The sequence below is a fragment of the Lissotriton helveticus genome, chromosome 5_1 (genome assembly GCF_964261635.1).
Source record: "Lissotriton helveticus chromosome 5_1, aLisHel1.1, whole genome shotgun sequence".
NCBI lineage: Eukaryota > Metazoa > Chordata > Amphibia > Caudata > Salamandridae > Lissotriton > Lissotriton helveticus.
In genome coordinates, this window is record NC_136065.1 from 278,744,035 (window position 1) to 278,816,123 (window position 72,089).

At 48.3% G+C, this 72,089-nt stretch overlaps 1 protein-coding gene across 1 annotated transcript; it reads right to left on the minus strand.

The window, feature by feature from the left end:
* Positions 1-1,751: 1,751 nt before the first annotated feature.
* Positions 1,752-38,335, minus strand: LOC144753112 (uncharacterized). Its single transcript, XM_078640902.1, has 4 exons — positions 38,283-38,335; positions 28,332-28,487; positions 26,908-27,048; positions 1,752-2,168 (listed from the first exon to the last, which is right to left on the minus strand). The coding sequence occupies exons 1-4, from the start codon at positions 38,286-38,288 to the stop codon at positions 1,974-1,976; spliced, it is 498 nt and encodes a 165-aa protein (XP_078497028.1). The 5' UTR covers positions 38,289-38,335; the 3' UTR covers positions 1,752-1,973.
* Between the last annotated feature and the right edge of the window lie 33,754 nt (positions 38,336-72,089).

Sequence of the window (72,089 nt, forward strand, 5' to 3'; positions counted from 1 at the left end):
TTAAGCGAATAGTGTCTTTTTCGTCAAGTGTTGCATAGAATGTACACTGTTCTTAGTAGATACTTTCTAATGCTGTGTAGTGTATTTCTCATGAGAGTTTCCCTGTCTGCAGTCAGTGTGGTACAGAGTAAACTCTCTCCATAGAGTAAATACTGTTTACAGTACCCAATTTTCTACTCATATCAATTTCATTTCTCAATGTAGGTTCAGTGACTGTGAGGGGTTTGATACAGATCAAAGCTGTCATTAGTAGGGCATTCATTTTGGAACAGACGTTGAGTATCTTGAGGAACTTGACTTTCTCTGAACAGTTGTATACATATTGAATACCATGTTCAATGAGAGTTTCCCATATTTACCTGGTTGATTGTTAATGTGAACTTGGGCTACCCGTGAAGTGTATGGTATAGGGTCAATGTGGCACATTACTCAGACTTGCCACATCTAAGGAAGGTGTATCAGTGATGGCATTAACAATGCTTTATATTATTCTGAGCTATTTTGTACTTACTTTCAGGCCTCTAAAGCCATGTAATTTATAGCGTAATATGTACAAGAGAAGTTTGGATGAAGTTACCAGTAATGTCATCAATGATGTCATTTGAGATGTCATCAGTGATGTTATAAATAATGTCATGGAACATGTCTTGTGTGATGTCATATGTGATGTCCGAAGCAGTGCATGGCAGGGGCGCAATTTATAGTTCGCTCTGTTAACTATAACTGGTGTATCTCTGTGTTTTTTTTTGTCCAAAATTTTAATATTGTCACTGACATATTCTCCTAACTATAACATTACTTTAATCTTTGTTTTTTTTCTCATTGAATATACATAAATATATTTTTTAATTTATTATGCCATTTGGAGTGTTATATGTATGAACGTATGTATGTCTGTGTATATATATATATATATATATATATATATATATGGTATTTGTATAGCATGAATCTAGTCAAAAAGACAACAAAGTGCTGTAGAGGGTCAAAGATAAGCAAAAAATCAACAAATGATAGGAGAAGAATGTGCTCATTGGATCGTTACTGCATTGTGATGTGTTCTTTAAAAAAGTGGGTTTTCAACTCTTTCTTAAATTAGAGCTGCGTTAGGTTAGATTAAGTCACTGCCTCCTGAATTTTCTAAGGGAGTATGATGCAGTACCCGAGAGTGACCATGTTTGGTGCTATACTCACCTCAAAGTTGGGCTGGAGTACATTTAATACTATTTTGAGACCTTTAGGGTTGCAGTAACTTTAGATTCAGTTTGTGAATAACAGTGGTCTCACTCTTTTGTGAGTGGTACATTAGCATGCCTCTCCCTAACATCCTTCCTGCCCCTCCCTAAACCCCACTTAAATTGTCCTAAACTCCTCCCATTAATGTGTAAATATTCCCCATTTTATAGCTACTCTCCATGATCCCATTCACATTGTCTACAAAAATATTACCGTAGGAGTATCGAGAACGCCTCCACTTTGGAGGAGATCTCCTCACAGACACAATAGAAGAGTTGGAGATTTTCACTCAGATGGGGGAAGGGTGGTTGGGAGTGGGGCGCTGTTCATGTGTTTTACACTGTAAAGTTTTTAAGTAATCACACAGCTAATAAACACTTAGCACTCAGATACATTGCAGAAAACCTTCTGAGACACAAATATGCTTACTCAGTTGAGGGAATTTCAGTTTCCGAAGTGGAATATATTCTTTATTTTTTTTAAATACAGCCACTGCTGAGCAGGGCATGATTACAGACAGGAAAGTTTTACATTTTGTGTTTTTGGAGTTGCTTAAACAAGAAGCCCATCGGCTCATCCAAGTTTGCATTAAAAATTTCTTTATGAAACAGAGGGTATTTGTAGTATAAATCCCCAAATATGCTGAAGGAATACTATCAATGTTACATTGCATTTGTTGACAATTAAAAATGAGATATAAAAATTAGAGGTGATCATTTTTTTCTTCATTGAAAGCACTATGGACTTGGTTCCTTTTCCCTTACAGGCTTTCCTTCCAGTTCCTGTCCCTCCTCTAAGAGATGTTCTACATTGCGGTTCCTTCTTGTTCTTCTTCTTCCAAATCTACGAAAAAAGGCAGCTATGCTGAGGCAAAATACAGTTTCCTGCTCTTCATCTACTGTTTCTTTTGCCATGTCTAGGGTCGGAGTGTCCTAAATTACAAGCCAAAACAAGAAATACAACGAACATTGTTATTTACATCAAATAGTACTCACTTAAATTGACCTATAGCCCACTCCTCCTCCTTAAAGACACACATGTTCTCTTGACCAACAAAATTAAATAAAGACTAATGGGAACAATATTTAAACAACTTCATAAAATATTCCTTCTGAATACAACTCACCAGTTCCTTTGTTAGACCACATTTTTTAAAGGACTGTGCAATCCTCTACTAACTCTATCATGCATTTGGTCACTGAATCCACAGAAATTCTGTTTAAAAACTGAAATGTTGATGTCTAGTCTATCACAACCTGAGCTGTTATAAAATAGATATGTAAGTTGTGTTGAACTGCCATTGTTGAACCCTCGCACAATTACGTTTTTGCTTTGGGCCTGATCTGAGAGATGTCACAAAGAAGATAACCTCCATCATGGGATCATATCTCTGCAGAAATATGAGGCCTCATTAATGATTCCGCTGCGCCATCGGAACGTCACTTTTTGTGACGTTCCATAGCGCAGAAGCCTGCGTGATATTTATCAAGCAGCACAAAGCCACTTTTTTTGGCTTAATGCTGCCTGATAAATATCAGTCCATTTAACGCAGTGTTCTGCATTAAAGGGGCGTGCAATGGGTGTTGCTCGGGGCATTCCCAGCAACATCCATGGCCTTTTGACACTGCCACAGAATTACTAGAAATCGTAAATCGGAGGCAGTGCCAAAAGCTTACTGCCTCCCCAGGGGAGGTGTAAGGGAGGCGCAATGGAGAGAAATATCTTTATTTCTCCTCGTTTTTCCTTTTTCAACGTGTGCTGCATTCTGCAGCACACGTAGAAAGAGAAAAAGCCTCTTGGGATTTTTTTTGTACAGGAAGGTTTCCCTTCCTGTACAAAAATAATCATCCCCACAGCGCAGGCTCCCTTGCACCATTGTGTAAAGGTGCCTGCGTTTGTGCAGGCAGCCCATTGTGCGCCGGTGGAGGGGAAAAGGTACAGCAAAACACACAAATGTTTCTTTTGCGTATCTTATAGATACAGCACATTCCTGCCCTTTTCTTTTGCCGCAGTAACTCATAAATCAGGCCCATGGAGTTTTAAAGGTAAATATTACTCTGTCTTCCTTAAGTGTCTCAAAAAGAGCACTGCCACTTTAAGAACTTTGGAACACCTTTCCTCAAGCCTCCTTCCACATGCATAAGCTCCATAAATGCATAATCCACTGCTTCACCTAATTCCTTTTATTTATGCTAAATAGGCGAGATTGAGGGATTGGCTACTCCCTTGCTCCCTATTCTGGAAATTGCTGGACTTCTCCCCCGCTGCATCCCCTTACTAGAAGGGGCGCATAACGCTACTTTTTTGGGAGCTTATTTGGATATGGAAGATATTGATTCCCAATGCCACTCTGTCTGTTTACAGCATTCTTCAGGCGGTTGCATGGCATGCAACAAACAGTTCTCAGCAGCTGACCCTTACAAACTCCAAAGTCTTGTGACGGGAAAACCTTAATCTTGTGAGCTGTGTTTTTTTTCTGAATTAAATGTATCCATGTGAAAGCATTTATTCTTGATGACCCTGAAGAGCTGGGTATCAAAGGTGATCAAGGGCTTTTAAGGTGGATGGAAAATGTCACACTTATTTAATTAAAGGGTATTTGGGCCTAGGGATTGTATCAGAATTGGCAGCACTTACCGTTACCATTAATAGGTTAGCTACCTCTGTTCCAGAGGCTTCTGCCACCCACTCAGGAGGGGAAAGCTCCTGGTACCCACATTTCTGAGTATATGTCGGAACCAAGATGCAAAGTGTTGGTACTTGAGGCAGTGAATGACCTGTTCTTTCCTGAATCGATGTGTACTCTACCACATAAGGATGCTCCTGCTGTGGAACCCCAAGGAGCATGTGCCTGCTGAATAGACTACTAGAGGAAAATCCTCAAGGAGATAAATAGGGCTTTAGTCTCTTTGGAGGTTGAGCCTGTCTCCCTTTCCCAGGTCCCAGTTCATCAGTACTAGGGTACCTGGACCCAGGGCCTGGTACCAAAGATCCTGAAAGCCCCCCTTCCTACCCTTCAGCTGTTAAACCACACTCCATAAATGGGTAGAAAGGAAGGTTTTGAGATCAAATTTGACCCCTCCTTTGTGTCTAGAGCCTGCTGGGGAGTTCTTCTGATTTTGTACATTTAAAGAATTAAGCGAAGTAGAAGGAGAGGGAAGAGGATGGCGAAAGTGAGAAAACATTCAATAAAGAGATTGAGGCCAATTGCAAATAAGACAGTTTGGACATCTGAAAACTCAATGCAGGTAATATTTTAAAAAGACTTCAGTGCCAAAAAGTGGTGAGGCAACACATATCTCCTACGATGAGTAGTATGGGGAGCCCAGATTTCTTACTGTCAGATCACCTCTACTGTAGCTCTCTCCTGATGACAGGGGCTCCCTTCATTTATATTCCACTTTTCTCAAGCAAATCCTGTCAACCACAATTGCCAAATTAAAATCAGGATCCATCTGAAGGTTTTTAACCAAGATACAGTAGCGTAGATGATACAGTACATCAAAACACTATTGATACCCCCTTTTCTTTCCTCTTGGTTGCCACTGCTTCTACTGCAAGGGAGTTTGCAGCTTCCCCGTTGTAAATGTCTGAGATTTTTATGGAGCTGCCAAATCGGCTAAAATAGCCAAATACTTTACAGATGCAGGTATGCAAGCATTTTGGAGACCCAAACATTTTGCTTAATGATAATGAACCATCCCGCCCTCTTCTCCAAGGTAAAAAAAAATGATACTGAATCTAACACTACAAATGCTGATACAGAGCAGAAGCCGTTACAAACAACAAAGTATGTTCATGTATTTATATCTTCAAATTGTTTACCTCTTTTCTAAATGTTTTCTGCAGGACTTTTAGGGGTTTGCCTTATTGGCGCCGCACCCAGCAATTTGAATACAATGCAATACATCAGCATTTGTAAAGCGCAACAGCTACCTCAACCAGAGGTGTCCCGGCGCTAGCGTGATCCAGCAAAAAAAGGTATTGGGTCTACAAGCTGAAAAGAATTCAGCTGGCCCCAGGTAAAAAGTGAACTGAAAACTATTGTTGATAAAAATAACATTTATTTTTTTCTCTCTTTGCTAGAAGCAGTTCAAGTAGTGTTGCCTTAATGATATTGAAGCCCTGGGCAAGGCACATTTTGGCATCCCCTATTTGTGACAACTTCTAATGCTATTGCCTATATTCTGGTCATTGAAGCCTTCATGATTCCAAACAAGCTTTCAGAAATGGGATTTACTCAAACACAGGGGCTCCAAAAATTCTTAAAATTCTTAAGATGACACTGTGCAGGGGGGGTAGAGGGGGAGAGAGAGAGAGAGAGAGAGAGAGAGAATTTACTTTACCAGGGGGGCCCTTCGAAGGTGGGGCCATGGGCAATTGCCCACTTTGCTCATGCCTTAAATCACTGCTGTATTGAATCTGTTGCTATGTGGGTTGAAGAGTGTATCCTTCCACTCACATAGCAAGGAGGCCTGCATGTCTTTCCCTGCCAATGGAGATCCATGGGTGGAGTGAACAAATCCCTCTGGCAGTGCCTTCACTGCTCCCTACCACCCCAAAAACATCTGATGTCTGCTGATACCCCTCACCAACCTCCTCTTTAAGTTCACGTCCCCACAAGCCCCCCAACCCAGTCACTCATTTTGGTCACTCCCCTCTTTTACTTAATTGCACAACTCTCCTCTGCACTCCAGCTGAGCACTCAGGCCTGCTCTCACCTCCCACTCCTGCACTTCTGCTTTACTCCCCTCGGCTCTTTCCCATGCTTCAAGTCAAGTCAAGTCAATATAAGCTTTATTCGATTAATTAAAATCATAAAAGCGATTCCATCACAAATATACAAATAGCAATTCATATATAAAAACGAGTCATATAAACAATTTGATTTAAAAAGCATTTGAGAGAACAATTTTCATATATTTACATGGGATAGTGCAATTCGTCGGTACAACTGATGGTCAAAAATTAAGATCACATATCCAGAAACATTTAACTTCATTTGTTTACACTTAATGCGCATCGCAGCAACCAAGAAACTTGCGACCCCAAATATTACTCTAATGTTACTTAAGAGCTGTAGGTAACGGAGAGCGGGACGGACTTGTATAAACCTTGCTTCTCTCAAAATAGGTAATAAAAACTGTTTCCTACATTCCTCATAATGGCCACAAAACATAATAAAGTGCATCAGGGTCTGTTCAGAGAAATTATCACAGCTACAGGGAATAGATGGATCTGACTTTCCCCATACTGGATAATTCCCCAGGGAATATTGAATGATGTTAAGTCTAAATCTCACAAGGAGATTACGATGGAAGGGCCGAGTCACTATAATCAGGTATGGTTCCAATTTCGGGGTAGTCTGTAGTATGTAATTAGCTCTTACTCCCGGTTTTTGGAGCTCTACTTCCTCCCGTTCCAAGTCCCTACGTCCCAAGAAATTATTCTTAATCCATAATACATCACCTCTCTTGATGGTGCTCGGGGCGAAGTATAGTTCTGGCCTGCCCAGTTTGCAAAACATATTTTTAATGTAAGCCAACCATGGGATTTTGTTGACTTTATCCAATGCCAAACAGTCTGTAAGAATAGAGTGGTTTAAGCTAATTTCTGGATAGAGCCAGGTCTTGGCCCAACAGATCAGAGGTGCTAGCTGTAATTGATCACTGATGAAGCCAAGGCCCAGCTCTGTGTGAACTGAGAGTACTGGGGTTGATTGGGGGACCACTAACAAGGATCTAAGGAACTTATTTTCCACTACCTGGAGTTTGTCTTGTGGTAGATAACCCCATAGGGAGGCACCGTACCTAGCTATTGAAAGGCTTTTTGACTTGTAAACTGTCAGTAGTGCTTCTACTGGGCGCGATCCTAACCGTTTCGCAAAACTCAGTAGAGCAGAGGTTGATCTAGTGACAGCTAATCCTTTAGCATTTAATTGTGGCTTCCACGTACCCCTTTCATCGAACAAAACACCCAAATAGGTAAAGACCGGGACCTTGGTGATTTCTTCGCCGTTGCATACAAACTTTTTTGCCTTTGCATTTTTTAAACGTTTCCCTGCGACCATTACATGCGATTTTTTATTGTTAACCTGTAGATCCAGGGAGGACATAAATACCCCAAAGTCGACCAAGAGTTTCTGTAGCCCCACCTCAGTACGGGCCAGCAATACTGCGTCATCCGCGTAGAGGAGTACCGGAACTCTATACTCCCCCACGCGGGGGACGTTGGATGAGGACCCCTTCAAGGTCGATTCGAGGGAATTTATATATAAGGTAAATAGGAGGGGTGCCAAAATGCACCCCTGCCTTACTCCTCGTTTTGATCTAAAGAAGCTGGTAATACCACCCTCTCTATTGGTTCTAATAGAGGCACGCAGATCTTGGTGCAGTGCCGCTAAATAATTCACCAAGGGCGGGTCAATCCCTATATTAATTAAAATCGCCCAAAGTTTGGACCGATTGACCAAGTCGAAAGCCGACGATAAATCCATGAAGGCCATATGTAGTTGACCCTCCTTAGCCAAGGTGTATTTACTGATTAGCATGTGGAGGTTTAGGCATTGATCTAGAGTGCCCCTTTTGGCCCTAAACCCGTATTGTAATTCAGAAAGGACCTTCCTCTCTTCCAGATGTTCACCGAGTCTCTGCAGAATGACTCTGCCCAGGATTTTAACAGCAGAGTCAATCAGAGAGATCGGCCTGTAGCAGGCAGGGTCATTTCTTGAACCTTTTTTGAAGACGGGTATTATAAATGATGTGGCCCAGGACAGAGGGAACCCCGAGGTAATTGTGGAGTTAAAAACATTTGTAAGGGTCTTAGTCCAAAATTCCAAGGGTGTCCTATAAAGGTCTGCGGGCACACCATCTGGGCCCGGAGCCTTATTTTTTGTCATCTCAACAATGGCCCTTTATACCTCCAATTCCTTGAAACATAAAGGAGGGGCTACTACATTTTCTGTGGGGTTCACTGTTAAAATATAATCTTCTGCGCTATTATATATTTTGCTGAAGTGTGCGGCCCATATCTCGTCAGGGATCACAGAGTCCATCACCATGTTATTTGTATCAGAGAAGTAAGGGTGGTTAATTACGGCCCAGAATTTAGAGCTATCTCTAAGTACATCAATAGACATGAGGTTTTCCCAAGCCTCTTCTTTTATGCATTTTTTACGGTTAGCCGTGGCTAATTTGTAGTTTTTCCTAAGTGCAGCCACCAGCTCCCGATTTCTTGGATTTTGTTTTAATGCATGAATAAGTTCTTTATGGGCTTTTGAGCACGTCTCATCAAACCACCTCGGTTGGTCTGGACCATCCCCCTTCTTACTACTCTTCAGTTGAAGTTTAACTTGAGCACAGATACTGGTAAAAGAGTTTAAAATCACTTTCCCATCCCCCTGATTGTCTAGGCATATTGCCATATCTTCTTTTACTTTGTTCTCTAGTTCCTGCATAAAAGTGTCTGGGACCCCATGCTTCATTTGTTGTTGGTCTGCAGTGCTAAAAGCCTCTGGCCATGCTAGGCATTCATACCCACTTCGCCCTAAATTCCTCACCCTCCCAAGCTGCCCAAGTTACTTCCCCTCCTCCCTCTAACCCGGGAAGCGCAAGTGAGCGAGAGGAGAAAAAAAGTCAGGCAGTTGGAGCAGGTAAGTCAAAAATGGTTTCGCACTATGTTTGCTATTTGAGTGTGTGTGTGTATGGGCTTATGTCTGTGTGTCTGAGAGTGTCTGTGTGTGCAGGTATGTCTATGTGTGTGCAGGTGCATGTGTGCATGCCTGTGTTTGTAACTGTGTATGTGCCTTAGCGCATGTTTGTGAGGGCATCTTGCGTGTGTCTGAGGAGCAAGTGTTTGCTTCCACTCGTTAGATGCTGGACTTGACACAATAGTGCTAATTCCAGGCATTCTGCAGGCCCTGGCACACTGAGGTATTCCCTGGCAACATACAGGCACTGGCACAGTGGTGGTGATGCCTGGTAAAATGCATGCCCTGACACAATGGTGGTTACACATGGCATCATGCTGGGCCATCATACTGATAAACAATGCCATTTTGTGGGCAGCTAAGGCACAAATAGGAATCATTCCGAATACATTAGCATCAGGCTGGCTTAGAGAAGAACGAGTACACGTGATCATAAGTTAAGAGGTATACTAGTTTACATGCTTAACTAACATCTCCAAAACCCAAGACAAATGGCTTTGCCTGGGTTTTGAGGAGAGAGTTGTACAAGGCGAAACCTACTGCATTCATGAATACTAGTTTCGACATTGACATCTCATGCCACTAACCAGCCTCTTCAGAGCATGGAGACATCTGTGTTGTCCAGCTCAAATTCTGATGCCTCGTCTTCAAAATCCTTGGATGCAAAGTCCAGAACACCAAAAGTAAAAACAAGAACTATTTGTGGTTAAGTGAGTCTTCCTCCTTAGTCTGCAACTGTCACTGCTGCTCTTCAGAAGGGAATGGGGCTACGCTCATCATTTGAGTTCCCTTGAAACAAACAGGATCAAGATGCATTTCAGTAGCTCCTTTTTAGTTGCAGAAGACAAAGAGACAGCCCTTGTAGCTCCTGCAGGACATCAGTTTGTATGCATGGCCATGCTTGGGCTTATATATCTTCTCCATACCCAAATGTACGGATCTACCATTTGATGGAGGATTTGCGTGCTTCTCATCAATGGATGAGATGCTGGAGAAATGGATGTATGATGTTACAACGCATACTTTTACAATGCCTACCTTTACAACGCATTTTTTACAACGCAACATCCATTACAACGCATTCCATTACAACGCATGCATTTACAACGAATTTTTAAAAACTACCTTTACAACGCATTCCATTACATCGCATACTACCTTTACAACGCATACCATTACAACGCATAACATTACTTTGCATTTAAGGTAAGTATTGGATAGTGTAGGGGTAAAAATTACTATTCTAACTCCAGGGGGTGCAACAGTAGGGTAAGTGTTGGATAGTGTAGGGTAAAAATTACTATTCTAACTCCAGGGGGTGCAACAGTAGGGTAATTCTAGGATAGTGTAAGGGTACTATGTGTTGTAATGCTATGCGTTGTAATGGTATGCTTTGTAATGACTGAGTTGTAATGACATGCGTTGTAGTGGTGTGCGTTGTAGTGTCATGCGTTGTAATGGTTGAGTTGTAAATGCATGCGTTGTAATGGATTTTGCGTTGTAAAAGTTTCGTTGTAATGGTAGTGCGTTGTAAAAGTTGCGTTGTAAAGGTTGTATACCTGGAGGAATGTAGGACTGGGTGGGACAGGGCTGTCAGGAATTAATCCCGGTTGCGCGCTGGCTGCACCGCTAGCGCGAACCTGAAAGTATAGATCCCCGCGAACTACAAGTCCCGGCATGCAAAGCGGGTCACGCCCCCACGTCACCGCGAGGCGACGTCAGAAGCAGGGTAAATGGCGGCGGTCGAGGAAGAGACGCTGCTGATTATTCCCGATCGCCTGCACTGAAGCAGACTTCTCCCACGGATTTCTAAGGTAGTAAGAGTGCTGCAAGCACATTTCAGACACCGCATTTCACCGGAGGAAGAGGCGTAAGGTTCGTGCCTCGTTGCTCTGCACTCCTCTTCTCCTCTGTTGGATGAGTCCTGTACTTAGGGTTTTTACAGAGGAGAGTACCAGTTCCCTTGGATTGTTTGTTTTGACTAGTGTTTCAGTCTGTTGGCTGGGGCTGGTATTCATGGTCCCTTGCAGAGGAGCGCTTACAGTTACTGGGCATTATTGTTGGCTAACATTATTTTGTCTCCTGGAAGAAGCCAGTCCGGTTTCAACCAGGAAAGAAACCAAAGCATATTGGTGCATTTATTATTTCTTTTGCTAAAAGAAGAGTGGCCTTGTGGGGTAGAGCACTTGTTCAAGACCCTACTGTGACATTGGTGCTAATATTGGTTATCCTTTCCTAAAGAGTCATATTGGTACTTTGTATTCGTTTCCATTATTCCAAGGATATTGTGGAGAATTAACGAACCTGGGTTTCTTTCTTTGTTTGGACAAACATGCACAACTGTGTTTGAACTTTACCTCATCTTGTGCCCAGCAACTTGGTTGTTCCTTGTTTTCTCTTATTTTTTCTCCAGAAGAGAGTGCTGCAAAAAGGGGTGTGGTTCTTAGTGTTCTCCTATGGCCATACTGTCATATATCTTATGGTACGTTATATAAGGGTTTCCTTTAACATGCTGAACCAATGGTATTAATTTAGCTAGGAATTGTTTGCATTGCATGTTCTTCTTTAGTTCCTATAGTTCAGGTGGAGGAACATACAGCATCCTACTCTCTTCTGGCATCATTCGTTCACTTCCTTATTATGTCAGATAGGGTTTAAGAATGGCTCCAGAATTGAATGTTTGCAATGTGTTTGTTTAAAACTGAGTAGGAGTGTTGTGGTATACATCCTTACAGTGTTTTTCCAGTGTCGTCCCCAGGTCTCCCTCCCAGCTGTTCCTACCCTTTCCTTCCCCCGCTTGATAGCTCCAACAGTCTGTGAGTATTACACTCCGGACTTGGTGAGGTGGGCCCCCATAGAGCATCGATACCACCCTGAGGATTCAGGAAGGAGGAGCCTGATACAGGGCCTTAAGTATGAAACACTTTGGTAGGCACACATCACACAATTCGTAAATATCACATAGTTTGCATCCTCCAAAGTGTGTTTATTGTTTAGTGTACTAAACACCTTTTGCGATTCAAAAAATATTTCTGCAACTCATTTTAAAATTGTAATTACTGCCTACAGTCACTAAATTTGCATCAATGCTTCTCTAAGGTGTTACACCCTTTTCTGGTGGCATACTTGGATCACATATGTCCTTACCTTTTAATGTGCCACTATAATATTGTAGTGGCCAGTGACTCCTCTGCTGGACTCTAGTGGGTTTAGCCAAAGTAATGTGCTTATACTTGAAGTGTTGCAAAGGATAAGTTGGCCTTATTAGCTGAGGATGTAATTAGCATATTTAGGGCAGACAAATGACCAGCCTTTCAGCATAAAACCCTGGCTGATTCCTAGTTAGCGGTGGGTGCATTTTTGCAGTTCTCGCACTTATTCCAGCCATAAACCGGGACATTGAAAGGGACCATTGTATCCCGGGTATTACAAGGCGGTGCCTCAAAAAATCATGACAGAAGGCTCAGCGATCCTAAGGTGACGTGCCTAGTGCGTGCTCCAGAATAAAACCCCATGCAATCTCATGCTTGGAATGTCTCAGCACGTGCCTGAACTCCTAGGAGCTCCTGTCGCCCAGAAGTCCTCTCATGATCTGCTGCAGAACCTAAGACCAAAGAAATATCGAAGGACTCACAGGACACCTTTAAAGCAGGCTGCACCTGAAGCTGCAGATCGTGCTGGGTGAATAACCAGACATTCTGGGTGCAGGAAAGAATACAGAAATGACATCTGTGTGGTGCAGACCTCGATTGAAGCTATCTTTTTTCAAGACACTAGAGCCATCATCCTGCCACACATCCTATGGTCAAAGAAGACTGGTCTTGCATCCTACATCTCAATGTGATGAGGGATGACGAGGAATCTTGGAAGCCACTGAATTCTCAGCTCCACATGGCACTGGAGACTCATCGCCCTGGGCCTCAAACGCCAAAGGAATCAGTGACCACCCTCAATGCAGACACTGAAAAGCTACAGTTTCAATGGATGGTTAGGATTGTCTTCCAGAGAAGCACCTCAGTAGTTATATTTTGATCTTTCGCTTATCACAATGAAGTCCTTGTACATCTGCCAAACTCTTAATCAGGCCCAACGTCTCTGAAGGGATGGTCACTCAAATGTCTGCACATGAGGACACAGTACAGCCAACACGGTTCAAGACAAAATATCTCAGTCGTAGCAAGCATTCTATCTTAATCTTCATTTGAAACCACCCCCTGTGTCAAGTAATGACTATGGATTCTGCCCAGTTTTAAGGTAGGAAAGGTAGTTGGGGGGGGGGGGTCTTTTAATGAAACAATAAAAGACACAATTACAATGCACCACTTGAGGTCACAGAAAGTGAATCCGTAACTTATTTATCCCTTAAAATCCCTTATGCAAGGCTCACTATCCACAAAGTATACAGAGAGGCCCAATTAAGTATGTGGTAGAGGGGGGGCAGGCTTCAGCGCTGGTGGCGCCTGATGCGACAATCATTTTAAGTGCCCCCAGACCTAGGGACTGCCTCTTCAGATTCTCTCACTACCACCAGACTAAAGTGTCCCTCATCTCTCCAATCATAAGTTATTGCTAATCACAGTGCTCCCCACAAGTTCAGTGCCCCTCCACCGGTCAGCGCCCAGTGCGGTCACACCAGTCGCACTGCCCTAAAGCCGGCCCTGAGGGGAGAAGATTAGTGAAAGGAGATGGGGCTAAAAGCTACACGTTCTTTGTGTGGTAAACTTCATGGCTCTGCATTATGCTCTTTATTATATGCATCCCAGTAGGTCCATATGTCCAGGACGTCTGCTATTTACTGTAGACCCATTCAGAGGATTCCAAAAGTCCTTTGAGAATGCTCATTATTACTCCGGCAAATCTGGCACCCACAAAATCTCATTCTGATAGTGACGTCTGAATACCGAATTCTCACCTTTTGATTATTCTTCCAGACCTCAGACTGGATCTGGAAAATCTTTAGCTGTACCCATGCGTGCCAACTGGTGGTACCAGCAGCTCAGAGGCCATGTTGTTCCTCGTCGGACATGAGCTGCAGAGCCTATAAAGGTGCCACCCATACACACTTACAGTTAGTTTTTCCGTGCCAAAATACATCGATCTCTTGAGGCCACTCTTTCGGCTAAAGTTCTACAGTTTGAAAGGGAAAATGTCACCACCCAAATCTACAGGGCTCACACCCCGTGAGAACATCACCAACAGATGACTGTGACAAACCTTCCTGTGATTTGTCTGTGGTGCATGAGATTGGACCACTACTCCAAGGCCTGCAGTGATTGCACCTTGATACACCCCAAGGCCATCCAGGATGGGAAGCAAAGCCCTTTGTGGGGAAACTTCACAAGACCCCATGTTGTGATTGGTTGAGGTCCAAAAGCAGGTCCCGGTCCAGCTCCTGAGGTCAAACCCGCTGCAGATCATCATTACGTTCCGAAAGCACTCTCGATCTCCAGAGAAGGCGCTAGGGTGTCATTGTGTCTCCAGGTTATGCTCCTGAAGTCATTCCACTTCAAAACCGATTCGACCCATGTCCCATGGCAACCTGAATTTCTGGGGCCATTGGCAATGCTGAAGAAGATTGAGGAATTTCGTAAGACCATGCTGCTGCTTTTTATCATGTTACCAGCTCCCTCTGACGCACCTTTCTGGCACTAAGGAGCTGAGAGGCCTCCCAACTGGGTTTCTGCTGGTGGGTTTGCATTGGCACCAGCTGGACCCTCTGGTTGCGTTCTGGCTCCATAGATGACAACCAACCGTTAGGACTGTCTGATGCTGAGCCAGCGCCACGCTGACCTCGACTAAAGCTGCCCGCTGCTTGAACTGAGTCAGAGCCATTCCACCAGCCTCTTGACTCTGACACAGTGCCTTTGCCCTACAAAAGGCTTCATGTAATCCATTAATTATTTGGCACAGATTGATTCCTACAGTGGTGGCTATGATATGGGGGATGAAGTTGTCCAACAACATGAAAAGGGACCCCTTGGATCAGCATTACTGAAGGTAAGTAACTTGCTCTTCTTGAACTTATATTTATCTAGCAGCAACCACAGCACCAAGACTGCCCTCCTCGCAGCCACCGACAACATCCGCATGCTGCTAGACCAGGGACACACCGCTGCCCTCATCCTCCTAGACCTCTCTGCAGCCTTTGACACCATCTCACATCGCACGCTAGCCACCAGACTCCACAACGCAGGAATTCAGGGATCCGCCCTCGACTGGATCCAATGCTTCCTCTCCGGCAGAACCCAGAGGATCAGACTCCCCCCCCCTTCCTCTCCAACCCCACTGACATCCTCTGCGGATTACCCCAAGGATCTTCACTAAGCCCAACGCTCTTCAACATCTACATGGCCCCTATCGCCGCCATCGTCAGACAGCACGGACATTGTATCCTACGCCGAAGACACCCAACTCATCCTCTACCTCATTAAGAACCCAGAAATCACCAGACTCAGTTTCCAGGAAGGAATGAGAAACATAGCAGCCTGGATGAAGGACAGCTGCCTAAAGCTCAACTCCGAGAAGAGCGAGGTCCTCATGCACGGACCCTGCACCTCAGCCTGGGACAATACCTGGTGGCCCTCTGCCCTCGGGAGCCCACCCACCCTGACTGACCACACTAGGAACCTTGGCATAATCCTCGACTCCTCCCTCTCCATGAACCACTAGATCAACAGTCGCCTCCACCAGTTTCAACTGTCTCCGCATCCTTTGTAAAACCTTCAAATGGATCCACTCCAACTGCAGAAAGACAGTCACCCACGCACTCATTACCAGAAGAATACGGCAATGCCCTCTAAGCCAGAATCAACAAAACTCTTCTAAGCAAGCTCCAAACCATCCAGAACGCCACAGCCAGGCTCGCCCTAGTGACACCGCACCACGAACATATGACCCAACACCTACGAAGCCTCCACCGGCTTCCTGTAGAGAAGAGGGCCACCTTTAAATTCTTCACCCATGCCTACAAATCCCTCCACAACATCAGACCCAAAGACCTCAACGAACGAGTATGTTTCCACGTACCCAAGAGAAACCTCCGCTCTGCCGACCTCGCCCTGGCAGAGGTCCCCCGCATCCGTAGAAGCAGAGCCGGCAGGAGATCTTTCTCCTACACCGCAGCCAAAGCCGATCAACATGAGGCGCTCCCCAACCCTCCACTCATTTAGGAAGGCCCTAAAGTCCTGGCTCAACTGACCTGGAGCTGTCCCCCCTCCCCCCGCCTTGAGACCCTCACGGGTGAGTAGCACGCTCTATAAACCACTGATTGATTGATTGATATCTTGAAAACCCGACTTGAGCTAACCTACAAGGGAAGCTTTAATCATAATATAGGTAACGGGTTAGTTTGAAGCTGAAGCCAGGAGAATGCAAGAACCATTATCAACGCGTACAAAGAATCTTAAGAACAAGCATTGGCATAGCCAATAGGTCTCGCCTTTGGGTCCTTATAAATGTATAGGCATAGCTATTGACTTTGCCAATGTGTTTAAGCTGTTCTGTAGAGAAGTGGGGATGCTGTGCAGCATGCAAAAAAGTTTTAATAAAAAAGTGCCACTTGAGGGATCCTGTGCTGGCCCTGAGTGACGCTGTGCTGGCCCTGGTTGACGCTTTGCTGGCCCTGAGTGACGCTGTGGTGGCGCTGAGTGATGCTGTGGTGGCGCTGAGTGACGCTGTGGTGGCGCTGAGTGATGCTGCCGTGACACAGTGTCTTTGCTGCTGTCCTCCAAACGAGCCTGCCGGAAACTGGAGAAGATATGGCTCCACGAACGCACTTCGGACAACCACGCAGCCCACAAGGACGCCACTCGCAGACATCACCACCTCATCAGAATAGCCAAGAGATCCTCCTTCACAGACCACCTGAAAAACAACGCAAACAACAGCAAAGAGGTCTTCAGCATCGTAAAGGAACTCTCCAACCCCAGCGCCAACGCCAAGGACATACCGCCCTCACAAGAACTGTGCAACTCACTAGCCATCTTCTTCCACCGCTGACATCCATGACAGCTTCAACACCATGACCGCCCCGACTACGCCTGACCCCACCTCCCCTGTGAACACCACCAGCGCCAACCGCCTGACCTCCTGGTCCAACGTCAACGAGACACGCAAGATCATGAACTACATCCACTCAGTATCTCCATCAGACCCGTGCCCACACCACATATTCAACAAAGCAGACGCTGCCATCGCACCCCAACTACGGAAGGTCATCAACATCTCCTTCGAAACAGCGACATTCCCGGAAAGCTGGAAACACGCCGAAATCAACACCCTGTTCAAGAAGCCCAAGACAGACCCCACAGACCTCAAGAACTTCCGGCTCATCTCCCTGCTCCCGTTCCTGGTGAAGTTCATTGAGAAAATCGTCAACATGCAACTGGCCCGCCACCTGGAAGACAACATCTTGGACCCGTCCCAGTCCGGGTTCAGACAAAACCCCAGCACCGAAACAGCCCTTATCGCCGCCACAGACGATATCAGGCGCCAACTAGACAACAGCGAAACATCAGTCCTCATCCTCCTCGACCTGTCAGCCGCCTTCGACACGGTCTGCCATTGCACTCTAAAGATACACCTCCTAGAAGCCGGAATCCAAGAGAAGGCCCTTGATGGGACCACGTCCTTCCTCTCCGGCAGAACCCAGAGCGTCCGCCTCCCGCCCTTCCAATCCGAGGCTACCGACATCATCTGCGGCGTCCCCCAGGGCTCAGCCCGATGCTGTTCAACGTCTACATGGCCCCCCTCGCACAAGTGACCCGCCAACACGACCTCAACATCCTCTCCTACACGGACGACACCTAGCTTATCCTCTCCCTCACCAAGGACCCGCACACCGCCAAAACTAACCTCCATGAGGGAATGAAGGTCGTCACCGACTGGATGAAGGACAGCCGTCTGAAGCTGAACTCGGACAAGATGGAGGTACTCATCCTCAGACCTACCCCCTCAGCCTGGGACGACTCCTGGTGGCCTGCCACACTGGGAACAGCATCGACACCCACCGACCATGCACGCAACCTAGGATTCATCCTCGACTCCTCCCTCTCCATGTCTAAACAGGTCAACGCCGTCTCCTCCTCCTGCTACAATACCCTCCGCATGCTCTGCAGGATCTACAAGTGGATCCCAACCGAAACCAGAAGAACGGTGACACAGGCCCTCGTCAGCAGCAGACTGGACTACGGCAACGCACTCTACGCAGGAATCCCAGCCAAACAACTACGACGACTACAACGCATCCAAAACGCCTCCGCCGGACTGATCTTCAACGCCCCCCGCCGCAGCCACATCACCCCCCACCTGAGAGACCTACACTGGCTCCCTGTCGACAAGAGGATCACCTTCAAGCTCCTCACCCACGCACACAAAGCACTCCACAAAGCCGGACCAGCCTACCTGAACAGCAAACTCAGCTTCTACACCCCCACCCGCCAGCTCCACTCCGCCAGCCTCGCCTCTGTCCCCCTCATCCAACGAACAACCTCCGATGGCAGATCCTTCTCTATACCTCGCCGCCAAGACCTGGAACACCCTCCCTACCCACCTACGGCAGACCCAAGACCTACTCGCCTTCAGAAGTCTCCTCAAGACCTGGCTCTTCGAGCAGTAGCGGCACCCCCTCCTCTCAGCGCCTTGAGACCCTCACGGGTAAGTAGAGTGCTTTACAAGTAGTCTGATTGATTTGATTGATTGATTTGCTAGTTACAGTTGGTAGAGGGGTAGAAGGGGGTAGAGGAGTAGAAATGGGGTAGAAGAGGGGTAGAAAAAGGGTGGAGGTGTACAAGAGGGGTAGAGGGGTACAAGAGGGGTAGAGGGGTACAAGAGGGGTAAGGGAGTAGAGGGGTAGAAGGGTAGAAGGGTAGAAGAGGGATAGAGGGGTAGTGAAGGGTAGAAGAGGGGTAGAAGGGTAGAAGAGGGATAGAAGGGTAGAGGGGAGTAGAGTGGTAGAAAAGGGATAGGGGTAGAAGAGGGGTATTAGAGGGGTAGAGGGTTAGTAGGGAGGTAGAGGGGTGGTAGAGGGGTAGTAGGGGGGTAGAGGGGTAGAAGAGGGGTAAATGGATAGAAGAGGGGTAGAGGGGTAGTAGAGAGGTAGAAGGGTAGTGGGGAGTAGAGTGGTAGAAGAGGGATAGGGGTAGAAGAGGAGTAGAGGGGTATTAGAGGGGTAGAAGAGGGTTAGTAGGGAGGTAGAGGGGTGGTAGAGGGGTAGTAGGGGGGTAGAGGGGTAGAGAGGGGTAGCAGAGGGGTAGAGGGGTAGAAGCGGGGTAAATGGGTAGAAGAGGGGTAGAGGGGTAGTAGGGTAGAGGGGTAAAAGAGGGGTAGAAGGGTAGGCGGCCTACCTTGCTGAACCTTCCGAGAGCCTGCTGGCGCTGCCGCGGCCTATCCTGTCGAACCATCTGAGAGCCTGCTGGTGCTGCCGCGGCTCGAGCATCTTGGAACCCCCCAGCTCGAGGATTGAGAGCTGTGCGTAGGGTATCCCTTCCTCCTCCCAGAGTAAGACTGTCCCGCTACCTTACCCCCCTTTAAGAGACTTTCCAGATCCCTCGATCTGCCTGTACATACTGCCAAGAACCAGCAACCGTTTATTCCCTATAAAAGCTTGAGAACGTAACTGCTTGTGTGGTGTCCCTCTGTAGTGTTGTGATTACTCTGCTGTACGATCCTAGGAGAGGACCCTCATTCAGGAGGCCTCTCAGCAACCGCTCGGCTACTCCTCGATGGAGAGGTGGACCTAGGGGTGGTCAGTCAGACATCTTCTGCCTCGCCCGGGGACGCCTTTCTAACATTGGTGGCAAGCGCTGGGATCCGAGCCCACGCAGATCGTACAGAGAGTAATTCGCTCACTACCAAGAAAAAACCACTGCAACCATGAGCACAGAATTCCAGAAAGAGAAAATGGAAGACTACAGTCACAAGGAGCTAAAGCAATTCTGCAAGGACTTAGGCATCGCTACCATGGGCTTAAGTACTAAAGAAGACTTTAAATCGGCCCTGCAGGCCTGGGTGGACGCCGGCGAGGCTCCACCCCCGAGGGAAGATAACCCGTGCCCGAACGGAGGCACGGAGGCTGCGATGAACCCAGCGGGAGGGAGACCCGCGAACCCAGACACGGGCCTCTCCCACGAAGATGCCAGAGAACGAGAGAAGAACCGGCTCCACGAATTGGAGCTCGTTCGACTCAGGCAAGAAGGAGAGATCCAACTGGCAGAAAGGAAGTTAGCCCTCGAGCAGCTACGGCTAGAAGGAGACCTAGAAGAAAGGCGAAGACAAAGAGACCTCGAGGAGAAGAAACTCCTGCTCGAGCACGAGCGCGTCCTCAAAGAAATGGAATTTAAAGCCAAGGCAAACGAGACTGATCGCTCCGGGGGGAAGACCTCACCTCCCCCGGGGGACACAAAGGTGCACATACCTAAGGATGTTGTCAAAGAGTACTATAAGAACGACGACATCCAACAGTGGTTCAAAGCCTACGAGGTCGCCATGACCGCCCATCGAGTACCCCTCAAGGACTGGGGCGCCGGCCTGTGGGGGAAGTTTATCAACGAAGGAAGAGACGCCCTGCTAGAGCTCCCCGACGCCGAGATGACCTCGTACGAGCACATGAAGACCGCCCTCCTCACTCGCTACGGACTCACCCCCGAGATGTACCGGCAGCGATTCCGAGACTGCAAAAAAATCCCCGGTACCACGTGGGTGGAGTACGTGAACTATTACAGCAGAGCCTTCGAGGGGCTGTCAGGTCACCACCTACCAGCAGTTGGTCGACCTCATTCTGTGGGAACATCTATCCAATAACTGCTTCATCGAACTCCGGCAACACCTCCTCGACAGCAAACTGACTGAGCCACGAAAACTCGCTGTCGAGGCGGATAGATGGGCGAGCACCCGAGTCGGCCGGGGTCCGACGGAAGACTCCGGCCGGGGATCTCCGGGAAACCACCGACCCCGAGGTGGCAGAGTAGGCCAGAGCCGGGGACGAGACGCTCCCCAGGGGTCTTCCCCTGCCTCCACGTCGCCACCCTGGGGCCAGAGAGGGGGCCCCCCAGCCAGACCAGGGCCCCGCCCGAATGTTACGTGCCACAGATGCCAGCGACAGGGTCATTACACGAATGACCCCCTCTGCCCGATGAATCAGCGACCCGGCACCACCGGGCCCCCAGCCCGCCAGATAATGGCCGCGGCCCTGGGTGAAGAAGGTAGTGAGGAAGAGGACAACGGCCCCGAGCAGGCCGAGTGGGAGCCCGCCGCCATGACCTTAGCCTGCCTGGGGACTCACGACCTAATCCCCCGAGGCCCGATCCCCGGCAACACCCAGAAGTACCGCCAGTGGGTCACCATCAATGGTCGCCGAACCGAAGCCCTCCGTGACACTGGAGCCAGCGTAACAGCAGTCCGCTGCCATTTGGTGACCACCGAACAGATCCTTCCTAACGTCCTGTGCTCAGTCCGGTCCGCAGAGAACTTAGAGACTTTGTGCCAGATGGCCCGCATCCCCTTCAAGTGGGGGGGAGTGTCGGGCATGCTAAAAGTGACTGTCCGCGACGACGCCCCCGTGGACTGCCTCCTTGGGAACGACCTGGAAAGTTCCCCCTGGGCAGGCGTCGAAAGAAGAGAGCACCTAGGGATGCTAGGCCTTCCCGAGTGGGTCTGCGCGACCACCCGCTCCATGTCCGCCCGAGCCTCCACCCCAGCGGGGGAAGCTTCGACTGAAGAGCCGGAGTGGCCCGCACCGCCGCCACCCGTCATCCCCGAGGACCCTGGCCTGGAACACGGCTCCCAAGAGCCCGACCAAGAAAGCCTCCCCGAGCTCCAACACCTCCCCGAACTCGCGCAATGGCGCCAAGAAGGGGGTCCCACTCGCGAACAGTTCCGGCAGGAGCAGAAAACCTGCCCCTCCCTTGAGGGGGTCCGACAGCAAGCCGCTACTCAAGCCGCGGGAGACCCCGCGGGGTCCCACTGGGTCTATTGGGACAACGACCTTCTCTACAGTGAACAGAAGATTGCCGAACTAGAGCCAGCCGGGTGCTGGTCGTGCCCCTCCGATTCAGAGACTTCCTCCTAAACTTAGCACATGATGTGCCCCTCGCCGGGCACCTGGGGCAGGACAAAACTTACAGCCGCCTGGTGACCCATTTCTACTGGCCGAAAATGCGGAACGATGTGCATAACCACTGCAGGACCTGCCCGACCTGTCAAGCCAGCGGAAAGAGCGGGGGGAAGGTGAAGGCCCCGCTCCAACCTTTTCCCGTGGTCACCACCCCCTTCGAGCGAGTGGGGATCGACATCGTAGGGCCCCTGGATCCTCGCACCTCGCAGGGGCACCGCTTCATCCTCGTCCTGGTGGATCATGCTACCCGCTATCCCGAGGCCATCCCCCTCCGAACCATCACGGCCCCCGTGGTGGGCCGAGCCCTCATGAGCATCTTCTCCCGAGTCGGCTTCCCTCGGGAAGTGTTGAGTGATCGGGGCTCCAACTTTATCTCGAAGCATATGCGGTCCCTCTGGCAGCAGTGCGGGGTCGCCTATAAGTTCACCACTCCGTATCATCCCCAAGGAAATGGGCTAGTCGAACGATTCAACAGGACACTGAAGGGGATGATCAAGGGCCTAGAGGAGCCCCTCCGGCGCAAATGGGATGTCCTACTGCCTTGCCTCCTGTTCGCCTACCGAGAGGTACCCCAGAAGTCCCTGGGGTTCAGCCCTTTCGAACTCTTGTACGGGCACCCGGTCCGAGGCCCGCTCAGCCTGGTCAAGGAAGGCTGGGAGACGGCAGTCCGAGATGCCCCACCTGATGTCTACCGGTACCTCCTGACCCTACGCAATCAGACTCGGAAGTTTCGGGAACTTGCCGAGGCCAACCTGGAGGCTAGTCAGGAGGAGATGAAACGCTGGTATGACCAGAACGCCTCGTCCATCGAATTCGAGCCGGGCCAGCAGGTCTGGGTCATGTCCCCGGTCGAACCTTGTGCCCTCCAGGACAAGTGGACGGGGCCCTTCAAGGTGGTGGAGCGCAAGAGCCCCGTCACCTACTTAGTGGACATGGAGTCCCCCAGGAACCCCCTCCGGGTTCTCCACGCTAACCGACTCAAGCCGCACTTTGCACGCACTGAACTGAGTCTGCTGCTGTTGACCGATGACGGAGCGGAAGACGACTCCGACCCACTACCAGACCTCCTCAGCACCTCCGAGAAAGACGGCTCCTTCGAAGGGGTCCGGCTCTCCTCTACCCTGACCCCAGAGCAGCAACAAGACTGCCGGAAGCTGCTGGGGCAGTTTGTGGATCTGTTTTCCCTCACTCCGGGGGTCACCCGGTGGTGTGTCCACGATGTGGACACCGGAGACAGCCCGCCCGTGAAACACCGAGCTTTCCGAGTACCCGACCGGGTTCGGGCCTGCATCCAAACAGAAGTGGCCAAGATGTTAGCTCTGGGGGTAGTCGAACCCTCCAACAGTCCCTGGGCCAGTCCCGTTGTCCTGGTCTCTAAAGCCGCCGCCCCCGGGACAGCTCCGGAGCTCCGGTTTTGTGTTGACTACCGGGGGCTGAATGCAGTCACCAGAACCGACGCCCATCCTATCCCCAGGGCAGATGAACTAATCGATCGCTTAGGAGCTGCCAAATTCCTCAGCACCTTCGATCTCACGGCGGGGTATTGGCAGATCGGCCTCACCCCGTGGGCACAAGAACGATCAGCCTTCTCGACCCCGATGGCCACTATCACTTCAAGGTGATGCCCTTCGGCATGAAGAACGCACCAGCAACCTTCCAGAGACTCGTGAACCAGGTGCTGGCCGGACTAGAGGAGTACAGCGCTGCCTATGTCGATAACATTGCTGTGTACAGCATTCACTGGGGTGAGCACCTGACCCACCTCTGGACGGTCCTGACGGCCCTTCAGCGGGCCGGACTCACCATCAAAGCCAGTAAGTGCCAGATAGGCCAAGGGACTGTGACCTATCTGGGACACCAAGTGGGGAGCGGCCACGTGGCTCCCCTCCAACCAAAGATCAACGCCATCCGGGACTGGGAGCCCCCAGTCACCCAGACCGCCGTCCAAGCCTTCCTGGGGCTCACTGGATATTATCAGCGGTTTATAAAAGACTACGGGAGCATTGTGGTGCCCCTGACCGAACTGACCTCCAAGAAGCTACCAAAGAGGGTGCACTGGACCCCTGCGTGCCAAACGGCCTTTGAGACTCTAAAGACTGCCATGTGCACCGCCCCTGTGCTCCAGGCCCCCGACTACAGCAGAGAGTTTGTGGTCCAGACCGACGCCTCGGAGCACGGCATCGGGGCGGTCCTGTCCCAAGTCAACCCCGAAGGAATCGACCAACCTGTGGCCTTCATCAGCCGACGCCTGCTGGCGAGAGAGCAACGCTGGAGCACCATCGAGAGGGAAGCCTTCGCCGTGGTGTGGGCCCTCAAGAAGCTCCGGCCCTACCTCTTCGGCACCCACTTCCGAGTCCAGACCGACCACCAGCCCCTGCGTTGGTTGATGCAGATGCGGGGAGAAAACCCGAAGCTGCTGCGCTGGTCCATCTCGCTGCAGGGAATGGATTTCACCGTGGAGCATCGGCCCGGCAACGACCACGCCAATGCTGACGGCCTGTCCAGATTCTTCCGCCTTGGCGAGGAGAATCCCCAAGAAGATGGGTGACTCTCCCCTGCCTTCAGCTGGGGGGGACGCGTGTTGGACCCGGCCTCATGGCGTGGTCCTACCCCTCCCGCATGGCGGGCCCAGGACGATATCCGCCCTCCACCAGACCTCGGGCGGCCCCTTCGGCCCGATCCTGCACGCCCCAACCACACAGGGCCGGCTACCATCCCGGTCCACCAGCGCAGGCCTGACCCCAGCGTAGGCCCATCGCGGCCTCAGCACGAGGCCGTGCCCGACTCCATCTTGGACCCGCCACGTCACACCCACGTGGCCTCGGCCCCAGCCCCGGCCCCAGCGAAGCCCCGACATCGAGGCACCAAGATCCACCCAGGTGGTCGAGTAGCCACTCGACAGATCCCGGAGGAAGGGGAGTTTCGATGGGCCTCCAGCCGTCCCCGGACGCCTGGTATCGATCGCCCTCCGGCCTCCCTGGGCGCTGGCTCCACCCCCCTGCTGGGTGTCTGGACACCATCATCCAGGCCCCTCTGACCCCCAGGCGCGAGGGTCCGGACTTCAAAGACCTCCAGACCTATATCTGGGGCAACCCTGGATTAAGACTTCAGTTGTATCCTGGACTGGAAGCCCTGCTGACGCTGTCACGGCCGACACCAGACGAACTCATCCGTAACCCGACGACCTTCTGAGAGCCTGCTGGCGCTGCCGCGGCCTACCTTGCTGAACCTTCCGAGAGCCTGCTGGCGCTGCCGCGGCCTATCTTGCTGAACCATCTGAGAGCCTGCTGGCGCTGCCGCGGCCTACCTTGCTGAACCTTCCGAGAGCCTGCTGGCGCTGCCGCGGCCTATCTTGCTGAACCATCTGAGAGCCTGCTGGCGCTGCCGCGGCCTACCTTGCTGAACCTTCCGAGAGCCTGCTGGCGCTGCCGCGGCCTATCCTGTCGAACCATCTGAGAGCCTGCTGGCGCTGCCGCGGCTCGAGCATCTTGGAACCCCCCAGCTCGAGGATTGAGAGCTGTGCGTAGGGTATCCCTTCCTCCGCCCAGAGTAAGACTGTCCCGCTACCTTACCCCCCTTTAAGAGACTTTCCAGATCCCTCGATCTGCCTGTACATACTGCCAAGAACCAGCAACCGTTTATTCCCTATAAAAGCTTGAGAACGTTCATGCTTGTGTGGTGTCCCTCTGTAGTGTTGTGATTACTCTGCTGTACGATCCTAGGAGAGGACCCTCATTCAGGAGGCCTCTCAGCAACCGCTCGGCCACTCCTCGACGGAGAGTTGGACCTAGGGGTGGTCAGTCAGACATCTTCTGCCTCGCCCGGGGACGCCTTTCTAACAGCAATGGAAACATTAGCTTTTAAATCGTGTGCAATCATTTTCTGTTTGAACTTGAAAAGATTTAACACTATAAAAGTTATTTTGTATTGGTACCTCTACCCCACCAAACTTAAAAGGCGCTTTACTAGCTCTTCCGGCCTGTGCTGGCATGGATATGGCCTACTTGAGGATGTTCGCCATATATGGTGGGACTGCCCAACTAGCGCCCTTATTGGGAGGAAATTCTAACTCCTATTAAAGGAATGGTAGGTTACCCCATACCGGCCTCTATCGAGAAAGTTCTTCTAGGCATCAGAGATCCGGGGTTAGAGCATCAGACAAAAGCAGATAGGGCGATTTTATGGGCGTGTCTAGGAGCGGCCAAAACATCAATAGTAGCAGTTTGGAAAAAGACAGAGGCTCCAGTGGTGTCATTATGGCACTCATGGCTCTGGAGACTACTCACGATGGAAAGATTAGCAGATATCTTTAGAGATGGTTATAAAAGTTTTGAGTACCGGTGGGGCCCGCTGGTTTCCTTTCTCTCGAATGGTCTCCCATCAGCGGTATGCCCACCTTCCATAAGAGCACTTCACCTTTTCCAGCTTTAGGATGGTTTCTCACCCTTGCCCGAACACTTTCAGATATACGTCTAATCCCTCTTGGCCCTGCAAGACTAACTTAGGGCATGGACCTCGGTTCTGATGCAAGGCTGACTACTTATTGCCACTCAGAAAGATGATTCACCACCACCAGGGAAGGAGGGGTCTTGTTTAAAACAATGTTGGGGCGGTTTTCTTTCTTTTTGTTTAGGGTTACTTTGGTAAAAGGGTCATGACTCTAAGACAGAGAGGGAGACGGCAGGGCATCACATAAAGAGAAAATTAACACTGTTTAGATGTATTTGAATGAACGATGTCCTATATTTGCTTCATGCTCTCATCACAATGTAATTTGTTGCTTTCAAGTCATGCTGAATAAGTAAAGCTTTGAAGAAAAAAAAGTTATTTTGTACATTTGCTCCACCCTTACCTTGATGTGTTTAGGAAACAGGCTGCTGGGAGAGGAAGATCGTGTATCTACAGCGCCCGATTGCTTCCTGTCTTTAGAGGAATCTCTGTTTCTGCTCTTTTCCTTCCAGTTCTCATTCTGGTTCTCTTGTTCTTTGAGTTGCTACAGATTGGATAGAAGTGAGACAGTGATGTTTGGGTTGGTATCATTTGAAATGCTTTCATTGGACTATGGCGCCTCCTATTGAAAGTATTCAACATTTGCAGGTTATGGTGTCAACGTGTGGTTTGCCATTTATGTAAATGTGTCATTGAGCCAACAAACATCTCCCAAAGGGTCTGATTTAGAGGATAGTGGATGTCTGTCTGCTGCCCTCATCATTCCGCTGCTCTGCTTAGGTAGTGGCTGAAGGCAGCGCTCCCTATGATGAACTGCCACTGGCCTTACCAGTGAGAACAGCAATGTAATAACTCCAAACCACTGGAAACAATGGTGGACTGCCACCCAGTTTAGGGTGGAAGATTCACCGTCTCTTTCTTGAGAGCCTCTTGTGTGAACCATAGCAGTCTCAGAGAGAAAACACAACAAATGTCCATGTAGAGACTCTGAACTCATTAGGAATATTTTAAATGAAGGTACTTGAAATGCACCCGCTCTTTACCTGGGAAGTGGGCTTGCATTTAGCCCTCAGGATAGCAAGGCTGGGTAGTTCAAGGCTTACTCAGGGAGGTGGGTGTGGGAAGAACATCATGATCAGACAATCAGTGTTGCGCACTGCACAATAAATTGTCTTTAATGGATGTACAAGGTATGCACTTTTCTGGATTGTAACAAAGCTGCCTCTGTATCTGGTACTGTATACAGTACTGGATTCAGTGTCACACTGTACCTTTAAGAAGTTAATCGTGGGTTCATGTTCAGTTCTGGCAGCAAGAGGCTGGTGGTGACTGGCTCTTGCTGCTGTGCACCTGCACAAGGGCCGTGCTGATATTGACCGGGACCAGATGACTCCACCTGTCTCTCCATCCCCACTGATGTGCCTAGGCACTAGCCTGTGAGTCAGTAGAGGAGGTGTTGAGAGGGCACAGGTAGGCAGAGGCTGCATTCACTTGCACCAGGGGATGGAGAATCCATCTTGGTGAAAGGGCCCAAAAGCTCGACCCACCACTCAAAGAAATGACAGTTTGTAAGGCCAGTGCTATGCAACAACCTCCTACCTATTAGAGGTGCATATCTCTAGAAAGTAAAGAACTTCTACGACTCTCAGTTCTCCAGTTCATATCCGGTGCTTTTCGAAATATAGGGCCCAAAGCCAATCTTTTCTGGAGGTACCAAGTCCTTTTGGAACTCTCCTCCTAAATTTCCAATATACCCTGAATAGCTTTGCCTTCGAAAGGCAGTAGTTAACAGCTGATGGGTCTGTCTATATTTATGATGGACTCTACCTTCACGTGGGTCAAGCTGGTGGGATCTGCTTCCTTCCAGTCGTCCTTGTTGGAACGTTTAATGGTAAGTCCAGATCGGAATTGCATCCATATAGATCCATGCCGGCTGCTCGTTGCACCTGAAGCACATGCACTGTCAGCTTCCTTATTCAGTGACTGCAGATTGAAAGCAAGTAAAATACAATTATTTGCAAGACTGTACTTTTTTAACAGACATGCTTAATGGCCACAATTCGGCAATAAACTGCAAGGCATATAAATATCTATCGTGTCGCTTAATTACTGGTTGGAAATAGCTACATTACAGAACTGGATTAACAGAGAAGCAAGGCAAAGTCCGTCATTTAAATATTTTAATTAGTATGATAAAGCTATCAAAGCGTTAACGTCTAATTTAATGTTTGGTTTTATGCATGATTTTAACATTAGTGCTTGTGTGTTTTGAGTGCCTTAAGCAACCATGCTAACACACTGCTAAAGTTGTTCAATATTATAATGCATGTCTAGTCTGATCCGTGTGTTCTTTTATCTAGAAGGATTTGGGTGTGGTATGAGGTCACTGAAGGAAGCTGAGAGGCTGGTACTCCAGTCAATGTTTGGGTTTTCAGAATCCAAGTGCAAGAGAGGTTCACATGATTCTGGATGTGTTCCAATTGATTACATCAGGAGAGATGGAATGCACACCATTTTTTGAAAAATCATTTATAAACTTAACGTTTGATTGTTTGTTGCTGTATGCGTGCAACGAGGAGATGGCTTGCCCTGTTGCCACCGGAATTTGACTTGATTCAAGAAGGGGACATGTATATGTACCTTCCAATTGATTACGTCATTCAGGTGCAAAGGAGTAATTGCCATATATTCTACCAGAACAGGCAAGTTATCCAAAGTTTAAGGCTCATGACGTGATCTATGACATATTGATGACAATACTGCTACATCAGAAATGACATCATTGATGACAAGACTGTGCATGGTGGGGCCTACTTTCCACCTTTCTTGGGATTATGATACAGATGTAGAAACTTTGATCAGAGGTATTCAGGTTTTAAGACCTAAATGGACTCAACAGAACTGTGATACTCTTTAACACTGTTTGTGCTACAATTGACTAGGTGCATTCTTTGGAACTAGTCTACATGCAGTGCAAGGGAGAGGATGTGGCCTAACGGCTAGACAGGTTGACCTCGAAGCTGGGGAACCGGGTTCGAGTCTCGGCAGGGACGACAAAATACCTGTGATTCTGGGCAAATCACTTAATCTCCCTATGACTAACAATCTTCTCCTTCTCACATCAGGGTGGTAGAGATGACAGCTGCATTCATAAAGGAGGTTCTAGGACTTTAACAGTTCATGAGAAACAAGGCATAATTGATGGCATCAGGTGTTGGGTAGAGGGCTCATGGGCCCTCTACCCAAGAAGCATTTCAGCAGGCCTCAGCAATTGAACTCACAGGCCATGAGAAAATCTACTGCTGGTGAGCACTAACATTAAAGGGATGCCATACAGCTTTGGCAAAGACGGAGGGGCGGGAGACCGCAGGCAGTATACACATTACAAAACAGTCTGTACCAGTGACTTCTTGACTCTCTGCCTGTCTCGCTGCAATGTTTGGGCTAAGCAACAGTCTTGGCAGCCCTTTGTCAAAGAAAACATCTACAAGGCAGCATATGGAACAACTGAAACTGGGACTCTGAGCTGAATCAAGTCAGGTTATCTACAAGTCAGGCAGCCTATGCCATTTCTGCTCTCAGAAGCAGCCGTAGTAAGTTGTTGCCTCAACCTGAAGTATATTCCTCGCTTGAGGCGGACACGCATTGCACAGTTGTACAGAGCTTCATGTGAAAGGGTGAATGCTGAGCTGACATGGTGGACCATCTTATATCCAGAAACAATGCCAGTTCAAAGTTGTGCCCAACATTTTGGTGGGAAGCAATCATTACAAAGTGCATGTTTGTTGTAGACAAGTTTATTACAACACTTTTGGCCATTGTTTTTTCTTGCCTAGACAAGCAGAACATATAGTTGTGGAAAATGTTAAAATTGCAATTTATGTTTACAAACACACATCATGATGATTGAAAGTGGCCTCTTCATATTCAGTAAATGCCCTCATAACAGATAAGCTCTGAAACTCTCAGGGTTGATAATGTAATAAAGACAGTATTGTTTGACTTCTGTGGGACATTGAGCCTAAGGGACCGATTAGGATGGCGGAAGGACCACCACCACAGGACCGGCGGGGGCGGTCCTTCTGCTATCTGACAGCAGTTTTCCCCCACCAGATGATGATGCCGTGGGGAAACCTCAGGGCAGCGTGGGGTTCTGCAAAGTGGTCCATTTTCACCCGCCTTGCAGGAACCAAAAGATAGGGCAGCATTACGGCGGTGCCTTGCAGGCACAGCCGTAGGGATTATGATATCTCTTTCCACCTGTCTTTTTGCGATGGACATCCCACAGCGAAAAGACAGGTGGAAAAGGATTCGGGGACACGTAGCGGGCCTCCCTTGTTGTGGGAGGCAGTGTTGCTGCACTGGGGGGCGTACCCATGGTACCCCCTGCATTTCCCTGCAATGCGTGGCAGGCACATCATGGTAGAAACAAACAAACTGACTGTCAGTGTTCTGTAAAGTAAGAGGACTATGTGTCTGAAACAACAGAAGGTGTCACCGTGTACAGGAAATGAATCCCATCAGCCCATCCTATTGGATTCTTTCCCAATAATCCTTGGCTTAGGACGAGGCCAGAGGTACCGACGGAGAGAGCGGGGCCTCCATTTCCTTAGCAGTGGCCAGGAGAGGTGGGGCTTACTCCCAAGGATTATTGGGAAAGAATCCAATAGGATTTTTTTTTCAAAACCGTAGGAAAGAATCCAATAGGATTTTGAACCGGAAAAAGAGACGTAGGAGTTCTTCCACCGCTCAACAGTATATCCGGTATCATTTATCTTGGTGTAAATACTTTGTTTTGCACTGTTTCTCTTCTTTTTTTGCAGTAGTGTATTATTAGGTCCTGATGAAAGCCAGAAGGGAATACCCCTAATAAATGGCAGAAACATGTTGACCACTATACCATATTTAACTGACAGTTATTTTGTCAAACTGTCATACACTTTGTTTTAATATTGACACCTTGATTGCTTCCCATTAAAATTATTTCTTGCTGTCACGGTAGTCAATTTTAAATTATACACCTTTTTGTTTACACATTTTTCTCACTGCAATTATATATCCCACACCATTCTATCCCTCCCTGTCATTCTATGGTTGGATCCATCGCTGGTGGTCTCGGTGAAGTGGAGATTTACACACTATTTCAACAAGTGTATCTCCCTATCCATACGAGTTTCCACAAAAATCCCAGATGATGATGCTCCGCCAATTGGGTGGGCTGATGGGATTCATTTCCTGTACACGGTGACACCTTCTGTTGTTTCAGACACATAGTCCTCTTACTTTACAGACCACTGACAGTCAGTTTGTTTTTTTCTACATGTAAATGGGGGTGTAGATTGTCTGGTAGGTCTATAAATATGATTTCCCCTTAGGCCCCACTCCAACCGTTTTGTTATATAGGCACATCATGGTGCCTGCCACATAGTGCAGGGAAATGCAGTTCATGCCATTTTAACATTGCGTATGGTACTCCAGCCAGCAGCACTGTCCGCAATGTTAAAGGCCCTGGATGCGCCCACCAATGGGGTGGGGGCATCCTAATTGCAGTGGTGGGACCGCTGCATGTCTGGCGGGCAGTCCCAAGCACCGCAATGATGGCGGGTGGACTCAGGTCTGCCCGCCATCGTAATGAGCCCCTTATTGTCGGGACTTCATTTACTTCCTATGGACCTGATAATGCATGGGTATCAGGGGTGCCCAAGGCTTTGGATACAATTTTACCAGTTTGCGGCCAGCTGCAGATACTCCGTTAAATAAGGACAACTTGGACTATCAGATTGCCTTCACCAAAATGAAACAATTGGAGGAGAAATTCCGAAAATGGAATTCAAGTTATACTGCAGTAATTAGTGTTGGAAAAGGGACACTAGTGCAGAGGTTAGGAGGGAGATATTGAAGCCAGCATTAGGAAAAAAATTAGGTCGGGTTTTTATTTGGGACACTAGGGCCAAAACAGTGATTTGGGACCTGAGCCACACATTTTTAATAGAGCACAGATGCACAAGCTGGAAGTACTGTGGCCAAGATTAAGAATGAAATGCTAAAACCTGGCTAGAGAGGTGGGCCCTTTGACCCCAACTTTGTACTCAAGGCCCAAGGTCAGGGTCGGAAATAGAGGTTCCTTTGGACTGGTGATGTGACATAACACAAATCAAGGAAGCCCGTTTCCTATCCAAAGGCAAGAATTAGAGCAGGCATTTTCACTAATCACTTGTGTTTACCATACAAATCCGTGATGCTGCTTTAACGGGTTATGCTCAGAAGAGATAACAAGAAAAAAAGTGAAAGTGGCAGAAAATGAAAGATCCTAAAATAATACATAAAAATATAATTTTTCTAACTGCAGAATACTTCTTGACAATTTCTAGGCTTTTGTAAAGAAGACAGAGCAGGAGGTTAAGGGTTAACATGTGTTTTGCAGGTATCTACTCATTTTTTAAGCAATCAGCCTGAGGGGAGCCCACATCATCATCAATCTGTAGAAATTCAAGAGGTGTGGAATCTGCAGGTAGAAGTCCCTAATATTAGAAATCATCTCTAACAGGCAAGTAACACTCATGTACCTTCCTCTCCCAGTGTGTAAACTTATTGGCCAGTGAGTTCCAATTTTCAATTTGATTTGTTTGCAACAAAGGCGCCTCTCAAGAAAAAGTATTCTCAGAATTGATTATACAACCTGGTAAACTACGTTCTTTTTATTTTCTATGTTTATGAGTCACTTTATCCTTGATTTGGACAACCTCAGAAATTCTTTGGATATTAATTTTTGTGTAGTGGGACTTTGATGACTCCTGTAAGCAAAAGGGGAAGTCATTACTGTTTTTCTAGAGGAGCATCCTAAGGGTTTTTTAGTGCAGCATTATTTCCTTTTGGACTTTCAGTATGTCAGCTGCTGACTGGTTGCCCTTACAGAGTGAGGCATCGACTGGGGGTGAGATTTAGTTGAATAAGTGCTGATTGAGATCTAAGTGTACCCTGCAACTATTCTTAAGCTATTCAACTTCCATTACTATGGCCCCATGAGAGGCCAGCGGACTCCCTAATAAGGCCAGGCAGTTTGTGGCTAAGAGAACCATTAGGGGATCTACAGAAATGCTAAACGCTGACACAGCTCTACTGGGAAAGGATCCAAAGGCACTTATAGTTGCAGATTAAACAACCTTTCAAAGATTGCCCTCTTTATATATTTCACATGCCCACTGATACATTAATGAATGCCATACATAAAGGTCTCCCACTTCTCACTCAGCATCTTCTCTGTACTTGTTTTTGTTGTCCGGAGCTGCGGTATGCTCTAGATCTTCCATTGATGGGATCCTTCATACATTCACACTTCTTTTTGTCACTATCATCAGTTGCATAACTGCACAGTACCGTAGTCACTTCCTCATCCTCTAGTCACATCCTGCAATCACACTAGTCGCTACAGCATAGTTGGGAACGTAATCCTTCGGGGTGTGGTGGCTTAAGAGTGCTATTCTGCTGTGCTCCTTACGGATGTACGCATCTTATTAGCATGAATTGTTAGTCCAAGAACCTTCAGCTTCATGGCTCTAGAAAGTTAGTTTTCGTTGAATTCTGTCTTTCTCTTTCTGTTTAATTTCTTGTTCCTTGACTTCGTGCTCATTTGCCTCTCCCTGTCCTATCACCTGAGTTTCTTTCTTCCAAACTCTCTTATCCCATTTATACCTCTCACATTCTAAGCACTAGTGCAGTACTGTCAGAATGCAGGGATACTTACGGATTTAGGATGAGGCGTACATCTTCAGATAACACATAGATATAACTATTTAATATTCCATCATTTGGATCACTTTTTTAATTGTATGATGAAACGAATACTCCTTTTTCAGATTTCTTTTTAAACAAAATTCTGTAATAAAATGTTGGTGCAATAAATCATTGATATACTTTTACATTTCTTGTAATGCTTATTCAAATACACATCTCTTAATATGTTATGTTATGTTATGTTACAATATTTTATATAGTGCACAGCTGCCTCAGCAAAGGGGCGTCCCGGCGCTTTAAAACAGAAAATGACTGGCTTCAAGGAGTGAAATAGAACATAAAACAAGCCTGCTTAGTTTCGGGGAAAGAGGTGGGTTTTAACAACCCTTCTGAAATCCAAAAGGTTGTCCCATATGCCGGCAGGGAGTTCCACAATTTAGCTTTTAAAATAGCGGAAGAAACGTCCTCCCGCTCGGCAGCGCTTGATCCGGGGTATCTTGACCAGATGTTGGCCAGCAGAGCGCAATGCGCAGGTCAAGACATACTGGGTCAGAAGGTTGCAGAGCATTTTAGGAGTGGCAAGTTTTAATACTTTGAAGGAGAAGCAGAGTGTCTTAAACTGGATACGCTGAGCCATAGGGAGCCAATGGAGCCTCTGGATGGTGTCAGAGATAGAACAAAATCGGGGAAGGCCTACTAAGGCTCTGGCGGCCGCAATTTGAATGCGCTGCAGCCGGAAGATCTCAGCTTGGTTGGCTCCCAGAAGCAAGGAACAGGTGTAGTCCAGCCGAGAGAGCACCATGGCCTGGTAACAGAAACTAAGGGAGGAATCTAGCCACACACCCAGGTTTTTAACTTCTGATTTGGGTTCCTGGGGCTTTTCCAGTGCAGTGGGACACCAATGGCCCCACATAGATCGACGTTCTTTCCAACCAGTAGCACCTCTGTCTAATTTGCATTTAATTGCAGACAGTTAGATGTCATCCACTGTGCCACAGCGGCAAGACCACTTCTAAACCTGGAGACGTTTGGAGCTGCTGCCTCAGTCAAAGCAACCACTAGCTGAGTGTCGTCAGCATATGAGACGATGGAAAGGTCCCACTGGCTGGCGACATCAGCCAGCGGCCGGACATTCAGGTTAAATAAAGTGGTGCTTAATGCCGAGCCCTGTGGGACACCCTGTTCAATCAGGTGTGCCTGGGATAGGAAAGGAGGGGTGGACACACGAAAGGACCTCTCAGTCAGAAAAGATCTGAACCAAGCCAGGGCCAGATTGGTAATCCCAGCCTCCTCAAGCCGGTGAAGCAGAATCTTATGGGAGACAGTGTCGAAGGCGGCACTGAGATCCAACAGGATCAGTGCCGCCGTTTGACCATGGTCAAGAATATTTCGTAGATGTTCCGTCATGGCCAAGAGAGCAGTCTCGGTGCTGTGGCCTGCACGAAAACCATGTTGCTTCTCATTAATAATGTTATTGACGCTCAGAGTGTTAGTGAGCACGGTATTAACATGGGATTCTGCCACCTTCGTTATCCAGGGGAGGAGGGAGATAGGCCTGAAATTCTCAGGCTTTGTAGGGTCCAGATTAGGTTTCTTGAGAATCGGAGAGACCCACGCCTGTTTCAATTTCGCTGGGACAGTAGCGGATGAAAAGGAGGCGTTAATCAGTTGGTGTAGTGGGGGCATACAGGACAGAGAAGATTCTCTGAACTGCACAGGTTTAAGTGGGTCCGCTGGGGAGCCGGACTTGATTTTCCCCGCCAACTTACTGAATACTCACCCAGGAGATCTCAGGGAGAGCCGTCAGATTAGAGGATAAAACAGGCCTAGTAAAGAGAAGAGGGGTGGGCATAGCCATACCAGGGAAAGAGCGATAAATAGTCTGTATTTTTTCAACAAAAAAAGAGGCCAGTGTGTCGCATTGGGATTGTGACGCTGATGTAGGCACAGGAGATTTTTTTGTACTGAGATCTTTGAGGATTTTAAAGATGATTTTCGCAGGATTAGAGCTCATTTTGATCTCGGCAGCATAATACTCTGCTCTAGCCCTACATACAGCTCTGTGGTAAGTTTTGAGTTCTACTAAGTACCGCAATTTGTGTTCGGGGGCGTAATCTTTCCTCCATTTGCGCTCATATCTTTTACATACTTTCCTACGAGCGGTCAGGGAATCATTATTCCAGGGGTTAGAGTCATGTGTACGACCTCTAATCCATGTTGCCGGTATCAGAGTGTCCAGTGCCCGGGTAATCCAGGTGCAGAACGAATCCTAAACCACCTCGACATCAATGAAAGGGCCTAATGGGTCAGCTCCTAAAAGAGCATGAAAGTCTTCCAAACAAAGCTTACGCCACGGTCTTTTAGATACCGAGCGTTGCGTGTTATTCTGTGGAGGTAGAGGCAAGGGAGTGATCATTTCGACCAGGAAATGGTCAGACCAGGCCATGAGGGTAGGTGTCGATGCCGTGGCCCTTTCTAAGTTGGTAAAAATGGGATCCAACAGATGGCCTCCTATATGTGTAGGGCTTTTAACTATTTGGTGTAACTGAAATGCGGCTAAGTCGGCAAGAATGGTACGAATAGTCAGGTCCTGGTTCAGCTCAAAGTGGAAGTTAAGGTCGCCTAAGATGCTAAAATTGGCCAACTCCACAGCAAATGCTCCGACAGTTTCTAAAAAGGTAGTATTAAAGCCGGATGCAGGTCTGGGAGGTCTATATATAAGTAGGCCGGAGAGAGAGAAGTGAGTGCTCACGGCGATATTGAAGTGTGCACATTCGCCTCCTTCCAAATTGACTTTCTCAAAACGACAGAAATAATTCGACCTGGTAATCACAGCAATGCCGCCTCCCCTCGTTGCTCTGTTCACCAGATAGATCCAGTAGTCAGGGGGTAGCGGCAGGTTTGGAACAGCCGTCATATTGTCACTGAACCAAGTCTCGGTCAGAAAAAAAACATCTGGAGATTTATCGATGATCAAATCATATATCGCTGCATGGTGTTTAACTAGTGACCTTACGTTTAATTGCATTATTTTTAGCCGATGTTGAGGAGGAGGTGTAGGGGGTACAAATAATGGCATAGACTTAGAGAGTACAAACGTGCCACAAGGGCATCTTAACAGGCCACTTAAAGGATGAAGCGGGGACCTGCTACATTTGTGAGGTAAAGGTTGAAGATTTAACAGTGCTTCTCTAGTATAGAGGAACTTACCTAACTGGATTTGACCAGCATGGCTGGCAAGAGGCGACGTACTGGCGCGGAAGGGCGCAGACGGGCTTGCCTCTGGCGTGCCATCGGCGCGCCCGCTGCATGCTCGCGCTGCACGCTTGCATCTCCTCAGTTATAAATGATGTAAAGGAGCAGCCAGACATCTAGAGCACTACTAAAAATGGCGCCCGCAGATGGCAGCAAGCTCGACCCTCCCTCACACAAGATGGCGCACACGAGAGTTCTAGCCACGCCAAAACGGCGGGAAATGAGGTAAATTAGTTTTTTAAGGTGCGGGTATGAGGATAGGGTACTATGGTATTGTGGCAGCAGTCAGAACAATTTTAGCCAGTGGAATAACAATTTTAAAATATGTAACAATTGCGGCGATTTAAAAAGGGTAAAAGCCCCTGTAGAGTGCTCTAAGCGTCCTGGGAAGCTGTGCAGTCCTGAAAGCAAGATCAGCGCACTAACAACCCCTCCTTAAATAAGGTGTCCTTGAGGAGCAGCCAGACATATAGAGCGCTACTAAAAATGGTGCCCGCAGATGGCAGCAAGCCCGACCCTCCCTCACACAAGATGGCGCACATGGGAGTTCTAGCCACGCCAAAGCGGCAGGAAATGAGGTACATTCGTTTTTTAAGGTGCGGATAGGGTACTATGGTATTGTGGCAGCAGTCAGGACAATTTTAGCCAGTGGAATAACAATTTTAAAATGTGTAACAATTGCGGCGATTTAAGCAGGGTAAAAGCCCCTCTAGAGTGCTCTAAGCGTCCTGGAAAGCCGTGCAGTCCTGAAAGCAAGCAGGAACTGAAGGAACTATGAAGGAACTGTACCATCATTTTGAGAATGGGGATGCCACCAAGATGGTGTGGTGTTTGTACTTCACTAGTGGTGTGTCTGGCCTGTGGCTGTTCTTTGGTCTCAGACGACTTCAATTTTCGGATCCGTTTTCTTACGGCTTGTAATGGCTACAGATAACAAACAAATATATAACTGTGTTTGTTGTAATAATATTTCAATCATGCTAGAGCTTCTAAAGGTTTCTAATGGCGATGATGCTTGATGAAAGTGCACACTAAAGCCTAGAAAATGCCTACCAATCTATGTTCCTTTTTTACACTTCTCTTTCTAATCGTAGCATTTGTTAATTGGGCAACATTAGGCCAATCTAAAACTGTCTTGGTTACTGAAGCTTAGGCCAACCTGAAACTGGGTTGGTTACTGGAGCTGGCAGCCAAATGTTTTAGCCTGGCTCTGGTGTTACTGGTGCACAGCTACCAGAAGAGCCTATGTTAAGGGACCTTGTATCAACAAATTCTAGAAACCACAGTGAACCCTCTTATTTTGTTTATGAACCCTCACTTTGAAAAATTTAAGCTTGGTGGAACACAGGTACTTAGCCTACCCATAGGATAAAATAATAACCATATAATAACCATTCCTTATTTGCAAAGTATCCCAAATGGGACTAATTGAAAATGTGATTACATCTATATATTTCTTTTATCTATATGCACAAAAATATGTTCTTCCTAATACTTTATTGAAATGTAAATGTTTTATAAATTGACACATTGAAAAATCGCAAATATTGTCTTAGTACATTATTACCAAAAAAAGGCAGAAATACTAAACAGCTATTTTCTAAGGACATTCATTAAAATGACAAATGCATTAAAAATTAGAAAGAAAATTGTGTCGTGCTCCTTAGCCACTCCACAACAATATAATCCTTTAAAAATATATTTTGCATATATATCTGCCTACACACATATAATGCTTGTACCTTGGCATAACTTAATTTGAATACAAACATAAAAGGAGTCCTAAAACTTAAAAACAAGATCAAATGGTTGCTTGTAAGTTGATATGATGTATCAGCTATCCCACAAATTATTCCAGCCTTCTTCAGAACAATTCGAAATCAGTTATTGGATGAATTATTTCCACTTCATTGCAGTGTTGTGTACATTTCTTCAGTGGATTTATATACCAAAGTTAACTTAACTTGTTTAAAAAGAATATTTAGTTAATTCAATTCTGAAAGCTCTCTAATTGTAAACAGCATCAGCTAGTCGATCCCATAATTGTCATCGTACAGTTCTATTTCTACAATTTTGGTCAGTACCACATTTCAAAAGACATTTGCTTTGCCTGGTCTGAATTTTTCAGAATGCCCTCAGGTAAACATTTTCAGATTCACACCAACTAAAGTATTTCAAATACGCTATCGCTTCCCTGGAAGTGTCTGCCTTCGGAGGGGTGCTGTGTAGAGAAGAAGTGTCCAGCCAGATCTAAGCTTGAATGCAAAATTACTGGGTCAGGCTCTGAAAAAAGTGGGCCATTGAATTCCCATCACTGTGTAAAGTCACCAAATCTTTTCAAAACTCACTTTGGTAACAAATAAAACGGTGAACCCAGAGATATATGAAATTAGAAGTATAAAGCACCAATTCCAAATGTAATTCCACATTTTCCAGAGGAAAACTGGGAATAAGTATGTACTGCATCAATTACATATAGTATCCGAGAGGACAGATATTTTCTGGGTGCGGTAAATACCTCACCTTATTCTGGGCTACTAGTAATTAAGGTTTAGTAGCATAAGAATGGTGTGTGTGAGGGGTAGTAGGTTGAGGTAAAAAAAAAGGGAGTGTGACGGAGTAGAAAATGCATTGAACTGTGTGGGAGAAATAGGAGATTAAAGAAATAATTAGTAGGCCACGTCAAAGTAGTGCAGGAAATAAGGGTAATATACAGCCCAACCACTGATCTGGCAGCTAATATTGATACAGATCAGTATTCCGGGCTGGTCCCAGTGAAATATGCCGACTTCCTCCGGGTGTAACTTGCTGACACCCGGACCCATTCAAAAGTGCCTGCATGGTGTCTGCTTTCCATTTGGAGTAACAATCGCTAGGTGGGGAAGAGGCTTTCTTATTTTCACTTCCAGCTGGGCCCAAATCAAAGGCCGTAAGCCATTCTTTTGTACTAGTCATCTGAACCTTAACCAATGCCAATGCCAAAGCAGCAGAGGGAAACAAAGGTACACAGTTTGTTTTCACTTCTTAAGTACTTAAGGAAAACTATGATCTGGAGGAAGGTTAGTAATTTTGTTGAACCCCTTGAATGTAAGAAATGCATGAACTCCAAGAATTTCATGTGTATCTTTGTGTATGAGTTATTATACAAATAATGATTGAAATAGCAGTAACGTTTATTTTTTATTTAATTCTTTTATAGTGATACTCTTTCCAATATAGAATGTTAGAGCTCTTTACATTACACTCACAAAATAAATCTTGCAATTGTGTAAATCAACGTACAGGATATGTTACATAAGAAAATGAGAGTAACAAAGTATAGGAATCCCAAATCGTTCATGCTGGTAGGCCTTATATGTTAAGAGTGCATGGTTGGGAGAAACATGAAGTAAGTATTTAACATATTACACTGTGGTTGGGGTTATATGTAATGATACTAAGACTTTATTACTACTGAAAACTGTTTTAGCAATGTTAGAATAACGTCAGATTGAGAAAGAAAATATGTTTCTAAATGCATTCCCTGCAATTTAGATGCAGCTCCTTGATGCTGGTTCATAGCTCACTGGCTATACTAGAAGTGTCAAAAGCAGGACCCACTCACTATCTACATAAAGCACAAATCTTTATCTGCATGTTACAGGATTTGCTTTGCACCAAGCACATTAAGACTTAATGCTATTTAGTTGTAATTGCAATTGGATTTAATAGCACTTACTACCTCTGACGAGGCGTCGACTCGCTTTACGGCGATTAGCGTGCTACTCCGGAACCCAAGGTTAGCGGTTAGTCCAGTGGTTCTTGTTGGTTATTGTGTTTAGTAATGTATTCTCAAGAAAAATTGCATCCATTTACTCCAGTTACTTTGTTCTGTATTAATACCAGGTAGGTGTGATCATTAGTGAGCGGAGTCAAAACTGTGACTACACAAAACACATATCTGCTCCCACTGTTCTGCCCCAGCAGCCTGCACCCCCCCCCCCCGGCTGAGGACCCTCAACCAGCTTCTCCTCAGACTCAGCAAGGGGATACCCCAGATATTTCGGACGATGGGGCAGGCTCCTCGAGGTCTTGGAGCCCTTCGGGGTCTACTGACCCTCCGAAGACACGCATAGCGGATATGCTGGACTCAGATGACATAGTGCACCCGAGGTCGGCGGAATGGGTCCCCGCTGAGAAGGCTGCCTTGTATGTGGCATCTCGCATTAGGAAGCCCTTGGATAATGAGGCTAGGAGTAGTTTGAGAGCTGAGTGTCCACGTCCCACCCTAGATGGTAAGGTGTCGCTAATCCCGAAGATCGAGGGAAAGATGGCTACATTCCTTGTGAAGTTTATAAAAGACCCCAAGAAGGGGATAGATCGGTTTTGGCGTGCATGCCCGGACAAGCTGCTGGATGCCATTGGTCCAATGACTAAGATCTTGGACATGGTGGAGGAGGCCCGTAGCTCAGGTGCCCTTATTGACCCAGAGATTCTGTCAGCTTGGGCGCAGCATGCGATCTGTTTTATGGGGAACGTGAACTGCGCCCTCTCGACAGAAAGGCGCAGGTCACTCTTAATAAAGGTAGACCCCAAGTTGGGCAACCTGGCCTGTTCAGAGGCAGGGTTGTTCGGCGAACCTTTTATTAAGGAACTTGGAAAATTTGTCACCACATTCACGTCCCTAGATAAAGTGGAGGCGAACCTCAAAAGGGTTTTTAGCCCTCTGGTTTTCCACTGGGCCAGTCGGGGCAGGAGCCACCCGCCCGGCCGAGGTCAAAACCAGCAGCCCCAAGGAAGGGGGCAAGGCTCCGGACGTTGCCAGTACCACCCAGACCAGCGCTTTAATCATTTCTACCCAACCAGAGGGCAGCGTTTCCGAGGATGAGGAGGCTACAGAGGCCACGATGGAAATACCAACGGTGAGTGTCTTGCCGTGGCGCAGTTGCAAGTAGGTGGCAGGCTGGTGCAGTTTTTTCCCACTTGGGAAGCTCATTCTGGGGACGCCTGGGTACTTCAGATGGTAAGGGGTTTCCAGATAGAGTTTTTCGGTTCCCCCCCGGCAGAGCGTTCGGCCTCGGCTGATAGTGTTTTCTACGGCAGACGCGGCTATGGTGGACGAAGAGGTAACCGGTTTGCTCAGAAAGAGGGCGGTGTGCCGGACAGAGGTTCATCCTACGGGATTCCTCAGCAACATCTTTTTAGTGGACAAAGCAGACAGGGGTCGGAGACCAGTCATCAACCTGCGGGAATTCAACAAGTGGTTGCTGTAAAGACATTTCAAAATGGAGGGCATGCATCTGCTCAGAGATGTCCTCCAGCCACTCGATTGGATGGTGAGATTGGACCTGAAGGACGCGTACCTAGTGGTGTGGGTTTTCCCTCCGCACAGGAGATTCCTTCAGTTTCTTTGGCGGGGACAAGCTTACGAGTTTTGTTGTCTTCCATTTGGTCTCACCTCTGCCCCGTGGTGTTTCACAAAGGTCCTCAAACCAGCGGTGGAATACTTGCGGGCACGGGGGGTCCGGTTGATCATCTATTTGAACGATATTCTTATCATGGCCCAGTGTCCCATACAATTGCGGGCCCATCTACAGATGGTGGTGGCCTTGCTCCAACAGTTGGGGTTCATGATTAACGAACAGAAATCACTCCTGTCCCCAACCCAGCAGGTTTCTTTCCTGGGGTTTGTGATAGACTCCATTTGAGCCATGCTCTGCCTGCCCTCCAGGAAGGTGGCGAAGATTCGTCACGAGATTCGTCAAACCCTGGCCGAGCAGGGGACTTCCTTATGGCAGATAGCCCGACTGGTAGGTCTTTTCTCAGCCTCTATCCAGGCGATTTTCCCGGGCCCGGTGCATTACAGGGCCCTGCAGCGGTTGAAGGCGCATCACCTGCGGAAAGGCCTGATGTACTCCCAGGTGGTTCCGCTGACGGACGAAGTACGAGAAGAGTTGGAGTGGTGGCTGTCACACATGGAAGCATGGAGCGAAAGAGCAATCTTCGGTTCTGCTCCCGACTTGGTGATAGAGTCGGACGCAAGCCGGTCAGGCTGGGGAACACGGTGTGTGGTATTTTCCACAGGCGGAAGCTGGTCTCCTCTAGAACAAGAGCTTCATATCAATTGCCTCGAGCTCCTAGCGGGCTCCTTTGCGGTTCGGTGTTGGACCAAGGATAGGATTCAAGCGTCCGTCCTTCTAAAAATGGACAATGTGTAGGCGGTCAGGTATATCAATCACCTGAGTGGCACGCGGTCCAAGGCCCTAGCGAACTTGGCAAAGCAGTTTTGGAAGTTTTGCCTCTCCAATCAGGTATCAGTCACAGCGGAGTACCTCCCGGGGAAGGAGAACGCAGTGGCAGATTGGCACTCCTGCCACCTCCGAGACCGTCAACTTCCCCGGTTCTTCAGTTGGAGGCCGGATCCTTTGGCGGTGGCATCTGTCGTGATATCATGCAGGTTTCCACTAACCTGTTCAGCCGGGTACAGCAGGAGCGATGAAGGTAGCTAATTCTCCTTATCCCTTCGCAATGGCACACTCTGCGAGCATATAGAAAACTCCCCAAAGTGTATCACCACCAGGGAAGGGAAAAAAGGGACAAAGGAAACAATAAAGTAGCAGCAGCTCAAATAATCAGGTAGATCTGTTCGGAAACATGTATGATGTATAAACCTCCCTGGTATCTGGTTATGAACCCTGCAGAGGGAGAAACAAGGAATCATACATACATTCAAGTCTTCTATGATTAAAGATCAATGCAATGCTTGTGTATAAACTTACAAGTTAAGCTGCCGCTTGAAGCTCATAGAAAACAGATTCACAAAAGGGAAAAATAAAGCATAAAAGAAAAGAAGCGCCATTCCTGCATGGTGCATGGCATTCTGGATATTAACGGTTAAGTCACCTCCAATAGTGATACAGGTAAGTAATTATCACTGTAGGATTCTCTGGGAATGGTGCCACTAGACTCAATTGCAACACCACTATCAAATGAAGAAAAAAAAACGTAGATCAAAATAATGTCTTGAACTGAGCCCTTGCAGATTTATTAGTGCACACTGTACTGAAGTAATCCGCCGTCTCACCTTTGTATTATGGCATACGGGTGAACGCGAGAAGAAAGAATGACTGGATCTTTAGACAAAGCATAACAAACAAAATAACAATGTACGGGCGTGGTTTGAAGAACATGGAAAAAAACCCAGGATCAAAGAGTTAAGGACTTCCTTTCATTCCTGTAAAACGGTAGAGCATCTGCTCTGCAAGCAAATCCAGCACGTTTAGATATGCGATAAGGCAGCGCCCCATGCGCCTTACCTTAAAGCTGACGAAACATATCCTTCGAGAAATCGGCAGAAAAAGAGAAAGCCGGGCTGCGCTAAACTCGGATCCCAGCGCGTTCAATGTGCGATCGAGGAAAGGCGCCACCCGGTGTCTTGAGGCGCCACAGTGCGCTAGTAATCCAAGAAGACGGGTAAGGATCAGAGGTGGCTTATTCAGGCTGATACGAAGCGTCCAGAGCTGCACATCACAGCTAATCCTACGTCAGGTGACAAGCACCGGACACTAGTACAGGAGGAGTTAAGTATAGGACAGGAAGGAAAGAGAGAAAGGACATCGCCCCTAAACATTTTGGGCGATGTAGTTGTCATTCACGCTCAGTCATTCCTCGTGTGCCTGGGTAACCTATGGCGAAACGTGACAGCGTCAGACGCATTCAGTCAGGAGTGGAGTCGGGAGAACGGTTATGCGTTTCCGCCCTTTTCCATGATAATCTGGGTGGCGGCCCAGGTTCGCAGACAGAGGGCCTCTGTGGTCCTGATTACGCCGTTTTGGAGGTCGCAAGTTTGGTTTCCAGTTCTACTGGAACTTTCTTGGGATTCTCCAATCCGACTCCCCCCAACTCCCCATCTCCTGTTGAGTCCGGAGGGGACTCCTCACCGGCTGGTGGAGGAGGGCTCGCTCCAGCTGATGGCATGGCGGATTACAGGCAACGTTGGTGACTGCCACGCCTTTCGAGCCACGCTGAGCTATTGTTGTCCAGAGCTTGGGCGGACAGCACGTCCAAACGATACAAGTCAGCCTGGATGCGATGGGTATGTTGGTGTATGCGACGGGAGGTGGATCCCGTGGTCGCAGGTCTGACACATGTCCTGAATTATATGGCGGAGTTGGCTCAGAAAGGTTTAGCGTATAGATCAGTAAATACTGTCCGTTCGGCTATTTCGGCGGGGCATGCCCCAGTGGTAGGAGCTCTTCTGGGGGAACATCCTTTAGTTTGCAAACTACTTAGGGGTATTATATTATCGCTTTCACCAGAGCCCTGCTATTCTGTCTTCTGGGATGTGAATCAGGTGCTGAATTTATTGTTGTCATGGCAACCAAATCGTTTCCTCTCTAGGTAGGAATTATCGGCCAAGTTGGCGATGTTGCTATGTTTAGTGTCGTGTAGGAGAGTTTCAGCCGTTCGAGCATTGGATATTACAGCAAGAGCTTTCTCCCCCGAAGGGGTTACCTTCACGGTGAGTAGACGCACTAAGTCCAATACACGCACAATCTCTTATCCTGCTTTTGTGGAAACACCAAAGCTCTGCGTGGTGCAATGCTTAAAAGCCTATGAGGAAGCCACAGAGGATGTTCGACCCCTGGGTGAACGACAACTCCTGATAGCCCTCAAAAAGCCTTTAGGAGCAGTGTCCTCCCCCACTATAGCCCGTTGGGTGCGTTGGATCAGGCTGACTTTTTCCTTTGCAGGGATTCTACGAGTCACCTGCTACTCGGGTTGACCCGGTGCCGGCTGTGGGAGTGCCTGAGCTCCTTAACGGCCGTGGATACTGGTGCCTGGCTCAGCGTCCACTCATCCGGCTGCCAGAGGGCGCCTGTGTGCCTCTCGACCCGCAGCACGCACGCTCGGCATTCTGTGCCTTCTAGGCATTCCTCAGCTGAGCTGCAGCGCCACGGCAGAGCCTTGTCCTGTCTCATACACCCGCCTGGGTCTGTTTTCTATGCTATTAGGCAGCTCCTTTTCGCCTCACGCCCTCCTTAATGCACGCACTGCACTCGGGTCAGTATCCTGCCATTAGGCAGCGCTTTGCATATTTCCTTGCCAGCGGTCGGTACAGTAGGCCCGTTTAAACGCACCATAAGGAGTCAGTAGTGCATGCTCTGCTTGTCCTGCTGGTAGGCTGCCCTATGATAACTTGTGCACCTGGGCTGCTGGGTCCCGGGCTTCTAGCCATATGTAACGCGAGCACTGCCCTCCCTAATTGTAGGCTGACACCCAGCCCCCCATACTGTGACGTCCCTGTCACCTGCATTGCCCACTTACCTGCACGAGGTTGCTTCGCCTGGGTGCTATGGACACTTACCAGGACGACCAGTGGGAGGAGGACCCCCTTTCAGCCCTGCCGTGGGATGATGATTTTTATAATATGGTTGACACCTCCATTCACACAGTGGTCGCAGAAGCCATGGCTCCTCTAGAGGACCGGCTGTCCAGCAAAATAGAACAAGCCTGCGAAAACCTGGCTAAGGCCACAAGCACCACGTAAGCCACCACCCCAGACAGGGACTCCTCCGTTGACCACCAACCCCCTCCACCTAAAAGCCCACAAGACGCTGGCGTGGATGCAGATGTGTTTAGCCGCCTTAAACAGGCATTCTTGCTCAGTAATAATCCGTCAGCATCCCCCGCGGACCAGGGGACTGACGACCAGGGTGCTACCGATGATCACGCCGGCCCCTCTCGTTCTTGGCTCCCCTCTTGCCCACCCGCTGTGCTGGAAGTTCAGGGCCTATGTGCGGATATGTTGGACCCAAACGATATCCTGCATCCGAGATCTTCGGACTGGGCCCCCTCAGAGAAGGTTGCTCAATATGTAGTGAGCCGGATCCGCCAGCCGATGGATCCTGGCACCCGCAGCTACCTCCGGGTCAGAGTGCCCCCGTCCAGCGACCGGTAATCAACGTCCGTGAATTCCACCTCATTGTGTAGCTCGATGACATCTTGGTGGCGCAGTGCCCCAGGACACAGGCTTCCCAGCTTCAAACGGCGGTCAATCTTCTTCACAGCCTAGGGTTTGTGATCAATGAGGCCAAGTCTACCCTCATCCAGACTCAGAAGACCGTTTTTCTGGCTTTCTTGATCAACTCCGTCGAGTCTTCTCTTAGCCTCCCGTCCCAGAAGATGATGAAGATCGGTCACGAGCTTCGGAGAGCCCTCCCTCAGATAACTAGCCTTTATAGTTGGTCTCTCAGCCTCGATTGAAGCCATCTTTCTGAGCCCCTTACACCACCGGGCCTTCCAACGCCTCAAGGCGATGCATCTTTGTTGCAATCTATCCAATTCACAGAAGGTGTCCCTGCCGGCAGAGGAAATGGAGGAACTCCAGTGGTGGCTCGCCAATTTGGAGGCTTGGAGCGGAAGGGCTATCTTTGGGTCCGTGCCGGATATCGTTATAGAATCTGATGCCAGCAGGTCCGGCTGGGACGCTTGATGTGAAGAGTTCACCACAGGTGGTGTGTGGTCACCACAAGAACAGCGATTACTTATAAATTGTCTGGAGCTCTTGGCGGGCTCGTTTGCAATCCAGTGTTGGACCAAGGACTCGATCCGGTCTTGCGACCTCCTCAAAATGGACAATGTTTCAGCGGTCCGCTATATCAATCACCTCGGCAGCACAAGGTCGAAGGCCCTCTCGGACCTGGCAGTGAATTTTTAGCAGTATTGCCTAAGCCACCAGATCTCTGTCACAGCGGAATACCTTCCCGGACAGGCCAATCGGGTGGCGAATTTCCACTCACGACATTTCCACAATGCGAGTCTCTGGAAGTTACACACAGAAGTGTTTGCGGATCTTCATTGAGTATGGGGTCCCTTTTCAGTGGACCTCTTCGCTTCCCGGCTGGACCACCAGTTTCCCCGGTTCTTCAGCTGGAGAACGGATCCACTGGTAGAGAAAATGGACGTGCGCCTAGAGGACTGGCGAGAGGAAGCGGGTTACGCTTTCCCCCGTTTGCAATGATAACAAGGGTATCGGCCCAACTTCGACACCAGGGGGTGAGTGTGGTGATAAAAATCCCAACTTGGAGGTTGCAAGTTTGGTTTCCGGTTCTACTGGAACTTTCCTGGGATTCTCCAATCCCTCTCCCCCGCTTTCCAGCACTTCTTCTCAACCCAGACAAGGATCCCCATCGCTCATCATGCAAGGCTCCCTATCCCTGATGGCGTGGCGGATTACTGGGGAAGATGGGCGGTCCCAGGCCTTTCCGTAGCAGCTGGGAAGTTCATGTCCAAGGCCTGGACGGAAAGTACAGTTAAACGTTACTTCTCTACCTGGAGAAGGTGGTGCCATTGGTGTGTGCGACGGGATATCGATCCCGTGTCAGCAGATGTGAACTCTGGTCTGAATTTTTGGGCTAGCCTGGAGGAGGAAGGCCTGGCTTACAGAACTATTACTAACTTCCATTCTGCTATTTCAGCAGGTAACATCTTGGTCAATGGTTCCCCGGTGGGGGAACATCCTTTGGTATGTCACCTACTCCGAGGTATCAGCCTATCCTTACCTCCGGAGTGCAGATATTCCGTCCTTTGGGACTTCAATTAGGTCCTGAACCTGTTCCTTTCCTGGCAACCAATAGATTCCTTTCGCGGAAGGAGCTTTCGGCAAAACTAGCCATGGTGCATTGCCTGGTCTCGTGTAGACGGGTTTCGTACATCCGGGCTCTGGACGTGTCAGGTAGAATTTTCTCCCCTCGGGGGTTACGTTTACAATCCGTAGGCAGACAAAGATGGTAACTAAGTCTATTTCATATCCTGTCTTCCTGGACTCCCCGAAGCTGTGCGTGGTGTCCTGTCTCGAACTATATGAGGAGATGTTGGAGGACTTTCGTCCCCTTGGTGAGCGTCAACTGCTCATCGCCATTAAAAAGCTGTATAAAGCTTTCTCTTCCCCCACTATAGCCTGTTAGGTGCTTTGGGTGATGCAGGAAGCCGGCATTGATCTTGGCACCTACGGTGCCCATTCCACCAGAGGGGCGATGGCCTATAAAGCATTTACCCTCAGAGCTCGTCTGGAAGACATTATGAACACAGTAGATTGGTCTCTACCTTCAAGTGGTTTTACTTCAAATCGGTTATTGTCATGGCTCACTTGGTGGTGAGCAAGCTTTAAACGAGTATAATCCGCACCTCCGGTCCTGGCATATAATGAAAAATTTCCTAGCTAGCGTAACGGAAAGTTTCAATTCTATTAAGGACTCGGAGGCGAGGACTATCCCATCCAGGGTACAACTTCTTGTAACTTCCCACCCTCGTATTAGGGTAAGTAAATTATTTAGTTTACTCGACCGTTCATGCTCTCATTTGTAGTTTTCCGTGACTTTCCCCCGACAGGGCTAATACTTAGCCATGGCTGTTGCCTTATTGTGTTTGCTTCTGGCAGGAGATTCCAACAAACAGGAGTTGTGAAGCGTCCACCTGCCTGACCTCGAGCGACGAAAGAGGGGGAGTGGAGACTAACAGAGGACAATCTTGAGAGCATATGGATTTGTTCCAATATCCTATGCGGATGACACTCAACTCCTCTTTCCCTTCAAAACCTTGACACCCGAAGTTAGGAACTCCTTCTCCCTCGGAATGAAAGCGGTAGCACACTGGATGTCTTCCAACTACTTGCAATGCAACGTTGGAAAGACGGAAGTCATGTTGTTTGGGGGGGCAAGACAACTTTGGTCTCCGGACTGGTGGCCACAAGACCTTGGCCCAGTACCGGAGCCTAAACCATCTGTAAAAAATCTGGGGGTCCGGCTGGACCAGGAACTCTCCCTCAAGCAACATGCCAACCAGGTGGTGGGATCCTGCTTCCACATAATCAGTATGCTACGGAAGATCTTCCCCCTCCTGCCAGACGACAGCAGAAGAACTTTGGTACAGGCATTAGTCATGAGTCGTTTAGACTACTGCAACGCCCTGTTTCTGGCTGCCAATGAGGGAGTCATGGCAAGACTACAGGTGGTCCAGAACACGGCTGCCCGTCTGGTCTTAAACGCACCCCCCCGTTCACCTTCCAAACCCCTTCTAGAAAAGCTTCATTGGCTGCCTATCAGACAAAGGGCTAAATTCAAGGTAGGCTGTACCATACACAAGAGTCTCAACGGTATGGGTCCGGCATACCTGGCCACCAAATTTGTTCCTTACAACCCCCCACGCCCACTTCGTTCTAGCGAACAAGGCCTTCTAGTAGTGCCCAGAGCAAGAAAGGCAAGGCAGGGCAGCAAAGCTCTCTCTATAGCTGGACCGTCTCTTTGGAATAGCCTTCCCATCACCCTAAGGCTGTGTACAGAATATCTTCCATTCAGGAAAATGCTAAAGACCTTTCTTTTCAGCCAATAGACAGCATACGTGCTCCCTTTCCAAATGTGGAGGATGTCAAAAGCGCGGAGATGCTCCCTAGGGAGTCGAGACCAGCGCTATACAAGCCAGTAAAATAAAATAAAAAAAATAAATGATGTGTTGGGAGCCCTGTGATTCGTGGACTCACCTGGACTTTGTGGCATTCCGTATGTTTCATGGGAATGGTAGTTTGTTATTAATCACTTTGAATGGCTGCTATTCAATAAACTGGAGAAAGAATAGCATAATCCTCGCCTCTGAGTCCTTAATAGAATTTAAACTTTCCGTTACGCTAGCTAGGAAAATGTTTAAATCTCTACATAAAGCTAATTCGTCAAAGCTTTCATTGCCCCACATAGGGTTAGTATGTGCTATGTAAATGTTGCAATACAATACAATACAATACAACACAATTTGTATGCAACTTTATAGAAGGGAGTCAGAACATAAACAAGATTTGGTTTCTTAGGTGGGTCCTACGGCACGATCCCCCACATATGTGTGAACAATATAGATTCTAAGCATAAAATGTTTTTAGGTATTGTGTTTTTGTTGTTTTGCTAATAGTCCGTTTGGATGTAGGTTTCATGGAGCCAGGGCAGGGGTTGACACTATTTAAGTATGAGAAAAATATGTCTTATGTAACAGAAACAACTGGTTGAGGGGTCTCCAACCTTTTCTGTGATTAGAGCTACTCATGTTGGATGAAAACCATCCCAAACTACTAATATTATTAGAGTTGTACTAAGGACCACATCAGGCACATTAGTGGCCACCACCTGCAATATACGAGCAGTGATCACTTCAGTTCATCAAGCATAGTTGTCAACAGTAACGTAGCAAGCATTGGCAAAGGCAATAGATTTTTTTTGCCGGCAAAAGCTATTGGATTTGTCAATGTAGGGAGAGGATGTGGCGTAACAACAAGAGCTCCAGACTTTGGAGCTGGGATCCACGTGTGAGCCTTGGTGTCAACTCAACATCCTGTGATTGTTGGCAAATCATTTAATCTCCCTCTGCCTATGGACAGCACCTGGATACCCTCATGGGTGATTATCCGCACTATACAAATCCGAGTTTTTATTTTTTTTACATGTTGCATTAGACTATATAAATGTAGCATAACTGAAAGAGTTGCAGACTTAGGGAACCAGGTTAGAGTATCGGCGTCAGCTTAACATCCTGTGATCCTGGAATAGGAAGTCTTCAGGGAGAGAGGAAATAGTGAGACTAGTGAGTGAAAGTAGTGAAATGAAGAAATGTGTAAGGGAGGACAGAAAAGTTTGTGAGGAGGAATAAGATGTCAACGTGAGTGATAGCTGGTAGAGCCAAGTTCTGAGCAGAGCACCAAGATGGTAGCTGGCCTCTGGGGAGTGGAGAGATGGTGGGCAGAGTTGGGTTCTGAGTGGAGCACTAGGATGGCAGATAGTCGCTGGGGAGCGAGGAGATAGTGGGCAGAGTCGAGTCTCGAGCTCTGTGTGTACAGGCAGGGGTGTCAGTAAGCGGCGTTGAGAGCGTCTGAGGCTCTGGCTGTTCTCGGGGCTGCACTGGGCACAGTGGCTCTCAGCTCAGCAGAATTTTCCTGTGCGGGAGCCAGCGTGCCTCTTTGCTGCGGTCCTAGGCTCTGGTCTCTGTCCGGTGGGAAGCTGTGGGGACGGAGGCGCAGGATGGGCTGCACGGTGAGCAGCGAGAATAAAGCTGCAGCCGAGCTGTCCAAGGGGATAAGAATCTGCAAAATGACGGAGAGAAGGCGGTGCAGGAGTTTAAGCAGCTGCTGCTGTATTAGAGGTCAGGGAGGAGGGGACAAGCAAGGGTGCTGCTAGGCATGGAATTGGGGGCTAAACTGTCAAGTGACTGCAGACACATGGCGAGGATTCCAGACATGCACTCTGTAAGAATGCATGTGGTAAATTTAAAAAAGAGTACCTGCGACCAGTGAAAGGACACAGGAAGCAGTACTTGGTACAAGCTCCACAAGTTGGACTAGAAATCTGAAGCCACGGAGGAAATTAGATGGCAGGAGGATCTGCCGACCAATAAGAAGACAGGAACCGTAAGAGATGTAGAAGCCAGCCAATAGTAAATAAAGGTAATTAAAGGACGGGCTCTAAGCCTGTTTTAAGTGTTTTTTTAATTACAAGAGATTTTGCAAGCACAATGCAAGCACTGTGCAGGCGAAACGTAGAAAAGGCTTTGCTAATATGGAATATCTGTATATGGGTAATACATAACAGCCATAGTAGCAATGCTCTTTGCACCAATGTCATAATATTAATATTAAATCTCCCCAACACCGCATGATTTAGCAGTCAAACAATAGCTTTTAAAAAGTCGAATATGCTGAAAGGAAAACATGTATTATAATGGAGAGGGGTTGGCCTAACGGCTAAGGCGCTCGACCTCGGACCTGGGGATCTGGGTTCGAGTCTCGGTAACGACGCCAAAAGACCCCTGTGGTTCTGGGCAAATCACTTAATCTCCCCGTGCCTAAAAAATGAAAGTGTGTCCTCATTTAACGTACCTGGTGCTATGTAAAGCGCTCTGATAACTGATTCGGTTCTAGTTCGCGCTATATAAAACTCCGAAAAAAAAAAAAAAAATGGACTTGCAGTGCTATCAGAAATTGGTCCTGCTCAATACCAAACGTTGAGCATGCCTCCCTCTAACACACAGGTACTCATAGTACGGCCCGCGGGCCGCCAGCGGCCAGTCAAGCCTTCCTTGGTGGTCCGCGGACCTTGCAGACATTGTACCTTTGTTTTTTAATTTATTTTTAAAGAGTGTCCGCAAACACTGCCCATTACAGCAGCATGAGAGACTCTGCTCTGTAGGGGCCAGGCGATTCCAGTGATAGACGGGAGCTGCAGGGGCGCTGAGAAGAGGTGATATACAACAAAGCCTCATTACCATGTAAATGGTCTTTTAAAGACCTGTGAAGTACTGGGTTGCAGCTGTGTGTGTGCGCCCAGGAAGCTGTCTCAGCCCGGGCTGGCACACACAACGGGTGAGGTGACATACAGAGGGTGAAAGACAGGGGAAGACAGACAGAGGGAGATAGAGGGAGGGAGACCAAGGGAGGGAGACGGGGAGGGACAGAGGGAGGGAGACGGGGGAGGGAGACAGAGGGAGGGAGACAAGACAGAGGGAAGGAGACAGAGGGAGGGAGACAGACAGACGGAGACAGACAGAGGGAGGGAGACAAGACAGAGGGAGTGAGACAGAGGGAGACAGAGGGAGGCAGAGGGAGACAGACAGAGAGATACAGTGGGAGAGAGAGGGATACAGGGGGACGGAGACAGAGGGTGACAGAGAGGGAGACAGATGGAGAAAGACCAAGGGAGGAGGACTATAGAGGGAGACAGAGGGAGGGAGACATATAGAGGGAGACAGAGGGAGGGAGACAGACAGAGGGAGGCAGATAGAGGGAGACAGAGAGAGAGGGAGACAGAAGGAGACAGACAGAGGGAGACAGACTGAGGGAGGCAGAGACACACAGAGGGAAACAGAGGGAGACATAGAGGGAGACAGAGACAGACAGGGGGAGACAGAGACGGACAGAGGGAGACAGAGACAGACAGAGGGAGACAGAGAGAGAGGGAGACAGAGAGGGAGACAGAGACAGACAGAGGGAGACAGACAGAGGGAGACAGATAGAGACAGACAGAAGGAGGGAGACAGAGGGAGACAGAGAGGGAGAAAGACAAGGAGGAGGGAAACAGAGGGAGGGAGACAGATAGGGGGAGACAGAGGGAGGGAGGCAGACAGAGGAAGGGAGGGAGATAGAGAGAGGGAGACAGAGCGAGAGAGGGAGACAGAGAGAGAGGGAGAGAGAGAGAGAGGGAGGGAGAGAGAGGGAGAAAGAGAGCAAGCGAGAGAGGGGGAGACAGAGGCAGACGAAGATAGAAATTGAGACAGAGACAGGGATAGACAGACACAGATAGAAGCAGGGACAAGGGCACACAGATAGAGGCAAAGACAGACAGAGAGGGAGACGGAGACAGGGACAGACAGCGACCGAGACAGACCGACACAGGGACAGACAGACAGATAGAGGCAGAGACAGGGACAGACAGAGAGGCAGGGAGACGGAGATGGAGAGGAAGACCGAGGGAGAGAGAGAGGGAGGGAGAAGGAAGGGGACAGAGGGAGGGAGAGGGAGGGAGCCAGAGAGAGAGGGAGTCAGAGGGATACAGAGAGAGGGAGACAGAGGGATACAGAGAGAGGGAGGCAGAGAGAGACAGAGGGAGGGAGTCAGGGGGAGACAGAGGGAGGCAGAGGGAGACAGAGGGAGAGAGAGGGAGGGAGTCAGGGAAAGACAGATGAAGGGAGAGGGAGACAGAGGGAGGGAGACAGACAAGAGGAGACAGAGGGAGATTGGCAGAGGGATACACAGAGGGAACAGACAGAGGGAGACAGAGGGAGATCGGCAGAGGGAAACAGACCGAGGGAACAGACAGAGGAAGACAGAGAGAGACAGAGGGCAGGCGACAGAGGGAGGGAGAAAGAAGGATGGAGACAGAGAGAGGACGACAGACAGAGGGCGACAGACAGAGGGAGACAGACAGAGGGCGACAGACAGAGGGAGACAGACAGAGACAGAGGGAGGGAGTCAGAGGGAGGAAGACAGAGGGAAGGAGACAGAGGGAGACAGACATAGGGAGGGAGAAAGACAGAGGGAGTGAGACAGAGAGAGAGAGGGAGACAGAGAGAGAAAGGGAGACAAACAAAGGGAGACAGACAGAGGGAGACAGACAGAGGGAGACAGACAGAGGGAGACAGAGGGAGGGAGACAGACAGACAGAGGGTGACAGAGAGAGAGGGAGACAGAGAAAGAGGGAGACAGAGAGAGGGGGAGACAGAGGGAGACAGAGCGATAGGGAGACAGAGCGATAAGGAGACAGAGGGAGGGAGACAGAGGGAAGGAGACAGAGGGAGGGAGACAGAGGGAGGGTGACAGAAAGAGGGAGAGAGGGAGACAGAGAGAGATGGAGACAGAGGGAGACAGACAGAGGAAGATAGACAGAGGAAGACAGACAGAGTGAGACAGAGGGAGACAGAGGGAGAGAGAGGGAGAGAGTCAGGGGGAGACAGATGAAGGGAGAGGGAGACAGAGGGTGGGAGACAGACAAGAGGAGACAGAGGGAGATCGGCAGAGGGAAACAGACAGAGGGAGACAGAGGGAAGGAGACAGAGGGAGGGAGAAAGAAGGATGGAGACAGAGGGAGACAGAGGACGACAGACAGAGGGAGACAGACAGAGGGAGATCGGCAGAGGGAAAGAGACAGAGGGAACAGACAGAGGGAGACAGAGAGAGACAGAGGGAAGGCGACAGAGGGAGGGAGAAAGAAGGATGGAGACAGAGGGCGACAGACAGAGGGAGACAGACAGAGGGAGGGAGACAGACAGAGGGAGTGAGACAGAGAGAGAGAGGGAGACAGATGGAGGGAGACAGACAGAGACAGAGGGAGGGAGACAGAGGGAGGGAGACAGAGAGAGAAGGAAACAGAGAGAGAGACAGAGGGTGGGAGACAGACAGAGGGAGGGAGACAGACAGAGGGAGGGAGACACAGAGAGAGAGGGAGACAAACAGAAGGAGACAGACAGAGGGAGACAGACAGAGGGAGACAGACAGAGAGAGACAGAGGGTGGGAGACAGACACACAGAGGGCGACACAGAGAGAGGGAGACAGAGAGAGAGGGAGACAGAAAGAGGGGGAGACAGAAATAGGGGGAGACAGAGGGAGACAAATGGAGACAGACAGAGGAAGCCAGACAGAGAGAGAGGGAGACAGAGGGAGAGAGAGAGAAGGAGGGAGACTGGGATGGAGACAGGGGAGGAGGGCAACAGAGGGAGGGAGACAGAGGAAGGGAAACAGACAGAAGGAGACAGACAGAGGGAGATAAACAGAGGGAGGGAGACAGCGAGAAAGAAAGGGAGGGAGACAGAGAGCGAGAGGGAGACCGAGACAGGGAGGGAGACAGAGAGAGAGAGGGAGACAGAGAGAGAGAGGGAGACAGAGAGAGAGAGAGAGAGAGAGAGAGGGAGACAGAGAGAGAGAGGGAGAGAGGGAGAGAGACAGAGAGAGAGGGAGGGAGACAGAGAGAGGGAGGGAGACAGAGACAGGGAGGGAGACAGAGAGAGATAGAGACTGAGACTGAGACAGGGACAGAAAGAGACAGACATAGACAGATAGAGGCAGGGACAGGGGCAGAGAGATAGAGGCAGAGACAGCAAGGGAGATAGAGACAGGGACAGACAGAGACTGGGACAGACAGACAGACAGATAGAGGCAGAGACAGGGACAGACAGATAGAGACAGACAGAGAGGCAGAGAGACCGTGAGGGAGACGGAGAGGGAGAGGAAGACATAGGGAGAGAGAGGGAGAGAGAGAGGGAGGGAGAAGGTGGGAGACAGAGAGTGACAGAGGGACAGAGTCAGAGAGAGAGGGAGACAGAGGGATACAGAGAGAGAGCAAGACAGAGGGATACAGAGAGAAACAGACAGAGGGGGGCAGAGGGAGGCAGAGAGAGACAGAGGGAGGGAGTCAGGGGGAGACAGAGGGAGACAGAAGGAGAGAGAGGTAGAGAGAGGGAGGGAGTCAGGGGGGGACAAATAAAGGGAGAGGGATACATAGAGAGGGAGACAGAGGGAGGGAGACAGAGAGAAAGGGAGAGAGAGAGAGACAGAGGGAGGGAGACAGACAGAGGGAGACAGACAGGGAGGGAGAGGGAGGGAGACAGAGAGAGAGGGAGACAGACAGTGGGAGGGAGACAGAGACAGACAGACAGAGGGAGACAGAGAGAGGGGGAGACAGAAGGAGACAGAGTTCAACAGAGAGAGGGAGACAGAGGGAGTGAGCCAGAGACAGAGAGAGAGGGAGGCAGAGGGAGACAGACAGAGAGAGGGAGACAGACAGAGAGAGGGAGACAGACAGAGAGAGGGAGACAGACGGAGGGAGACAGAGAGAGAGAGGGAGACTGAGGGAGAGGGAGACAGAGAGAGAGAGGGAGAGAGACCGAGACAGAGAGAGGGGGAGACAGAGAGAGAGAAGAAGACAGAGAGAGGGAGGGCCAGGGGCAGACCGATAGAGGCAGAGACAGACAGGGAGATAGAGACAGGGACAGACAGAGACAGATAGAGGCAGGGCCAGGGGCAGACCGATAGAGGCAGAGACAGACAGGGAGATAGAGACAGGGACAAACAGAGACCGGGACAGACAGACACAGGGACAGACAGACAGATAGAGGCAGAGACAGGGGCAGGGACAAACATATAGAGACAAAGACAGACAGAGAGGCAGAGAGACGGAGAGGGAGACGGAGAGGGAGACGGAGAGGAAGACGGAGAGGGAGACGGAGAGGAAGACGGAGAGGAAGACAGAGGGAGAGAGAGGGAGAGAGAGGGAGAGAGAGAGGAGAGAAGGAGGGAGAAGGAGGGAGACAGAGGGCGACAGAGGGCGACAGAGGAGGGAGGGAGCCAAAGAGAGAGGGAGACAGAGGGATACAGTGAGAGCGAGGGTGAGGGATACAGAGAGAAGGAGACAGAGGGAGGGAGTCAGGGGGAGACAGCGGGAGGCAGAGGGAGAGAGAGGGAGAGGGAGGGAGTCAGGGTGAGACAGATGAAGGGAGAGGAAGACATAGAGATGGAGGCAGAGGGAGGGAGACAGAGGGAGGGGGACAGAGGGAGAGAGAGGGAGGGAGACAGAGGGAGGGGAGAGAGGGAGAGAGAGAGAGGGAGACAGAGAGAGAGGGAGACAGAGCGAGAGGGAGAGACAGAGGGAGGGAGACAGACGGAGGGAGACAGAGGGAACAGACAGAGGGAAACAGACAGATGGAAGGGGAGAGAGAGGGAGGCAGAGGGTGACAGACAGATGGAGGGAGACATACAGAGGGAGGGAGACAGAGGAAGCAAGACAGACAGAGGGAGGTAGAGAGACAGAGGGAGACAGACGGAAACAGACAGAGGGAGATAGAGGGAGGGAGAGAGGGAGGGAGACAGAGAGAGGAGACAGAGGGCGACATACAGAGGGAGACAGAGGGGGACAAACAGGGAGACAGACAGACAGAGGGAGGGAGGGAGACAGACAGAGGGAGACGGAGGGAGAAAGACAGAGGGAGACAGAGGAAGCGAGACAGAGGAAGCGAGACAGAGGGAGGGAGACAGAGGGAGAGGGAGGGAGACAGAGGGAGGGAGACAGAGAGAGGGAGACAGGCAGAGTGAGTGAGTCAGAGGGAGACGGAGGAAGAGGGAGAGAGGGAGGGAGACAGAGAGAGGGAGGGAGGGAGACAATGAGAGGGAGGGAGAGAGAGAGAGAGAGCGAGAGAGAGAGAGAGAGAGAGAGAGAGAGAGAGGGGAGACAGAGAGAGAGAAGGAGACAGAGATAGGGAGGGAGACAGAGACAGACAGAGATAGAGACAGAGACAGGGACAGACAGAGACAGGGACACACAGAGACAGATAGAGGCAGGGCCAGGGGCAGACAGATAGAAGCAGAGACAGACAGGGAGATAGAGACAGGGACAGACAGAGACCGGGACAGACAGACACAGGGACAGACAGACAGATAGAGGCAGAGACAGGGGCAGGGACAAACATATAGAGACAAAGACAGACAGAGAGGCAGAGAGACGGAGAGGGAGACGGAGAGGGAGACGGAGAGGAAGACGGAGAGGGAGACGGAGAGGAAGACGGAGAGGAAGACAGAGGGAGAGAGAGGGAGAGAGAGGGAAAGAGAGAGGAGAGAGGGAGGGAGAAGGAGGGAGACAGAGAGAAACAGAGGGCGACAGAGGGAGGGAGGGAGCCAAAGAGAGAGGGAGACAGAGGGATACAGTGAGAGCGAGAGTGAGGGATACAGAGAAAAGGAGACAGAGGGAGGGAGTCAGGGGGAGACAGCGGGAGGCAGAGGGAGAGAGAGGGAGAGGGAGGGAGTCAGGGTGAGACAGATGAAGGGAGAGGAAGACATAGAGAGGGAGGCAGAGGGAGGGAGGCAGAGGGAGGGAGACAGAGGGAGGGGGACAGAGGGAGAGAGAGGGAGGGAGACAGAGAGAGAGGGAGACAGAGCGAGAGGGAGAGACAGAGGGAGGGAGACAGAGGGAGGGAGACAGAGGGAACAGATAGAGGGAAACAGACAGATGGAAGGGGAGAAAGAGGGAGGCAGAGGGTGACAGACAGATGGAGGGAGACAGACAGAGGGAGGGAGACAGACATAGGGAGAGAGAGGAAGCAAGACAGACAGAGGGAGGTAGAGAGACAGAAGGAGACAGACGGAAACAGACAGAGGGAGAGAGAGGGAGGGAGACAGAGAGAGGGAGACAGAGGGCGACATACAGAGGGAGACAGAGGGGGACAAACAGGGAGACAGACAGACAGAGGGAGGGAGGGAGACAGACAGAGGGAGACGGAGGGAGAAAGACAGAGGGAGACAGAGGAAGCGAGACAGACAGAGGGAGACAGAGGGAGGGAGACAGAGGGAGAGGGAGGGAGACAGAGGGAGGGAGACAGAGAGAGGGAGACAGGCAGAGTGAGTGAGTCAGAGGGAGACGGAGGAAGAGGGAGAGAGGGAGGGAGACAGAGAGAGGGAGGGAGAGATAGAGAGAGGGAGGGAGGGAGACAATGAGAGGGAGGGAGAGAGAGAGAGAGCGAGAGACTGAGAGAGAGGGAGACAGAGAGAGAGAGAGAGGGAGAGAGACCGAGACAGAGAGAGGGGAGACAGAGAGAGAGAAGGATACAGAGAGAGGGAGGAAGACAGAGAAAGACAGAGATAGAGACAGAGACAGAGACAGACAGAGACAGATAGAGGCAGGGCCAGGGGCAGACAGATAGAGGCAGAGACAGACAGGGAGATAGAGACAGGGACAGACAGAGACCGGGACAGACATACACAGGGACAGACAGACAGATAGAGGCAGAGACAGGGGCAGGGACAAACATATAAAGACAAAGACAGACAGAGAGGCAGAGAGACGGAGAGGGAGACGGAGAGGGAGACGGAGAGGAAGACGGAGAGGGAGACGGAGAGGAAGATGGAGAGGGAGACGGAGAGGAAGACAGAGGGAGAGAGGGAGAGAGAGGGAGAGAGAGAGGAGAGAGGGAGGGAGAAGGAGGGAGACAGAGGGCGGCAGAGGGCGACAGAGGGAGGGAGGGAGCCAAAGAGAGAGGGAGACAGAGCGATACAGTGAGAGCGAGAGTGAGGGATACAGAGAGAAGGAGACAGAGGGAGGGAGTCAGGGGGAGACAGCGGGCGGCAGAGGGAGAGAGAGGGAGAGGGAGGGAGTCAGGGGGAGACAGATGAAGGGAGAGGAAGACATAGAGAGGGAGGCAGAGGGAGGGAGGCAGAGGGAGGGAGACAGAGGGAGGGGGAGAGAGAGGGAGGGAGACAGAGGGAGGGGACAGAGGGAGAGAGAGAGAGGGAGACAGAGAGAGAGGGAGACAGAGCGAGAGGGAGAGACAGAGGGAGGGAGACAGAGGGAGGGAGACGAGGGAGACAGAGGGAACAGATAGAGGGAAACAGACAGATGGAAGGGGAGAGAGAGGGAGGAAGAGGGTGACAGACAGATGGAGGGAGACAGACAGAGGGAGGGAGACAGACATAGGGAGACAGAGGAAGCAAGACAGACAGAGGGAGGTAGAGAGACAGAGGGAGACAGACGGAAACAGACAGAGGGAGATAGAGGGAGGGAGAGAGGGAGGGAGACAGAGAGAGGGAGACAGAGGGTGACATACAGAGGGAGACAGAGGGGGACAAACAGGGAGACAGACAGACAGACGGAGGGAGGGAGACAGACAGAGGGAGACGGAGGGAGAAAGACAGAGGGAGACAGAGGAAGCGAGACAGACAGAGGGAGCCAGAGGGAGGGAGACAGAGGAAGAGGGAGGGAGACAGAGGGAGGGAGACAGAGAGAGGGAGACAGGCAGAGTGAGTGAGTCAGAGGGAGACGGAGGAAGAGGGAGAGAGGGAGGGAGAGATAGAGAGAGGGAGGGAGGGAGACAATGAGAGGGAGGGAGAGAGAGAGAGAGCGAACGAGAGAGAGAGAGAGAGAGAGAGAGAGATGTGTGTATGCCGCGTCTGGTGGCTCAGTGGACGAAGGTGTCCACTGCAGGGGCCTGTGTTCAACCTCATGGTCACTATTTTTTTTCTCTAGCCCCGCTCACCCTCCCCCACTGACCCCGCCCCTACCAGTGCGGCCGTCGGCGACAAACCACACTGTAAATTTGGCACCAGAGGGAAAGTTTGTGAGTACTCATGCTCTAACATAACTACACACACACACACTAGCATTTTTCAACAAACATCATCTTAAACGTTCTCAGAGTGCATGCATTTTCATCTTGAATTTATACTTTTCAATTTTGGTGTACATACATTAATTAAACCAAAAAAAACCCTCTAATTTAGTGAGCTGAGCTGCAGAGAGGAGTAGCTCATGAGTTACTTGAGAATCCTGAAGTGGTTGGTGCATGCATGCCAACACACGGGATTCAGCCAGGAGACTCCCAATTTTATTTATCCTGGCTTTATTTAGCGGTCTCCCCCTAAAATTGCTTCCAATTTAATGCAAGTCAGTGGGGAAAATACATTATTCTGGTTTTTTTTCGATGTCTCCCTCTTGTGTTTCTAAATGTTGCCATGTACGTTATTGGTGCCTGGCTGGAGGCATTCATTTGATTAAACATGCAATTTATTTAAGTAGTAAATTTGTTTTTGTGAAAATTGTGTGTGGCCTCGGAGGGCAGAAAAGCATTCTACCAGCTTTCAAAAATCTGTTTTTCGCCTAAGACTTACTACTTTCGGTTTGACTTCTTCACTTTTTTGAGTACTGGTGGAAGGAGTCTAAAAGTAAAACAGAAAAGAAGTATTTAAGCTGTGGAAATATGTTACTGTTATACCAATTTTAGGGATCAAGGCAAAAATTTGCACCACTATTAGAGTACCATATCTAGGTCCAGGTAGGAGGTGGTAGAACCTGGAACGTAATCCCTATACGAACCTAACAGGGAAAGTAAGGAAACCCTACTTCCTTGACATACTACACTTTAGATTTGGACTGCACCCTTCAAAGTTAAGTTCCCAATTTAAGGTAAATAACAGGTATAACACATTGACATTTTCAAGTACATGTGCTAGCGTCGAGATTGTTTTCCCAAAGAAACAAACAAAAGAGAGAGTCTTTTCCTCAATTTTCTGTCCTTAATTTAGTTTTTTTTTTTTTTTAATTGCTGAAAGCAAAATAGCCAACGTGTTTCGTCTGTTACTGGACTTCTTCAGGGCTGGATAGATCGTATTGTGATCAGTTTCACATTTGACTCATGCTGTTACGAGTTGTTGATTTAAATGGTATATATTTTGTTGTTTATTGATTTTTTCTAGAGGTTCCCAATGATGTGTTGATCACTTAGACATAGGTCTTGTTCAGGCAAAAGGTAAGCCCAAAGCACCACAAAATTCCGAGTAGCAATATGGTCTTCCAGAAAATGTCAATGTGTTATATCTGTTATTTACCTTAAATTGGGAACTTAACTTTGAAGGGTGCAGTCCAACTCTAAAGTGGAATATGTTACTGTACAACCTATACATGTACACTCTTAGATTTATAAATCCACAGAAATACACAGGACACCAGATTCACAAAGCAACTCCTGTGTATTTACTCCTAAGCATATGAACATATTTAAGAATTTTTGGCTCTTCTGAATCCTTGCCAGTGGTATGTTATGGAAAGCTGAGCCATTCACAGTTTTCCAGATGGGCCCTTGAGAACGTCTTGAAACTTTTTGTGATCATGTACTCCCCACAGATTGGAATTGTACACACTGTGCAGCACTGCTGTGCAATTGCATGTTTATTTCTTCTTGTTATTTTAATACACAGAAAACATTTTTCTATTTGGAGAATCAACTATCCCTATAGCCCTCGAGGTTTGGGTGAGGTCTCTTCCTCTTCACATCATGGAATGGAATGAGTCCAGCCTTTGTCGGGTGTAAATCTCCACTTCTATTCAGATGGTGGAAGGGTCAGAGATGAGTTTGTGAATGTTAAGAGAAAGTAGGGTGATATTATGTAGGAGTAAATGGATCTGAGTCTGTATGGTCACCTTTAGTGAGTCTATTGTAAGCACTAATCCAGCCAATTTCGATTGTGAAAGTGCTTTTATGAACGAAAATGCTTTTGTGAATCAGTCCCAAGATGTCCAGCATGACCACAGAGCACCAAAAATTTCTCATGTCTACATCGTGGATGTTCTAGACCTACACATAACCATGTAAAAACATTGAACTCAAGGCAAAGATACAGGAATACAGAGGCACAATGGTAAGAAATGAAACAAGGATGCATTGAGCATGGGATAGGATGAGCTGGAGAAATGTCGACATAAGACTAATGAATGGACTGTATGAACGGGTAAAAAGTAGTGCTAAGGCCTGTGCACACTGCGAAACATGGGCCGGGTTTAGCGCCGGTGGTGTCTGGTGCGACAATCCTTTTTGGTGCCCCTCCTCCCAATGACCTCCTCCTCAAGATTCACAAACATTTTATTTGTTATAAGCGCTGGTAAAAGCTGGCCTTTCTAATCCTCTCGGCAATCCACATAAAATACAGACCTGTTCTTTGCAGCAGGCATTTTAACACTGTGCTCTACTTTATGGCGAGTCTAAACTGCCACTAGACAAAACTCCCATTGCTCTTTTGCAGGAATATTAATTGCAACAGTTTTCTTGCCATTTTTATTGCCGCCTGAAACCTGGGAGCACAAGATACTGTGCAGTAGGTGCCTTTAAATGGCTAAACACAGCGCCCCCTTGAGGTCAGTTCCACGTCTCCAGGTCAGCGCCCAGTGCGGCCGCACAGACCGCATCACCCTAAAGCCGGCACTGCTTGGAGTGGACAACTAATGAGTTTCAAATTGAAGTCTGCTAGAGCAGGACACCAGCAACCCCATTCCATGTGAGGAAGTAATGCTGATTCAGATAGTAGTGCTGCCTTAATTGTGAAAAGTAATGCAAGAACACCGCACTTCCAATTCTTCCCACATGTACATTTCACCAGAAAAAATATGGCGACATATATAAGATAAATACAACGTGTAGGAATCGATGTGGAAACAGTGATTCAGGAATGAATATACAGATTTACTAGGCAGCAATTACGTAGGCCTCAAACCTGCTTTGGACCCATATGGATAATGGAGGTCGAAAGCCATTCCAGAGGTGATCAGAATACTTGAGACAAACTTGCTCCCCAGCCGACTATGGAATGAGATGTGATGCGGTGCAGACCCGGAAACCCTAAAGCTTTCAGCAAATGTATATAAACTGCTGAATATACTGACTTTCTCAAGTGATACATCCTCAGGTATCTAGTCCTGCTTCTGGGCAGGAACACTCTCAGAAGTTAGATGGAGGAAACTCAAAAGAATTCTCCCTTCAGAGATTATTGGGTTTGCATGGACTTTGACCGATGTGTCACAGATCCTATTTGTAGCAAACAATATTTTTGTGAAATAAATAGAGCTGTATATATAAATTCACAAACAACTGCTTCAGCTGGTATGGAGTATGGACCACTTTCTGAGCGTAAAGTCTAGGCGCGGTATAGAACATAAAAATTGGTGCATGTCGAAGATGGTTCTTGAAAACCTGAAGAAAGTTTCCAGGACCTGCATATAACGACTAGAGATTTGGTATTGGAGTGATAATGCAGAAGGCGAACTGGGTGAGTGATGGGAATATAGAGAACATACATGGAGAGTCATTTGTGATTGTAAGAGTAGGAAAGTAAGCACTGGTGACATTATGTAAAGATATAAACGTCTATAATTGTACTACATTTCAGGACATTCTGGCTGGTGCACCTAGCCCACAATGAACTCGAAATATTGTTTTGGCTCATATTATAAAATCGTTTCAACTATTATATTAAAAAGCAAGTTATCAATAGATCCGTGGCGGCTCCTCCGCTAAGGCGGCAAGGCGTTGCCCCACTGACAGGAACAGCAAAGAAAGGAAATAATAAAATGACAATAACAATGTTATTAGCTTTTATTTTTTCCTCCTGCTGTGGCAGAGCGTGAAGGGGCAGGCGGAGCTTCAGGGGAGGAGTGGTAAAACACTCCTGTGCGCAATCACTGTTTGGTCGGCCCGCTCCAGCCGCCCAAAACAGTCATTCGCACTTCCCTGTTTTCCATGCAGGCTGCATTACAGCCTGCATGGAGAACATGCCCACCCCTCCAGCCCCTGGCTGAGAGCCATGTCATGGCACTCAAACCAATCATAACGCTGAATTCCAGCGTTGTGATTGGCGTGGGGGTAGGAGTCTGGCTGCCTACTTCCTGTTCCAACCTGGAGGGGGACACAGGCGAGCAGGAGAGAAGATGTGGGACCCGGCAGCATCAGCAAGGTAAGTTTTACTTTATTTTAACCAATTTCTGGTATTCCCACTCGTTTTTCCTGATCCTCTAAATGACAGAGACAGAGTTCAGTATAAGTATAGGTATAGGTTCAGTATAAGTATTATAGTCCAATAACATCTTATCCTCCGTAACGAGCACTTTTCAAAATGTTAGGCTCACGTAGCACTGTGGTGAAATCCCAAGAAACCCAGTTTATAGAAAAGCATATCAAGGAGACTTGAAAAAAGAAAAAAATTGCAAGTCTTATGAGTGGACTGAACTGAAAGACAGGACTTATAAAGCATAAATAAATGCTGAACAAATCATGGAACTAAGGGTTGAATAAATAACATGAAGAGAAAAGCCTGGCACTGTTTTCTCTAAAAAGTAGAATTGTTGCACAAGCAATAAAGTTTTATCTGCTTTTTAATTTGTGGATCAGCAAAGCCAAAGAGGTACAGAGGCTGGTGAGTCTAACAAGGGAACCTGATCTTACTCTGTGGTAGATGATGGACAAAGCATGCCTCTAGATCTCTCATTGTATATAAGCATACATACTCAGTGCTAACCATGGTACCCTTAATTTTTCACACATGTATATCAACATACTATCTGGCAGATGCATCAAAGTTATGTTTTGCGAGTCCTTAATAGCGAATTTTAAGGAATCGCTATTAAAGACTCGCAAAACGGGATGCATGTAGTAATCGCAATGTTATTAGCGATTCCTACAGATTCCTTATTTGCGATTCAGTAATAGCTAATCGCTAATAAGGAATGGCTTTCCCATTCATTCCTATGGGCCTAAAGGCCCATAGGAATGAATGGGAAAGCCATTCCTTATTAGCGATTATCTATTACCGAATCGCTAATGTTACGCTATTTCAAGGGTGCCAGGGTGTCCAAAGGACACCCTGTTGCACCCCTGAAATGGACCTGTGCACAAATGTTACACACGCAACATGTAACTTTGAAAAATGCACTAAAGTGCATTTTTCAAAGTTTTAGCAAATTACCACGAAGTTCAACTTCTCGGTAATTTTCTCCCCCTGTTAGCGAATTTGCTATTTTTTTGGGTTTCATGCATTGCATTTAAGGAATGTCATTTTGAGATTCCTTAAATGCAAGAGCAATTTAAGGAATCGTTATTTAGAGATTCCTTAAATTGCGAACAATACCGGGAGAAAACGGACAGATTCTGAGAATCTGCCCGTTTGCTCCCAGTATTTTCTTTGATGTATCTGCCTGTAAATATATTAACTTCTTTAAGTGATGTTTCTTCAGGTGTCAAATCCAGCTTCTGGTTGACAACATCAGAAGAAAGTAGCTGGAAGAAACCAAAAAACAACTAACATTTACAACAAGAAAAACTTATATTTGCTTCAAATTTTACACTTTGTTTTTGCAAATCCATAGAGCTCTATCTCTTGTACTTCCGAGTTTATCCAGTAGTTGAGCTTGTAGAGAATTTTGAGAAAAGGACTAAATACTCCCTCAAGAAATTGATTTGGCTGATGGGAAATTGGTCGCTTTACAAGCATTCAAAGAATTATCTGGGCATACATTTACTCATTGAAAATAGCAGATGTCCCCAAAAGTTCTAGAAAATCTGGAGAAAGTCTACAATTCTTTTATATCCAGACTGTGGTAAAGTGAGGGTCCTGTAATGGGACATGGGGAAGTTCGAGAATATAAAACCCAACGAGTTAGAGTCCTTAGGAGGAGGAAGAAAATAAGTATGAAGTATGAACATTGAGCAGCCTCTCGAGTCGAGATACGCAACAAGAAGAACATAGACATACATGTTTTCTGCTTTTAGGAAGTCCAGTCTAATGCGCCTTACCCATACTGAATTGAAAATAGTTTTGGAGATTTTAATATAAAAGCAATATAACACAATTACTTACTACATTCTAGACAGGCTCTTCACTTTCCACAGTCCTGGGAAGGGGCTTCTTCCAGTGCCTCTGTGTTTCCCCCTCCCACCACCCGATGGTCCAGCCGTCACCTCCACAGCCCAGTAAGTGCTTTGGAATGTTTGGGTGTTTGTATGAATGTATGATTATTTGTGCAGGTGTGGAAAGGGTGTGCCAAAGTTAGTGCAGATACATGCTTGGAAGGGATGGTGGATGTGTGTATGTGTGCTTGTCAAATGATGGGTGTGAGTGAGTGTGAGCATGTGTGTGCTCTTGTGAGTGGATGGGTGAAAGTGAGTATGCACATGTGTTCCCGCACCATTAGTTGTAAAAATCACAAGCCGCCATTGGTTTTTGCTAAGGAGCAGAATCATTGCACACAAAATAAATGTATATGTGTTTTCAAATGTGTTCATCTGCAAAGCCATGAAGGTGAAGAGGGTGGAAAGTCAAACCAGAGAACCAGGTCCTACTCTGTTGTAGATGATGGGCAAAGTGTCCCTCTAATTCTTTCATTGCGTGCAAGCAACATCAGAAGTAGGTGGCTAAAAAAAAGAAAAAAACACCAGATCCCAGAATTTTATACAATTATGTCTTGGTGGGAGGGTGTGGAGCAAGACAGCATTTTCTCAAAAGGAGTAAATGATACAGTCTCTAATTAAACACCAACATACACATGTATAGTGTAGCCTGAAACACTTTCAAAGCAGCAGCGGCTCGCCATGGGAGTGCAGAGGGGCGGTGGGACGGGCAGGGGAGGGGCTTGGTGGTGGGGGGGTAGTGCAGTCCGACATACGACGGACAGGAGTAAGGTAAGTAATAAAATAAATAAAACAATTTACCTTATGCACGCTGCATCACCGAGTTGGCGATGCAGCATCCATCATATGTTGAACTACACTACCCTGTCGCCCAGCCCTTCCCCCATCTGCCCACCACACCGCAGCACTCCCAAGACGAGCTGCTACTGTTCAAAAGAGCATGAGTGAAAGAAAAACCATAGGAACATCCAGTTTCCCCTCTATTGTTGATGTCCTTGGTAAGGTTGAAAATGTGCAATAATGGGATGCACCTGGGTAAATTGTCTTCCCCACACTCTCAAAATCTGGAAAAGTTTACAATACTTGTTTATACAGACTGTGGATGAAGTGTTTAAGTGGAGATGCATGAATGGAAAGGGGTGAAAATAAGGCTCAAGAAGTGAGTCTTCAAGGGTTGCAGGAGGAAGACAATAAGCACAAATGACATTGATCAGTTTCTTGAATGGAGATAGGGTACAGCATGAACAGTTATAGAATTGTGATCTGCTTTGGGTAAATTCTCTCCAGTGTGCCAAGCCCACACTGAGTAGGGAAGGTCTTTTTGGATTTTATTATCCGAAACCATAACTACTTACTAGGTCCTGGATGGCATAATCGCTTTCCACAGCACTAGGATGGGGGCTCTAATGGTAAAAGAGTAAGTCAGAAAGAATCTAATTTATTTTGTACAAATGCCACATCAGTTACAGAGGAAAAACATGGCATGTATGCACTAATCCCCTCACAGCAAGTTCATTACTATTCTAGGATAGATCGGAACTTATCCAAATGAGGTTGAGGAGAAAGTTGGGTGAGTCGGAGATGTTTAGATTGCACATGAGGAAACTATATCTGTGGGTGAGACCTAAAAACCTGGAAAGTATGTGGTAATGACCTTACAACACGTTCATTATTGTTCTTGGATATATCAGATATTATCTTTGTAAGAAAGACGACACAGTTGTGTGGGTCATGGAGGCTAAGAACTCACGATTATTTATAATATTTTCTCATACAGGAATATATTGCATTTGTGAAGTTCTAATACAACACTATAACTAGGGAAACTAATTCTGTCAGCACCGGCAAACGATTGGTGCCAACTCCATATTAGTATAAGCCAGAAATTGAGTTCATAGAAAAGAAAATATATTTAAAGAAATCATGGTTCAACGGTTGCTAGGTCATATATGCAAAAAAATAAACGTGTGTAACTTTGAAATTCCACATGCTGGAAAACATAAAAAATGACCCCTGGCAGCTGTACCTCCAAATTAACTGGGTGAATGGTACTCGAGGGGCAAAAATGATGAAAAACCAGAACTGTTTGAAGGATGAATATAAACCTGAAGTGGAAAGCCTGGAACACTTTTTACTAAGAAGCTGAATCAGTGCCCAAGAAATAAGCCTGTATGTGCTTTGAAAAGTGTGCATCAGCAAATCCAAAAAAGTCTGGTTAGTCACAGGTATATATTAACAGAGTGAATATACTGACCTCATCGGGTGACGCTTCCTTAGCTGTCTGAACCAGCTTCTGGTAGGCCTCATCATAGGTAAGTTTCTGGAAGATGCAAAACAATAACATTTAGAAGGAGGTAAAACCATGCGTGTTCCTCATCTTACAATTCGTTTTCTCAAATCCAATGGTGGCCCTAGGCAGCGCACCCAAACCAACGGACCACACACGCAACCTTGGCTTCATCCTGGACTCCTCCATGTCAATGACCAAACAAGTCAACGCCGTCTCGTCATCATGTTTCAACATCCTGCGCCTGCTCCGAAAGATCTTCCGATGGATCCCCACCGAAACCAGGAAGACGGTCACCCAGGCACTTGTCACCAGCCGACTGGACTACGGAAACACCCTCTACACCGGAACCACAGCAAGACTGCAGAAAAGACTCCAACGCATCCAGAACGCCTCCGCACGACTCATCCTGGACTTCCCCCGCCACAGCCACATCTCCGGACATCTGAAAGACCTGCACTGGCTCCCCGTCAGCAAAAGAATCACGTTCCGCCTCCTCACCCACGCACACAAAGCCCTCCATGACCGAGGCCCCAGGTACCTCAACAACCGCCTGACCTTCTACACTCCCACCCGCCAACTACGATCGACCAGCCACGCCCTCGCCGTCATTCCACGCATCCGAAGAGCCACCATGGGAGGAAGATCCTTCTCCTACCTGGCAGCCAAGACCTGGAACTCCCTCCCCATCCACCTCCGTCTTACCCAAGACCCCCTCTCCTTCAGGAAGCAACTCAAGACCTGGCTATTCGAGCAGTAGCGGACCCCCCAAGCGCCTTGAGACCCTCCGGGTGAGTAGCGCGCTATACAAATTTCCTGATTGATTGATTGATTGATATTGATGTGATTACTGGTTCCCAATGTCTTTGACCTCCTCGCCCTTGATGGTGCAGTCTTGAGTCAAGTAGCCAAAAGAGAATGTGGAGAAATAGAAGGATGTAAATAGTAAACAAAATGATTTGACTGAAATGGTCAACTGTGTGTGCATTCAAAGGGCCGTCTCCAGCCGCGGGCGCTGCAGGTAGGAGAGGTGGGATTAGGTGAGGGGGGGCGGATTTCGAGAGACGACCACGAGGGGAAATTATTTATTTATTTAATTTTCTCTCGTGGTCATCTCTCGAAATCCCCCCTCACCTGGCCCCATGCCCCACCGCTCTTACCTGCAGCGGCCGTGGCTGACCGTCTCTGGGAACCAATAGGAGCATAGATAATGTTGGACCAATCGGAGACTTGATCTGACTGATAATGAGTGGTGTACCTCTATACCCCCATTCCACCCCTCCGACCCCCTTGTTGACAGTGAGAAGCTGTTCGGAAGTGGAACTTTTTCTTATGGAAAACAGCACGAATCATTGAAACAAGAAAGCCTTGAACAGACCTCAGGCCTACGCATTAAAAGGGGCGAAACTTGTGTTGGCTGTGCAAATCTTCAAGATAATTTTATATACAAACAGATGATTAATCTACTTCATTGAAAAATTTAGAATGCTTACCTAATGAATTGACGAATTTCAACTCAAAACAACAGGATGCATCCTGTATGTAGTTGTCACTGTTCCTCGTGAACAATATGTTCTCAACCTTGAGTTTCTTA

Excerpts from the sequence above, each read along its gene's own strand:
- LOC144753112 (XM_078640902.1), bottom strand. Across the intron at positions 27,049-28,331 it reads CCAGCTTGACCCACGTGAAG|CAACTCAAAGAACAAGAGAA; the intron begins GTAGAGTCCATC and ends TCCAATCTGTAG. Across the intron at positions 2,169-26,907 it reads TGTTTCCTAAACACATCAAG|GACACTCCGACCCTAGACAT; the intron begins GTAAGGGTGGAG and ends CTTGTAATTTAG.